This window comes from Jaculus jaculus, chromosome 14, assembly GCF_020740685.1.
Source record: "Jaculus jaculus isolate mJacJac1 chromosome 14, mJacJac1.mat.Y.cur, whole genome shotgun sequence".
NCBI classification, from domain to species: domain Eukaryota; kingdom Metazoa; phylum Chordata; class Mammalia; order Rodentia; family Dipodidae; genus Jaculus; species Jaculus jaculus.
The window spans coordinates 6358027-6427741 of NC_059115.1; the positions used below are offsets into that span (position 1 = coordinate 6358027).

Consider the following 69715-nt stretch of genomic DNA (forward strand, 5'->3'; position numbering starts at 1 on the left):
TACAGGCAAGTGCCTTAACCTCTAAGCCATCTCTCCAGCCCATAATTATACTTTTAGCTAACAAAGAAGTAAGCTTCCATATGGCTTTATTTTTATTTTTTTTATTAGAGACAGAGGGAAGGAGAGAGAGAAAGAGAAATGGTACACCTCTAGGCACTGCAAATGAACTCCAGACGCATGGCCACCTTGTGCAGCTGGCTTATGTGGGACCTGGAGAATTGAACCCCGGTCCCTAGGCTTTGTAGACAAGTGCCTCAACCACTAAGTCATCTTTCCAGCCCCGTATGGCTTTTTCATACATCCTTAGTTTTGGTCAACCCTCCACACCCTACCCCACCTGCTCCATCCCCAAACTGTTTTCAAGTCTTTGCACCTGCTGTTTCTTTTGTTTCTACAGCCTTCCCCCTCCCTTCCTTGTCTCCCACTCACACTTTAGATCTCCTTTACAACACATCCTCCTCCAGGAAGCCTTCCCTGCCTGCCCATTGAATGACGTCCCCACACAGCCACCCAAAAGCCCCCCTCACCACAGCACTAGATACTCGGTTTCACGCAGAGTATTTGTACAGTAGTGGACACACGGTGCTTCTGCTCGGTTCCCAGGCCAAGCAGGACTGCTCGTGGGAACTTCTTGTTTGGTTGGGGTTGGGGGGGAGTGGGGGAGTGAGACAGGATTTCGCACTGTAACCCATGGTGGCCCAGAACTCAGTAGGTACCCCAAGCTGGTCACAGATTCATGAAAAATCCTCTGTCCTCAGCCTCCAAAATGCTGGTTTTACAGGCATGGGCCACCAGACCCACCTTCTCGTGAAGTTAATCCAACCTCCTCTACACTTAAGGATGGCTCCATTACTATCTCCGCTTTGCAGTGGAAAAGAAACAGACTCAGAGAGGGTGACCGCTCCCTCTAGGTCTCACGGCCTCCGGAAAAGGCTGAGATGGATTCAAATTCATTCGAATAGACTATCCCCACCTCCAGGTTAAAAAAAAATCCAAAGAAGGGCTGGAGAGATGGCTTAGCGGTTAAGCGCTTGCCTGTGAAGCCTAAGGACCCCGGTTCGAGGCTCGGTTCCCCAGGTCCCACGTTAGCCAGATGCACAAGGGGGCGCACGTGTCTGGAGTTCGTTTGCAGAGGCTGGAAGCCCTGGCGCGCCCATTCTCTCTCTCTCCCTCTATCTGTCTTTCTCTCTGTGTCTGCCGCTCTCAAATAAATAAATAAATAATTTAAAAAAAAATCCAAAGAAAAATTTATCTGTTTATTTGTTTTTTTATTGACAACTTCCATACTTGTAAACAATATCCCATAGTAATTCCCTTCCCCCGATTTTCTCCTCTGAAACTCCACTCTCCATCATATCCCCTCCCCCTCCCAATCAGTCTCTCTTCTATTTTGATGTCATCATCTTTTCCCTCCTATTATGATGGTCTTGTGTAGGTAGTGTCGGGCACTGTGAGGTCATGGATATCCAGGCCATTTTGTGTCTGGAGGAGCACGTTGTAAGGAGTCCTACCTTCCTTTGGCTCTTATATTCTTTCTGCCACCTCTTTGGCAATGGACCCCAAGCCTTGGAAGGTGTGATAGAGATATTGCAGTGCTGAGCACTCCTGTCACTTCTTCTCAGGACCATGGTGCCTTCTGAGTCATCCCAAGGTTACTGCCATCTGAAAAGAGAAGCTTCTCTAACCAAAAGTGAGAGTAGCATTAACATAAGGGTATGAACATTAAGAGAAGTGCTTACTGGGCAGTTTGGTGAGCATAGTATATACATTTAGCCAGACAGCAGTAGATATTATACCCCTAGGACTCATGATTACCCCTGCTGTAGATTTTCAGTATCAGGGATGTATTCCCTCCCATGGAGCAGGCCTCCAATCCAATTAGAGGCAGTTGGTTTCCCCCATGACAGACATGCCACTATTGCCCCTGTCAGCTCATTTGGCCTGGCTGGCCAAATCTAAGGTTTGCAGTGTCCACTGTTGGGTATCTCCACTGGTGATTTCTCTCTCTCCCATTGAACTGCATGCAGCATGGCTTTCCCTAGCTTTCTGCAAAGAAAAATTTACTATTTCACATACGGAGAGGGAGGAGGAGAAATTTGGTGCACAGGAAGTAGATGAGACAGATTCACATCTCTCTTCTGTCAGCCCCTTTCTGCGTGGCCCTCCATGAGTATGCACTTCCATGCAAATGTCAGTGTTTGGGGGATCAAAAATGAATTTGAGGGGCTGGAGAGATGGCTTCGCGGTTAAGCGCTTGCCTGTGCAGCCTAAGGACCCCGGTTTGAGGCTCGGTTCCCCAGGTCCCATGTTAGCCAGATGCACAAAGGGGGCGCACACGTCTGGAGTTCGTTTGCAGTGGCTGGAAGCCCTGGCGCACCCATTCTCTCTCTCTCCCTCTATCTGTCTTTCTCTCTGGCTGTCACTCTCAAATAAATAAATAAAAAATGAACAAAAAATATTTTAAAAATTTTTAAAAAAATGAATTTGAGGGCTGAAGAGATGGCTTAGCAGCTAAGATACTTGCCTGCAAAACCAAAGGACCAAGGTTCAATTCCTTAGGATCCACAGTAAGCCAGATGCACAAGGTGGTGCATGTGTCTGGAGTTTGTTTACAGTGACTGGAGGCCCTGGTGCGCCCATTCTCTCTCTACCTCTTTCTCTCTCAAAAATTAAAAATAAAAATAAAAATAAAAATGGACATGGGTGGGGGAGAGGGAAGAGGTAGCATCAGGCAGATGGGACAAGATGTTGGCGGAGGAGATAGATAGGTCATCAGACAGCGTTTGTATTTTCTCCTAAGGCACTGGGGAGCCATGTAAAACCGGGGTGCAGGATGCCAGTCTTACAATATTCTAGCAAGATCCTTCTTATTGCCATATGGAGCGTAGATTGGGGGGGGGGGAACATGACTGTGACCCAAGCAAGGGTAATGCAGAGACCAACCAGTTATTTTTTTAATTTATTTTTGGTTATTATTATTGTGTTTGTTTCTTTTTTTGTGGTAGGGCCTCACTCTAGCCCAGGCTGACCTGGAATTCACTATGTAGACTTAGGCTGGCCTTGAACTCACAGTGATCCTCGTACCTCTGCCTCCCAAGTGCTGGGATTAAAGGCATGTGCCACCACGCCCAGCTATTTTTGGTTATTTTTCAAGGTAGGTTCTCACTGTAGCCCAGGCTAACCTAGAACTCACTCTGTAGTCTCAAGTTGGCCTGAGGTAATGGTCTTCCTCCCTCAGTCTCCTGAGTGCTGGGATTAAAGGCCTGTGCCACCACGTGTGGCTTAAAGTAAATAATTTTTAAAATAATAAATAAAGGGCCAGGAGCCTGAGGTAGGAGGATCACGATGACTTCAAGGTCACCCTGAGAATACACAGTGAGTTCAGTGAGTTCCAGGTCAGCCTGGGTTAGAGCGAGAAAGAAAAAAAAATAAATTTAACTTGAGAGAGTGAATATAGGCATGTCAGGGCCTTGTGCCATGTTATTTGTTTTTGTTTTTTCTTTAGTAATTCAAAGTTTTTGTTTTTGATTTTTGAGGTAAAGTTTCACTCTAGCTCAGGCTGACCTGAAATTCACTATGTAGTCTCAGGGTGGCCTCAAACTCTTGGCAATCCTCCTACCTCTGCCTCCTGAGTGCTGGGATTAAAAGAGTGTGCTACCATGCCTGGCTTTCAAAGTATTTCTAATGTAAGCATATTTTAAATCTCAACTTTTCAAATAAGGTTTCTAATCTTCAGATTTAAACCTTACCCTCCCACCAAGGTCTCACTCTAGCTCAAGCTGACCTGGAATTCACTCTGTATTCTCAGGGTGGCCTCGAACTCACGGTGATCCTCCTACCTCTGCCTCCTGAGTGCTGGGATTAAAGGTATGCAACACCACACCGGGCAGGCTTAAATCTTTAATGAAAAACTTGTTGGTGGAGGATGAGGAATGTAATACAATTTTTTAATATCACAAGTGATCTCATCTGTAAGACAAATAAGAGGATTTCTGTAAGATATCTCCTTACTAGCCATGTTTTTTAGTCCCATAGTGATCTTCATTGTACTGCAGCAATGGATTTTTCCACGTCACTAAATAGGCAATTAAAATGATTAAAATAGGAAAGAGGGGCTTTTATAATATACTCAGAATTATCCTTCTTGGGTAGGATTTATGTACATTCTGCATGCTTTGATATATTGTGCCTTGGTTGAAATCCTAGCTTTGATGTCTTTGCCCAGTAGACACTAGAGAAAATATTTGACTCCTGCCACTTTAAACAAACTCCAGGTGCATGCGTCACTTTGTGCATCTGGCTTTAGGTAGGTATTCGAAATCCGAACCCAGGCCATCAGGCTTTTCAAGCCAGCGCCTTTAACCACTGTGCCATCCCTCCAGCACCCTCCCCCCAACCAGTCATTTAAATGATTCAGTTGGATCTGGAAATAGGGAAAGCAAAACAAAGATGGTGCAATGAACTTGAGCCTTGTTCAGGATTTGGGAGATACGGGATTTCTTGTTCATCTTTTGAGAACACTGGCCACCCATTCTCTAGGGGGATCACTGAGGTGTTTGGAAGGAGGAAGATTCCTTCAAGGTCACACAGGTAAATGGATCCTCTGTGGGGACGAGCCTGCCGGTCACACCCACCCTTGGTCCTGCAAACCAATTGCCAAACCCAAAGGACCGCGGGGTCTTTAAGATCTAAGAAAGTGGGCTGAAGAAATAGCTTAGTGGTTAAGGCGTTTGCCCATAAAGACAAAGGACCCAGGTTCGATTCTCCAGGACCCACGTTAGGCAGTCGCAAAAGGGGGCGCAAGCGTCTGGAGTTCGTTGGCAGTGACTGGAGGCCCAGGCGCGCCCATTCTCTCTCTCAAAAAAAAAAAAAAATCCAAGAAACTTTTGCAGCCTCTGAACGCGGTGATTTGGGGAGCGGGGACTCCGCCGGAACTCCCCCTTCTCCGAACGTCCCCTTTTATCGTTTTTGATTGGCTCATTCTACAAGGGGGGGCGCTCTCTCGGCACCCTCTGTTCACCTTGTCCTCCCGACGCTCTGTGGCGGGGAGGGGGAGGGGAGGGAAGGGAAGAGCCCTGCGCAGGCGCACGAGGGCCGCCTTTGGGTCCCGCGCTTTACGACACTTGTGCGGCAGCGGCGGCGGTCACTCGGCGCTCCTTCGCGACGGTTCGGCCGGGTTGCCGCTGGCGGCCGTTGCCAGGGTTGGGGGTCGCTTTGCGGCATGGCGATGGCGGAGGGCGAGCGGACTGAGTGTGCTGAGCCCCCCCGGGACGAGCCTCCGGCTGAAGGCACACTGAAGCGGGCGGAGGAACTCAAGACTCAGGCTAACGACTACTTCAAAGGTAAGCCCGGCTTCGCGCACCCCGCGCACCCCACCCCGGACGGGGTTGAAGGGGAAAGGGAAGGGTGGGCGGCGGGGTCCAGGCCGTGCGGGGTTGCTCAGGGCCCGCGCGGAACCATGGCAACGTGGAGCTGCAGCCTGGGCGCGGGGCGGGCGCGAACCGGGTGACCCGGCGTGAGGAGGGAGGGAGGGAGGAAGGCAGGCCCGGGGATGGCGCTCCCAGAGGGGCGACATTGGTGGGAGGGGGGAGGAGGGGGGAAGAAGTGATGGACCGGGAACGGAAGCGACTAAAGTGTTGGGGGGGGGTGACCGAAGCTGGACCGGAGGGGTGAAGAGAGGGTTGACCGAAATGAGGGAGACTTGGCAGAGAGGTGCTAGGTGATGGCCTGACCTGAAGAGGGCGCTACGCCAGCGAGTGAGTGACATGTGGCTGGGGGAGTGATGGCGCTGCCCAAGACCGGAGGAAGACCCGGGGGTGGGGTGGGTACCGCCAAGTGGGGAGGGGCGGCATGATGGAGATAGAGAAAGGGATTGTTGGGGGGGGGCGGATTGGAAGGAAAAGGAAGTGGAAGATGTGACCTGAGAAACGCGGGACGTGGAGGAGGAGTAGGGAACAGAGGTGGAGGGTGAGATGCCTGGGGCCATGTGTACATTCACTCTTTGCATAGATGCGATGCGTTAAAGAACTGGGCTTGGCTGTGAGGGTCTAGCAACGACTGAGACAGGTGGCTTGGAACCTAGCAGGAGGATCACGTTGAGTAGGCACCCCAATAATTACTAAGTTGCGATGAGCACTTTGGAAGAAAAATTTTAAAAAACTAAAGGTGATGAAATAGAAAAGAATATAGGGGGCTGGAGAAATGGCTTAGTGGTTAAGGTGCTTGCTTGCAAAGCCAAGGGACTTAGATTCGATTCCCCAGGACCCACGTAAACCAGATGCACAGATGGCACATATGTCTGGAGTTCTGAAGGCCCTGGCGTGCCCCCCCCCCACCCCGCGCGCCGTCTTTGTGTCTCTCAAATAATTTTTTTTTTTTTTTTTTTTAAGAATAGAGGTTGGCGACTGCTTTAGTTAGGGTGGTCAGGGCTTTTTGGAGAAAAAGTCATTTACACCGAAACTCGGGAGAATGAGGGAGGAGAGTTCCACGTGGGTGGATGAGTTTGTGCAAAGGCCCTGGAGTGAGAAATGAAGAAAGGCTGGTTTAATTAGAGTTTTAATGAGTTGGGGGAGGGGATACTGATAAAAAAGGATGTTAGGCCAGGGGGATTGATCTCTTCAGTCACTGCAAAGACCAGTTTGCATTTTAATCAGCTGTCAAAGAAGAGATATTGACTAGGTAGATGGGCCAGTCTGGATTGGAGAAAAATTCGGGTGTAACCAGGCTAATGGTTGGAAATGCCCTGGGAATGCACCCAAGAATCTGGTCTAGAGGAGACCTAGACTGGAACCTGGAAGAATTCTAAACTTTAGAATGGAAGGGGCAGCTGTGGAGTGGTTGTGGGGTAGGAGGAAAACCAGGAGAGGCGTTGCAAGCTGAGAGAAGAGGGCGCTTCTCTAAGGAAAGGCAGGTGCCCCGATCTGTCAGCTGCATGCCCACACTGATAGTGGTGATATTGACCAAAGCAGCAGGGAAGAAGTGGCAGCGACAGTCCCTGGAGGTGGGGACAGCAGAGGTTGGCCAGTGATTTGAGTATTTTGAGTTTGGTTTTGTTCTGGGGAAGGGGGTGGCCTTGTTGGGGGTTTTTGTTTGGACAGGGTCTCGAGTACAGGCTGGTCTGGAACTCTGTGTAACTGCGGATGACCTTGAACTTCTTGATCCTCCTCCATTTCACCTCTTGAGTGCTGGGATCAGGGGCATGTGACACCACACCCACTGTGGTTATGAAAGGGAGTGGAGGAATTGGGGAAGGTTTTGAGTGGGGTCAAGTGAGTCTACTTTTTCAAGTGTAGTCCTAGAGAGAAGCAGGAAGGTGGAAGGTGAGGGGTAGTGGGAAGGAGTTAGAGCCCTAGGAAAGAGTAGACCCCCTCCCTCCCTGGAGACAAATGGATTCAGACCAGAGGCAGAGATGGAGAGGATGCTGTGAGGGAAAGCCAGGCACTGTAGTGCCTATCGTAATCTCAGCACTAGAGAGGCTGAGGTAAGAGTTAATGCCAGCCTGGACTACATAGCAAGTGTCAAGCAAGATTGGGCTCTGGCTTAAAATGAAGTCTAAAAAGTGGGGGAGAAACCAGGCGTGGTGGCGCACACCTTTAATCCCAGCACATGGGATGTAATGGTAGGAGGATGGCTGTAAGTTCGAGGCCAGCCTGAGACTACAGAGTGAATTCCAGGACAGCCTGGGCTAGAGTGAGACCCTACCTCGAAAACCCAAAAAAGAAATATAAAGGAGAGAGTTGGATGAAGTGGGAAGGAGGGAGGACTGGGAGAAGAGATGAGCAGGAGCAGACAGAGCCTCAGAGGCCAGATGTCATCCTGAGGGTGGCAGGGAGCCACATGATCCTGTTGGCATTAGGAAAGGATCCCCCATCTACGGGCTGCTGTGCAGACTGGACTCAAAGAAAGGATTGGAGACCAGGAAGAAGGTGAGAAGGGCGAACAGGTGAGGGGTGGAGCCTCTGACCAGGCTGGAGGGACAGATGACTCAAGGGGTTTATCAAAGAGGAAACAAGTGGCTGCTTGGAGAGTGGGAGGGAACCACCTGGCAAAGTCCTAAAGGTGAGCCAAGCCTGGCACCAGGGAGGTAAGTGGGACTGGAGTGGAGATGGTGAAGTTTAGGGTGAGGCTGCAGGAAGTAGGCTATGTGGGGCTATGGTGAGGGACCCAGGCTTTTACCTGAGACTCCCCAGATTGGTACTATAAAAAGACCCCTTGGGCAAGAAGCTGGGGCTCAGGGTGGGGCTGGACCATACCCTAAACCTGGCTGGGGAAGACTGGGGTGGCGCTGCAGGGATGGGTGTGGCTGCGGTGAATGTGAGAGATGCATGCCATCTGGACAGATGCAAGCCTGCTGTTCCCTGGGGGCTGGGCCTTCCAGGTGACCAGGCTCAGTGGGGTGATGGGGTGGAAGGTGTGGCTGTCCTTATTGGGGAACTTGAGAGAAGCAGCAAGAATCTGGGCTGCACCTGAGGCCAGGTGAGAGTTCTGGGAGAGTCAGACACGGATGCAAGGTCTCAGTAGCCTGAAGCTGGGAGGCAGCCAGAGGGGCCTGGCACCGGGCTGGTCTGGAGTACAGGCCTCCCACTGCTGTGGGCAGGTAGTGGCAGGCACAGAGCCCCAGGCACAGGATTGTGGGAATACCAATAAAAAGAATAATTGCAATTCACTTTCATTGAGCTCCTGTGGTAGCCAGGTACTGCTGAGCTGAACCTTCCCTGGGGCATGGGCGAGGGAGGGAGGAGGAGTAGCGGCCGCCGCAGCCTGGTTGGTGTAGAGCAAGCAGGCACCCAGTGCAACTACTTGCCCAAGGTTAGAGTGAGCAGTGGTGGGCAGATGTCCTCTTCCTCCCTGCTTGGCTGTCATCTAGCCCCTACAGGGAGAAGAGTGGCCCCTTTGGGGACAGGGGACTCAAGGACATGGAAAGTGCCTGCCTCCAACTGTAGAGGTTTTTCTGTGAGCTCAGGCCAGGGCAAGGTCCTGTTGGGGACGTCTTTGTGCTCACCCCAGGGCATTTCCTGGTCTGAGGCCTGTGGAGGGGAAGCACCATGTCATGGCTCAGGACTCTTTTGCTCTTTTGACCCTTGGGCAAACAATTTCACTTCACTGCTCCCAGAGGATAGCGCTTGGGAAGTACAGAATGAGGTGGCGGGGTGTGTCTGGTATGTGGTGGACAGCAGGTGCAGGCCGTTCTGCCTCCACTTGGCCATTCATGGGACTGCAGCCACTCTGCCTCTAGAAGTTCCTAGAACACCAGCTGAGCCTGTCTGATTCCCTGCTTCAGAGAAGCCCTGGTGAGAGGCTGTTGGCTTGCCTCTAGTGTTGGGTTCACAGTGTCATGTGTCAGTGGCTGCGCCCTCTGCCGCCTTACATAGTACCACCTCACTGTGGGAGCCCAGCATCCTTGAAGGTGCTGGCATTCCAGGGACGGTCAGCCTTAGCGATGTTGCACTCTGCAACCGTTCTCCTTGCTTATTTCTGGGTCCTGCCCTCCTGGGGCTCATAGGCCTTAGGGAGCAATCCAAGTGGTAGACTGGAGGTCAAGTAGGGCTTCCTGAAGGAGGGGACATTTGAGCCTTTTGTGGATTGCCAGGAAGAGCATCCCAGGGACCTGGCTGCCTGTTTCAAGTTTGAGTCTCTTGCCTCTCCTCGTCCGTCCCCATTCCTGGAGCCTCAACTCTTGCTTCATCAGGCTCACACTTAACCCCAGGTCTTGGCATGGGGTGCTCCCCTGGGATGGTTGAGCCCTAAGCACTCTGGGTCACTGTCTAGAACTGGTCTCTCCACTGAGGCCCCAGACAGGGCCGAGGCTCTGGAAAGGAGGACCTAGAGGTTCAGGCAGGGGTCTGGCTGGAAGCACACGGGAGACCAGTAAAGTGGGGTCCCAGTGGGGACTCCTGTTCCATGCTGGGTGGTAGAAGAAAACTCAGGTATGTAGAGGGAGTGTAATTTAAGTTGTCCAAGGACACTCAGCCTGGAAGAGGCAGGGCCAGGCTGCCTTGTGTGTGCTAGAGCCTGTCGCTGTGCCAAGCTTCCACCCAGAGTGCACCCAGAGAAGGGGTCATAGTATTTCCATTTTGGCCCAGCTTACAACCCCTACCTGCCACTTGCTTGCAATCTCAAGTTCAGGCCTTCTTTCTGTGAACTTCAGCCCCCGTGTCTGGAGAAGGGGTAGCGCGCAGCCCTCCCTGGGACTCCTTGAAGGAACCCATGTTACCACTCAGACAGGGCCTTAGGTTGTCCGTGCCTGGGTTCCCTGCCTGTTGCTTGACCAGGCGAGAGGGGGGTCTGCCCTTCGACCTTGAACGAGACCTCTGCAGCTTGTGTCAGGTGAGCTGTGTGCCAGCCGGTGCGTTTGCACAGGTCCAAGGCTAATGCAGTGTGCAGGGACCAGCTGTGTCATATCAAATAAAGCGTGGCCTTTTGCCCTTGGTTAGGTGTCACCTCCTTTTGACTGCCCTACACTCCCCCGGCTGCTCTCTAGCCACACCATCCTTTCCCAGGTCCTCAGACCCTTGGCCTGCCAGCTCAAGGCTGCTGCTCCTTGTAGGCCAAGGAGACAGGCCTCCCTTTTCCTGCCTCTTCTCCACATGGCCACTTTGGCCTTACTTGTCTGCTCTGGGGAGTTGGCCAGCCAGGGGCTCAGGCAGACTCAGGTTGCCTGGTTCAGATCCCTGTCCTGGCACTCACTGGTATATATCCCTCTGATCATGGGGGTCTCGGAGAGGCCTTGCCAGGTGGTTGTGTATAGAGTTGACTCAGGTCCTGGAGATTGTGGTCTTGAGTGACAAGGCCTGGTACAGGAAAAGGGCCTCAGCTTCATGATGGACCTTGGGTTCCCCATCTGTAGATAAGGACATGGGGCTGGGATCCAGGCCAGGGTGGGCTACTGTTAGGTGCCAGTGGGGCCTCATGCCTCCTTCTCCTCCACAGCCAAGGACTACGAGAACGCCATCAAGTTCTACAGCCAGGCCATTGAGCTGAACCCCAACAATGCCATCTACTATGGCAACCGCAGCCTGGCCTATCTGCGCACTGAATGCTACGGCTATGCGCTGGGTGATGCCACACGGGCCATCGAGATCGACAAGAAGTACATCAAGGGCTACTACCGTCGGGCCGCCAGCAACATGGCACTGGGCAAGTTCCGGGCTGCCCTGCGTGACTACGAGACGGTGAGCCGAGCCTCGGGCACGGGCCAGCTCCCAACACCTGGGCAGCCAGGTGGATGGGGAGGGGACAGTCCCACATCTCCCAGTGAATGACCACAAGACCCTTAGTCAACAGCAAACTGTGCACAGTCCCTACTCCCTCTCCGCCACTGGGATCCTGGATAAGTCACTGTGCCTCTCTGTGCTTTCTTTGCCCACCTCTGTGGCATGAGATCCGGCTCCCAGAGTCACTGTGGGAAACGAGTGAGTTATGCTCTGTGAGCACTGGAGCCTGGGTCAGAATGTTCACACTCTTACTAGTTGATGTGGCTGTTGTCAGTGGTGACGGTAGTGGTGGGCTGGAGGGATGGCTTTGTGCTGAAAGTGCTTACCTGCACAGTTAGAGGACCTGGGTTCGATTCCCCAGGATCCACGTTAGCCAGATGCACAAGGTGATGCATGCGTTTGGAGTTTGTTTGCAGTGGCTGAGGGCCCTGCCAAAAAAAAAAAAAAAAAAGAGGAAACATTAGTAGTGGTGAGTGTCACTAGTGTGTTCCCGGTTTCTCCCAAGAGCCATGTAGGGTTTTGGTGAGTTAGCTTTCTGGGGCAGACAGACCCTGTGTCACTGAACATGCAAGGAAAATGGCTGGCTGCTTTGAAGAACAGAGGCATACACGGTAGAGGAACAGCTCATGGAGACATATCCCCTGTGGTAGGGATGGAGGGGACATGAAGCACGCTCCTCATCCGCCATTGCCACAGGTGCTGTACTGTGCACCTTGGGACAGGTATGCCCTGTGTCCTTGACGGAGACGGGCGTCATTGTTGACTGAGAGAAGAGTTCTCCTTATACAGATTGCCCCCATCCTGCAGGCAAGGAGAGGGAGGCCCTCGGCTGGTGAGAGGCAGCGGTGGGGTTTGAGCCCAGGGCCAGAGGCTGGCTGTGGTCAGGCTTGGTATAGCGAGTGGACTGTCTCTCAGGCAGTTATATGTGGTCCTTCACTGTGGCATTCCCTGTCCTCTGGGCAAGTGCACAAGGCCCCAAGGGGCCTGGGGAGCCATGCCTCCCGTGGGAGGAAGCCCGTTCACATGACCTGGCCTGGGTGAAGGCTGCCCCTAGACCAAAGGACGTTGTCAGTTCCTGGTGAGGGCAAAGACGTAGCGATAACTGGGTGGCAATCTATAGGGCAGAGAGGGGCAGCAGAACAGAGTCCCTGTGAGCTTGGGTGTTCAGCATAGGCCTTTGCTGTTTCTTGGTGTCCTACTCTGGAAAATGGTGACAAGCCATGGCTGGCTCCCGGGCGGTTGTGGCTGGGGTGCATTGACGAGTAAAGGCAGCATGCCGGTGGACCAGGCAATGATGCCGACAGTCCCCTGGGAGGGGAGCTGAGGCAGTTGAGGAACTCTCAGGGTCTCTGGCACTCTTGGCTCCCAGAGCATTTCCCTGGAGGGGGCAGTGGGTTCCTTTCAAAGCCCTGTGTACTGCATCAGGCTGCTGCTGGTGGTGGGCATGCCGCTTGTGAGTTGTATGCCAGGCCTTGCCGTTGCCATAGGATGTGGGTGGGGGTCATCCAAAGTTTTTTACAGAAGTGACTTAAAATGGGGCCACCCTAGCACCGAACAGGAGCCCGGGATCATTGCCCACAGGCCAGCCCCTTTGCCCCTTGTGACAGATGCTGCCTGGAGCCAGCTGTGTGACCTTGTGGCAGATGCTCACAGGAGTCAGCTGTGTGACTTTGGTTGGCAAGTGAGCCTGTGGCTCTGCTAACCCAGCTTGGGCCCGTTTGGCAAAGGCCTCCTGTCTCAGCCTCAGTTTGCTCAACTGTAAGAACACAGTGGACAGCACTGCTGTGAGCCCTGTGTGAGTGCCAGCAGCCGGCTGACAGGCGGGAGCTCCCTTCTACTAAGGTCACCCAGCAAGGAATGGCAGAGCTGGTACTCTATCCCGGCCTGTGGTTGAAACTTGGGGACGCCCAGGTCAGTTGAATGGTTGAGATGAGCTCTCAGAGAGAGGGAGAAGTCGGCAGCGTGCACATACTTCTGGCAAAGCCTTGCTTTACTGACACGAGCACATCGTGAGTGTCAGGTACGGTGTGCAACTGCACGTAGTTCCTGCTCTGGTCAGAGCCGAAAGATGCCGCTGGTATAGCGCGTGGAGTCACGTGCTCTGTGCTTAAGAAGCCCAGGTTCAGATCCGAGCTGCATCGCTCCAGTGCTTTGAGGCTCAGCACCCTCGTGGATGGCCTGCCTCGTGAGGCTTTGTGAGGCCTGAGATGGGCAAGTTTGGAGAGGAGCCTGCCTGCTGGTGTGCATCTGCTATCTTCTCAGCATCCACAAGGTGCAGACAGCCTGGGCCCCACAGGAAGGACTTGCCAGGGCCTGGGGGAGTGGGGTGTGTCTCCCCTTCGGGTCCCTGTTACCTCCATAGGACCCCACTTTCCCCAGCCTGCTCATGCCAATGGGCCTACTTTCTTCATGGGTATCTTGGTAGACACTACCTGTTCTTTTTTTTATTTTAATTTTTTTTTATTAACAATTTCCATGATTGTAAACAATATCCCATGGTACTGCCCTCCCTCCCCCTCTTTCCCCTTGGAAACTACTCCACCATATCCCTTCCCCCTCTCAATCAGTCTCTTATTTTGATGTCATGATCTTTTCCTCCTATTATGGTGGTCTTGTGAAGGTAGAGACACTGCCTGTTCTTGCTGTCCATAGAATACTGGTGGCCACACAGGCCCATGCCAGACTTGGGGTGGTGTCTTCCTGCCCTCCAACCCTGCCTGCGTGTCTTCTGGGTTTTGCCTTGGTTTATTATGTGCTTCTGTCCTTTGAGTTTGTTAGGCATTTTACACTAGGTGTGGTGGCACAGACCTTTAGTCTCAGCACTGGGAGACTGAGGTAGGAAAGTCACCATGAGTTCAGGGCCAGCCTAGAACTACAGAGTAAGTAAGCTCCAGTCAGCCTGAGCTAGAGTGAGACACTACCTGGGTGGGGCGGGGGGAGAAAAAGGCATTTTTGTCCTGCAAGCCTGCACAAGTTCTGACACCCCTGTGTGGGGACAGTCAGACCCAGCCCTTACTTAACAAGACACTCATCGTGGGCTGTGCACACTGGCCACCTTGGTGCCATCAGTCATTTAATTGTCACAGCAGCCTATATGGTAGGAGCTATTGTTACCCCTGATTTACAGGTGAGGAAACTGAGGCCCAGAGGGCAAATAGCTCACTTGCTTTCAGTCTCAAAGAAATTGCAGGAGGCTGCAGCCTGGGCCCAGAGTCAGGCTGCTGTACGCAGCAGGCAGGTTCCTGCCACAGCTCTGGCCTCCAGCACAGGTGGCAATGGTGCCGTCCCCTCGCTCCTGTTTTATTGTGCAAGAAATGAATGCTGGGTTACCACATGGGGATTCTGGGTACCACATGGTAGATTGTCACAAGCACGTGGCAAAGGAGCTGCCTACTGAAAGCCTTGTTTTCCTTTGCCGTTCTGTGCAGAGAAGCCATAATGCCCTCTCTCACCTAGCTCTGCTGGTCCCCTCACTGGGACCTTGGCTCGTGCTGGTCTGTCATCCCCTACACTCAGTTCCAAGGCCACGCAGTTCTAAGAAACTTACTTTTATTAACATGGGCACCTTACTTGACAACCTTGGCTGGCCCAAGTAACTGAGGTGCTCTGATGGTCTCGATCCCTCCCAGATAGATGGTGGGGCTAGAGACCTTGCTGCCAACATACATGTGCAGGCGATTGTCCTGCCCTGAACCACTGTCCATATTGTGACAGTGAGCTCTGCACTCCCACTGAGTACAAGTCCCCAAACATGCTGCTCAAGACTTCCTGTGGGGCTCTGAGCCCCTAGTACCATATTGTCACAGTTGCTGTCAGTTACCCCCAACAGCTGAACATACCATGCCCACCCCCCATGCTGGTGGCAACCTAGAGCTAGGCACACCCTGCACTACTGAGTCTCAACTCTAGCCCCTCACTGATAGGTTCCAGCTAAGGCTCTACTGTTCAGCCAAACCCCCAGCCCCTGAAGATGGCGCTTTCTTATTTCTATTTATTTATTTATTTATTTATTTATTTAGGGGGGGCAGAATTGGCGCATCACCGCCTTCAGCCACTGTAAACGAACTCCAGACACGTGCGCCCCCTGGTGTTCATGTGCGACATTGTATACTTGTGTCACTGCATCTGGCTTATGTGGGACCTGGAGAGTCAAACATGAGTCTTTAGGCTTCACAGGCACACCCCTTTTTAACAATTTACCTGTTTGAGAGAGAAGGGTATGCAGGTCCTCTAGCCACTGCAGACAAACTCCAGATGCATGCACCACCTTGTGCATCTGGCTTACGTGGGTCCTGGAGAATGGAACCTTGGTTCTTTGGCTTTGCAGGCAAACACCTTAATAGCTAAGCCAAGATGGTGCTTTCTACAGACACCTCACTTTGTTGAGAACATTACAGAGTCACATGTACCATGTTCCAGTTTCCTTCAGTTACCACTCAATTTATCACCTTGAGGACACTGACACAGGGGCAGTCTATGTGACACTTTAAGACAGAATCTCACTATGTTACGCATGCTGGCCTTGAGCTTCTGGGCTCAAGCAATCCTGCCTCAGCCTCCCAAGTCACTGGAACTACAGGACACAATAATGAGCCTGTCTTCACGTGCCCTGCCCCTTTTTGTTTATTTATTTTTATTTTTTCCTCAATTTTTATTAACATTTTCCATGATTATAAAAAATATCCCATGGTAATACCCCCCACTTTCCTCTTTGAAATTCCATTCTCCATCATATCCCCTCCCCATCTCAATCAGTCTCCCTTTTATTTTTACGTCATGATCTTTTCCTCCTCTTATGATGGTCTTGTGTAGGTAGTGTCAGGCACTGTGAGGTCATGGATATCCAGGACATTTTGTGTCTGGAGGAGCACGTTGTAAGGAGTCCTACCCTTCCTTTGGCTCTTACATTCTTTCTCCCACCTCTTCCGCAATGGACCCTGAGCCTTGGAAGGTGTGATAGAGATGTCTTAGTGCTGAGCACTCCTCTGTCACTTCTGCTCATCACCACGGTGCCTTCTGAGTCATCCCAAGGTCACTGCCATCTGAAAAAAGAAGATTTTCTACCCAAAGTGAGAGTAGCATGAATATAAGGGTATAAATATTAAAAGAAGTTCTTAGTGCGCAGTTTGATAAGCATAGTATACACACTTATCCAGACATCAGCAGATGTTATACCACTAGGGCTCATGACTACCCCTGTTTTAAGTTTTCAGTATCAGGGATGTGTTCCCCCCCTCCCCCCCCATGGAGCGGGCCTCCAGTCCAGTTGGAGGGCAGTTGGTTTCCAGCATGACAGACATGCCACTATTGCACTCGTTGGCTCTTTTGGCCTGGCTGGCCAATTATGAGGCTTGCATTGTCCTCTCTTGAGTATCTTCACTGGTGGTATCTCTTTCTCCCATTGAACTACATGTAGAATGGCTTTTTCCAGCTTTCTGTCAGCTGTTCTACATGGAGGAGGTTATCACCTCAGTTCCCGCACGATTTTTCAGTGACCTTGCAGCCCAAGTATGTGGAGTCTTCAGCAATAGGGTCTTAACATCTATTCCTGGTGGGAAACCAAGGGCCTCAGCAATGGCCTATAATGTTTTGGGGCCATCAGGGACCTCTCTGGCATGTCCCTTTTTAAAGAGATGCCTAGTGCCAGCACTAAGCTGTAACCAGCGTGTCTCGGGTTCTGAAGGACCCCTGGATGGAGGATGCACCCTCACCAAGAGCAGGAACTTGGCAGGGTGTATTCCCCAGCACGTCACTCCTTGCTGCCGGCTCGGGTCAGGTCTAGCGGTAAAGCCTCAGCCACCCAAGGCCAGGTGTGCTGGCGCTTGCTTCAGTCATCCCAGGAGGCCATTGTGGGAGGGTTGCTGTGAATTCCAGGACAGCCTGGGTGAGAATGAGACCCTGCCATGGCGGGTGGGGAGCCGAGAAGAAAGAAGGAAGAAAGGAAATAAGGGCTCAGCCAAGCCCTCAGGCATGCTGCACCCTCCTGCTTTGTAGAACCTGAGGGGCCCATGGGCTTGTGGCTGGCGTTCTGGAAGGCTGGGCTGAGTGCACTAGTGATGGCCACCCCTCTGCCTCCCTGGGGAGGGCAGACAGCAGGAGCCGGGGATCCTGGCCTGGGTGGGGAGGTGGCAGAAGAGGAGCTTTGCCTGCACAGGTGATGGCTTTGGGAGCCTGGGCTTTGGCGCAAGGTGATCCAAGAGAAGACCGAGTCCCGGCTGCTCAGGTCAGTGGGTTCACCACTGTGGCCTCAGCTTCTGCCCCTGTCCAGTGGAGACTGGACAGAGAGAGGATGGCCGTGGCAGGGCTCTTGCTTGGCTGTCTACTAGCACTGTGGCTATGGTCACTCATGCAGCTCTTCCTCAGCCTGCAGGCCTCCACCAAGGGTGGCAGCTGGCTCACGGGAAGTGCTGGCAGCTAATTCGTTCTTCATTTAGGAGACGTTCATTCAGTTTGTGGGTCACAGCCTTCTCCTCTAAGAGCCACCTTCCAGGAGAGAAGACCCTCTGTCCCCAGCAGGGGACTTCCTACCAGAGGCAAGATAGGACTGAGGCCCTGAGGTAGCGAGGTGGAGGTGCAGGTGCGGGGTGTAGCAGGGCCAGTATGACTGAAGAGCCTGGAACTGGCACAGCTGGGACTTGGGAGGATTAGTGCTGGGCTGGCAGCAAAGAAGAGGTGGGCTCCGTGGGCCGGGCCAGGGACAGTGTGGACTTTACCCCAGGGAGACTTCCCTGCAGCTAACCCCACAGCCACACCTCCACCCCAGGTAGTGATGCCTGGCCAGGGTTCCAGCTTGGACCTTCCCAGGCTGCTGTTGGTGGAGGAACCTACGGGGAGTAATGGGTGTCTCTGCCCAGACTGTGACTTACTGGTCAGGTCGGCTTTTCTTTCTTTCTTTCTTTCTTTCTTTCTTTCTTTCTTTCTTTCTTTCTTTCTTTCTTTCTTTCTTTCTTTCTTTCTTTCTCTCTCCCTCCCTCCCTCCCTCCCTCCCTCCCTCCCTCCCTCCCTCCCTCTCTCTTTCTTTCTTTCTGAGACACAGACAGAGAGAGAAAGACAGAGGGGGAGAGAGAGAGAGAGAGAGAGAATGGGCGCGCCAGGGCTTCCAGCCACTGCAAACGAACTCCAGATGCGTGCGCCCCTTTGTGCATCTGGCTAACGTGGGACCTGGGGAACCGAGCCTCGAACCGGGGTCCTTAGGCTTCGCAGGCAAGCGCTTAACCGCTAAGCCATCTCTCCAGCCCCAGGTCGGCTTTTCTACCAAAAGGTCCTGCACCCTGAGGCCTAGCCCTTGCGTTTCCTTCTCTGGCGCAGTACCTCTCCACCCATGGAGCTGGAAAGGTTTGGCCAGCTCCATGGAGCTACAGTAATGGTTTACAGACAACTAAAGTGAGCCTCCATGATGCAAAGTTTCTTGCTCACTCTGTAACCCAGACTGGTCTCAAACTCAGACCTCCACCTCCTGCTTGCTGGGGTTACAGTGTCATCGTGTGCTGAACCCTGAGGATCGGGGTTGCAGGAAGCAGGGTGGGGGCAGTCAGGGCTGCCTCTCTAACTGGGTACTGTCTCAAAACTGTCTACCCAGTGCTGAAACAGGATGTTGGGGGTTCAGGAATAGAGTCCTTGAACTCCAAACCCTAGGTTCATGTTTGCATTTTACCAGAGAATTGGGCAAACCAAACTGAGGAGGATAACCGTTAAATTATTTTATTTATGTAGGAAAGTACAAAACCAAGGGAAGGAAAATAAATATACCCACGTGGTCTGAGAGCGCATGTGGGCCGAAAAGAAACATGATCAGAGATTTTCAGTAAAAGCGCCTGCTTGGGATACCACCCTGGTCTCCTGCAGCCCCGTGGGGCTGCTCTTGTGCACTTGGCATGGGAATGTAGAGACTGAGTTTCACGTGACACGTCCGGGGTTGCACCTCTGACTTGACATTCCCAGAGCCTGGGGCTGGGCATAGACGAAGCCACGGTTGTGCCTCCTGATGGCTCCTCTGGGCCAGGAGATTACCCTTCCTCCAGGTGTGACTGTTGGCTGGTCCTCCCTCCCTGCCAGGTGGTGAAGGTGAAGCCTCACGACAAGGACGCCAAGATGAAGTACCAGGAGTGCAGCAAGGTCGTGAAGCAGAAGGCCTTCGAGAGGGCCATCGCGGGCGACGAGCACAGGCGCTCCGTCGTGGACTCGCTGGACGTCGAGAGCATGAGTGAGTCTCAGTCTCCCGGCTGCTTCCACCCTGCCACACACCCTGCCCCATCCCTGGGAGGGAGGGTGAGGCCTGAGATTCAAAGGACATTCTGGACTTCCTTATCCCTCCCTCTGTCTTCCCACTCTTGTCATTCTGTGTGGGTGGCTTAGGGTTTCCTTTGTCACAACCCAGCAGGTGCCTCCCTCTCTCCCCCAGTCTGTTTCCATTCAGATAGATTACATGCTAGGGGTGGGGGTTCCCCTTCAACACATAATGTAGTCTCCTTGTTTGCTCTTAACCTTGATTGTGCCAGATGAGGTGTGGGCACAACCTGCCCCATAAGGTACAGGGCTGGAGAGATGGCTTAGTGGTTAAGGCGCTTGCCTGCAAAGCCTAAGAACCCATATTCCAATCTCAAGGTCCCACATAAGCCAGACACACAGTGATGCAAGTGTGTAATGTCATATATGTGCACAAGGGGGTGTGCATGTCTGGAGGTGTTCACAGTGGCTGAAAGCCTTGACACACCCATTCTCACTCACTCTCTCTCAAAATAAGTTTTAAAAAAAGCCAGGCGTGGTGGTGCACGCCTTTAATCCCAGCACTTGGGAAGCAGAGGTAGGATGATTGCTGTGAGTTCGAGGCCACCCTAAGACTACATAGTGAATTCCAGGTCAGCCTGGGCTAGAGTGAGATCCTACCTCGAAAAACCAAAAAAAAAAAAAGGGACTGGAGAGATAGCTTAGCAATTAAGCGCTTGCCTGTGAAGCCTAAGGACCTGGCTTCAGTTCGAGGCTTGATTCTCCGGGACCCATGTAAGCCAGGTGCACAAGGGGGCACATGCATCTGCAGTTCATTTGCAGTGGCTGGAGGCCCTGGTGTACCCATTCTCTCTCTCTCCCCTTCTTTCTCTGTTGCTCTCAAGTAAATAAATAAAAGAAAAAAAAAGGTACAGTATTGTGCACAGGAATTCTAGTGCTCATAGTTACATCCCTGGTCCTGAAACTACCACTTCAGGGAAGGTAAGATGAGGCAAAGAAAAAAGGAAAAACAGTGGTACTGTTTTGTGGCTGTCTTCCTCTCCTGGCACCAGCACCCTGTGTGTGCAAGCCTAGGCTTCCTGCCTTTATCTCCCCCTGTGTGCGGGGGTGGGGGGAGTCCCACACTGAAGGCCACCTCCTTTTTTATCCCCCCATTTATTAACTTATTTGAGAGAGAATCAGTGCACCAGAGCCTCCAGTCACTGCTGATGAACTCCAGACACATATGCTGCCATGTGGATCTGGCTTACTTGGGTCCTTAGGCTTCGCAGGCAAGTGCCTCAACCACTGGGCCATATTTCCAGCCCCTGGAGCTATCTTTGTAAGCCCCAGGCTGTCCTGAAACTTGCATTAATCCTCCTGCCTCAGCCTCCCAAGCACCACCATGCCTGCATCTCCCTGTGAGGCAGCTGGCCTGGTTCCACTTGTGACTAGGAGGCGTCTCTGCCGGTGCTTGGCTGTGTGTGCTCTTCAGTGCGCTTCTTGGTTCGTCCACATCTGGGCAGTGTCTTCCAGTCTTCCCAGTGTGCCCTGGTCACTTGTGTCTTCTGCCTAGTCCAATGGCAGTATTGAGTCTTGTTCATGATGTATTGTGGCCCCCTAGGTCAACAGCAGCAGTTAGACTTGCCACCTATTTAGGGCCTTCCCCCAGACAGTCAGACAGTGTGTTCCATAGCCGCTGGCAGTCGAGCTGTGCCTGAGGGACAAAGGGAATCTCTTGACTTTTCCATCTCCTGTAGTACCCCACCTCTGTTCACTTCCTGGAGCCACGTGGCCACCTAAGGTGAGCACCCAGGGGTAGCCTTTGACCCATCCTGCTTTCATGAGCTCCTCAGTGCTCCCCAACTCTGTGTTCTGTACAGACAGATATTCCTTTACTAAGCCAGTTTTTCCACTGTCTCCTGTGTGACCATGTGGCTGGTGTGTGGCCACTGAGCCACCAAGCCTAGTTGTTTACCTGCTTCTGTTGGAGTGGCAAGTGGACATCATCCCTTCTCTTGGGTCCACTGAGAGCTGTGCAGGCCCCCGTCCGGGCATCATTAGAACCCACAGCTCAGTCAGGGGAGAGCAGTGCCCTCCCCTCCCCCAGGATGCGTGGCCCTGTGTCGATGCTGTGAGCACCACTGTCCCCACGTATTAACCAAGGTACCACGGTTCCTCAGGATGTCCTCAGTCACAGGGACAGCTTCAGTGAACATGCCTTTGCGAGGTCGTAAAACCCCCACATGGACGCTTCCTTGTTCAAAGGCTTGTGTTGTAGTCCTCCATTGAGGCTGCATCTAGGTGGCCGCGTGGACATTTGCACTGCCGGCCCTGTCCCTGCTGCGCACAGGGCAGTGTGCCCGGTTCCTGTCAGCACGTGAGTGCTCCACCTTCTGTTCCGCTCTTCTGGGTCGGGAGACATGGACCATTGAGAGCTGGGTGAAAGGACCAGCGCTTCTCAGGTAGAGTTCAGACAGTCCAGCTCTCCTGCTGGAGCCTCCATCAGCACCTAGTGGGCAGGTCTGGTTCCACAGTTCCGGGGCACAATGTCCCTTCCCTCTCCTTGGTTGAAGTAACTGACACTAGATGACACAGAGACTGGCCACCTAGCTGGGTGCACCCAGAGCCTGGCTGAGGCCACAGGGTAGGGCTCTGGTAACATAATGGGGGCTTGAGCTGTGGGGCAGCCAGACCATGTGGTGGGCGAAGGGGGTCTGAGGCTAGGAAGTGCCAGGTCATCAGAGTTGTGGAGGCTCCCTCTGGGAGCACAGCCATTGGCCTGTGAGTGGAGGACCTGGCTGTACTCTCCAGAAGTGATGAGTCGTTCCTGACTATTCTGTGCCATCCTGAGGAAGTGCAGTAAAGGGCAGCTGCCTTTGTTTGGGGAACCTCCCTTAGGGCAGTTGCTTCAGAGATCCTTCCCTGAAGTGTGGGAGAAGCCAGGAGGGTTCTAGGATCTTGGTCCTAAGGCTGCCTCTGGCCCTTCCATTTTTTTTCCATTCAGATGCTCACCCCAAGGCACTCTGCATTGGGGTGTCATTTTTCTGAGGAGACGGCTACTTTCCGTGAAGTCTGTTAAGCATTCCACCTCCCAGGGTCCTGCCAACCCTCACAGTCTTTAGGAGCCCCCGGTAGGAGGGGCTTCTGTCTCAAGGAGTCCAGGAATCTCTCCTCACCACCCTTGTAGTATTGCATCTGCCTCTCCTCTTAAGCTTCAGAAGCCCAGGGGTAGGGTGGGGGCCTTGAGCTGAGACACCCTAGTGTTTATCCTCACTCTTGTTAACCTGTGTCTTTATTCATCTGCTGTTGCTCTATGCAATTTCAGGCCAGAGTCTTCCTTCAGATGCATGTTCCCCTTGTGCATCTGGTTTATGTCAGCGCTGGGGACTCGAACTTGTGTCTTTAGGGTTCTCAGGCAAACACCTTAACCTCTAAACCATCTCACCAGCTCCAGAGTCTTCTTTTTTTTGTTGTTTTGTTTTTTGAGGTAGGGTCTCACTGTGGACCAGGCTGACCTGGAATTCACTATGGAGTCTCAGGGTGGCCTCGAACTCATGGCGATCCTCCTACCTCTGCCTCCTGAGTGCTGGGATTAAAGGTGTGCGCCACCATGCCTGGGTCATAGAGTCTTCTTTATAATCTCTGCTGTCTTAAGTTTATAAACGTCTCTAAACTAGGGTACACGTAGCACATTTTCATGGGACACCTTACTCTCAGGTCCACTGCCTGTGAGACTGTTGTATTTAGACCTTTGTTCCCATGACTCGTAGCCATACTTTTCTTCATGTTTTCCCACTGGGCAGCCATACTGGCAGGGAACTGAGCTTCCCAAGTGCTGGGGTTACAGGTGTGCACCACCATGACTGGCTGAATTCATGTTGCTTTTCAGTAATCTTGAATTTGTCTACCCTCCTGGGACCAACTCTTCCTCTTTCACCATTGTCTTACGAATTTTCTAAAATATTCATTTATTTGCAAGCACAGGGAGGGAGAAGAAAGACAGAGAGAATGAGCATGTCAGGGCCTCCAGCCACTGCACATGATCTCCAAATGCATGGACTGCTTTGTGCATCTGCATTTGCAGGCAAGCGCCATAACCACTGAACCATCTCTCCAGCCCTCTCTTGATTTTTTTTTTTTTTTTTTTTGAGGTAGGGTTTTACCGTAGCCCAGGCTGACCCGGAATTCACTATATAGTCTCAGGGTGGCCTCAAACGGTGATCCTCCTACCTCTGCCTCCCAAGTGCTGGGATAAAGGTATGTGCCACCATGCCTGGCTTTTTTTTTTTTTTTTTTTTTAAGGTCTGTCTCACTCTAGCTCAGGCTGACCTGGTATTCACTATGTAGTCTCAGGATGACCTTGAACTCACGCGGATCCTCCTACCTCTTCCTCCCGAGTGCTGGGACTAAAGGCATGTGCCCAGCCTTTTTTTCCCCACTTGATTTAAAAATATATATATATTTTAAATTTATTTGCAAGCAGAGAGAGTCAGTCTCTCTCTCTTTGAGAGAATGGGCATACCAGGACCTCCAGCCACTGCAAACAGACTCTAGACGCATGCCCCACTTTGTGCATCTGGATTTATGTAGGTACTGGGGAAATGAAACTCAGGTTGTTAGGCTTTGCCTGCAGGGGCCTTAACCACTGAGCCATCTCTCTAGCCCACTTGATGTTTTTGTTAGTGGCTCCTGTCCAGTCTACCAGGCAGTTTATTCCCTGGTGGGGTACCCCTGAGTATAGGGGGCACATTCAGGCACCTGTGGTGTTCCACGGAAAGTTATGGTCCTTTGTCAGCCCAACGTACTTCTCCATTCTACAGCATTTAAAACCAATGCCAGGGCTGGAGAGATGGCTTAGCAGTCATTTGCCTGCAAAGCCAAAGGACCTTGGTTAGATTCCCCAGCACCCATGTAAGCCAGATGCACAAGGTTGGTGCATGTGTTTGGAGTTCATTTGCAGTGGCTGAAGGCCCTGGTGTGCCCATTTTCTCTCTCTCTCTCTCTCTTCCTTTTTCCCCTCTCTCAAATAAATAAATATAAAAATTTAAAAAAAAAATGCCAGGGCCCCAGCCAGCCCCTCTCATCCCACTGTGGTCAGGTTCCTCAGGACGCTAGTGATGGGGTCACACCATGAAGTGACCCTCTACGCTCTGCCAACCCTTGCCACCTTCCTGGGGACCAGAGGCAGAGGTCTTACAGGTACTTCCTGTTGTCATTGCATAATTTCCCCCCTGGGGGCAGCTTCATGCTGGTGGCCCAAGCTCAAGCTGGCTGAAGTCCAGTGCGGGTCTCACCTGCATCTCGTCCAGCTCCCGCTTCTCCTTGATCTCAGCGTTGCAGCAGCCAGAACAAGAGACGTAGTGCTTCAGTTCTTTCCTCGTAGTTTGCTGCTAGTCTGTCTCTAAACAACATGGCAACTTTTTCCTTGGTGACTTTGTTCCCACACTGTGTTCTGTTGGTCAGGGTGTGTCAGCAAATCCCACCTCTGCCCGCGGTTCTGAGGAGGGGCGGTCCGTCGTTTTCCATCTGCGGCGCAGCTGTGCGGGCTCCCCGCAGAGAGTCCTGCAGCAAGCTCCCGCTGGCTTCCTTCATCCGCATCATCCTGACGCTGCTGAGACGGTGTCAGGTCCCGCCACTGGCACAGCCCCGAGGCTGCCTCCCATTTGCAAGACCCAGAGCTCCCGTAGAGAATCCCCTCCTTGGGTTTCAGTAATGTGTTAGAGAGGCTCCTGGAACTCAGAGCCACACTTCCACTTGATCCAGAGGACACAGGTGAAAGCATGTAGAGGGCAGGGCACATGGGAAGGTTGTCACCCTCAGGAGCCTCCACGTCTTCTGTCCTGCTTGCTTTTTGTTGTTGTGTTGAGGTAGGGTCTCACTTTAGCCCAGGCTGACCTGGAACTCACTTTGTAGCCCTGGGCTGGCCTCCAACTCACAGTAATCTTACCTTTGCCTCCCAAGTGCTGGGATTAAAGGCATGTGCCCACCACTCTTGGCTCCTGGTGGTCTTTAACCCCCCCCCCTTAAATTTTTTTTTAATTTATTTGAGGTGGGGGTAGATAGAGAATAGATACACCAGGGTCTCTGGCTATTGCAAATCAACCCAGATGCATGTACCACCTTGTGCATCTGGTTTTACATGGGTACTGGGGAATCAAACTTGGGTCCTTTGGCTTTGTAGGCAGACTAGTGCCTTAACTGCTAAGCCATCTCTCCTCCCCTCCTTTCAGGTTTAAAAAAATACTTTTTTTTTTTTCAGTTTATTTTGTTTGTATTTATGTATTTGAGAGAAAGAGGCAGAAAGAGAGAATGGGTGTGCCAGGGCCTTCAGCCATTGCAAACGAACTCCAGATGCATGCCTCCCCTTGTGCATCTGGCTTACGGGTCCTGGGGAATTGAACCTGGGTCCTTTGGCTTTGCAGGCAAGTGCCCTTAAGTGCTGAGCCCTCCTGTCGGGTTTTGATAGAAGCAACGTTGCATAAAGCAGTGTATTAAATCCTTGGCATTGTGCTGCCAGATTCAGATCCATGTGCCATCACTCAGACGCCAATAATCCAGAGCCAGGAGCTGGTGGGGAGGAGAGCAGGTCTGAGGACCTATCCCAGAAACATAGGAGAAGTTTAGTACGCCATCTGAGGAAACTCAGTGACACAAAAGGACTTCTCTAGGAAGGAGACTGTGTGCTGGACAGAACAGCATCACAGCAGACCTGCGCCTGGTTACTGGAGTTCTGTAGACGTACATGACTTCTGCAGGTTCCCCTCACAACACCTTCAGGCTCTATGTGTTTGCCGCAGAGGCCTAAGGGATTTTTTTTGGGGGGGGGGGTCGCACCTGCTGTGTCATCTAAAGGTCAGTCTCCAGATACGTTAGGCTCTGTAATACTAGAGGAAGAGTAGTATCACACCTCAGTCGTTTGTAGTTACAATGTGGGGGAAGGGAGGGGACACAGCTCTCAAAGGAGAGGCCACGCTGGGCCTGGTGGTGCATGCCTTTAATCCCAGCACTTGGGAGGCAGAGGTAGGAGGATCACTGTGAGTTCGAGGCCACCCTGAGAATACATAGTGAATTCCAGGTCGCCAGGGCTAGAGTGAAACACAAACAAACCAAAATTAAAGGAGAAGCCACTGTGAGCACTGTGCCTCAGTTACTGTCACTTTGGAGATGCCAAGGATTTTAGGAGTTATATATTAACCCGAAACTCAAGGAGAGCCAAAAGTAGGTTTCATGAGATCCTTACCCTGTCCATCGGGCCAGATCCCCCTTCCTTCCCCACTGGCTGAAGTAACTGACTGACTACTCCCTTGTTCACCCGCCAGCCATCGAGGATGAGTACATCGGGCCCAAGCTTGAGGATGGCAAAGTGACAATCACTTTCATGAAGGAGCTCATGCAGTGGTACAAGGACCAGAAGAAATTGCACCGGAAATGCGCCTACCAGGTAACACACCTGGGTCAGGATGCCCGCAGCACTGAGACCGGGGGTGGCTCTACAGTGCTGCCAGCACTGAGCAGAGTGAGGGGAGGGCTCCTAAGTGCCACTTCCCAAGCCAGTGTTGGTGCTGGGTGCCCAGCAGAGGGGCTGCCATGGGTTCATCAAATACCACAGCAGTCTGCTGGTCTACTGCCTGCCTGGGCAAGAAAGTGCCCAGGGTCAGAAGAAAGATCTACAGAAAATAATTAGCTGCTGTTCCATTGCTGGGACCGGATGCCTGGCCAGAAGCAACTTCAGGAAGAGTTGTTTCTGCTCAGGTCAGAGTTGTAGTCGGTCCCGGCAGGGAGGGCATGATGTAGGGCTGAGGCTGAGCTGGTCGCCTCCCATCTACAGAAGGTGGTGAGCGCCTGTGCTCAGCGAGCTGTCTCTCGGAGCACCCAACCCACAGCCAGGGGAGTCTTCCCAGCTGAAGTAACCTCATCTCCAGAGTCCCTCCGATGTGGCCACACATTTGTTTCCATGATGTTCTGGCTCCTGTGAACTTGACAACTCAGATTAACCATCACAGGGGGCTTTTGGGGGCCATTGCTGGCAAAAGTTGAGAGAGGAAGATAAGAGAAAGTACAAGCCGGGCGCGGGTGCAGCCTTTAATCCCAGCACTCGGGGCAGAGGTAGGAGGATCACCATGGGTTTGAAGCCACCCTGAGACTACAGAGTGAATTGCAGGTCAGTCTGGGCTACAGTGAGACCCTACCTCCAAAAATGGAGGGGGGAAAAGTGTAGAGGGCAAAGGCTCAGGTGGTAGAAGTTGTTACAGGCAGACATGTCCTCCCTCCTGTCCTATGAAGCCAGCTGATTTCTCTGGGGCTTTGGGTCACAGCATAAATCAGTGGGAGACTTGGTTTTTGAGGCTCCTTTTTAGACCTCTCAGTTTTCTTCAGTTTCATCAGCGGACAGAATTCCAGTGATTGATCTTACGGGCTTTCCTTCTGACTCTGGAATCAGGTATGCTGCATTCCATAGGAGCATGTGGGTTACCTGAACAGAGGGGTTCAGTTGATGGACATAGAAAGAGCTGGGTGATTTCAAAGCCATTTTCCTTGCAAAGAGGAGACATAGTGACAAGACATTGGTCACCTTGATTGCATTGTAGGGCAAAAGGCTGTGACAAGTAAAGGTGTCATGTCCACCAAGAGTCCCCTGTTGGGCTAGGGGTGCGCAGTGCTTGTCTGCACTCCACCTGTGAGGGGCCGGGTCATGGCTCACCACAGAGCCCTTGCCTTGTACCACGAGAACAAGAAGATAACCTGCTGTGAATGACTCATCTCTCATATTTTTCCCAGATTCTTAGGAGGCCCAGCAATGCTTTGACTGTAGTGATGTGGAACTTCAGCCGGGGAGAGCCCGTTTCAGTTTTCTGCATGGGGTGTTGGTGTCTAGTACAGGATCGTAGCTCAAAGCAGTGGCCTCCGATTCACAGTGCACAGCATGCCACAGTGCTGCCCTTTAGGTTGTAGCTTCTGAACCCCAACATATACCCGGCAGCTTATATAATCACAGTAGAAGACGAGGCAACTGAGAAATGTTCTAGTGAGCGTGTCTGGGCGGGAAAGCTGAGGGTCAGGGCCGCTCAGCTAGACTCGTTTGCCACCAGCTGTCACAAGTGTAGAGTGGGATCGAGTCCCTTCAGCACGACTTGGCACCTGGAGATACCAGGAATGCCTGTGTCTCACATCCCCCAGTCTTTGGAACCGTGGGTGATCACTGTTTGTTCACCATTGTTGGGGACTGAGCTTCCTGGAGAGTCCTTGCCTTGATGGGAGGGATGTCTATATCAGACTCCCTTGGGCCTGGCTCTGTGGGCTTCTCTCATCCACCAGTGAGTGGCCCTTAACCCTCCCCTGGTGCTCAGCCCTGGTAGGGTCCCCATCCCACATAAGAAGCCACCCTGAGCCTGGTGTGGTGGCACATACCTTTAATCCCAGCACTTGAGAAGCAGAGGTAGGATCGCTGAGTTTGAGGCCACCCTGAGATGACATAGTGAATTCCAGGTCAGCCTGGGCTAGAGTGAGACCCTTCCTGTGGGGGGGGGGGAGGGGACCCTGGCTTTGCTCCCAGGGAGGGGCGGGCTGGCTTGTTACTGTCTGAGATCTGGTTCCTTCCGCTTCTTTGCCAGGCTCTTAGATGGATACTTGGTTTACTTTGACAAATGTGATGTTGGCTCTTTGGCTTGTTCTCATCTTAGGGTGAGGGGGCAGCCCCTTGAAACTTGCTACGTTCTGACCAGAGGTGTGTCTGCCTCCAACTTCATTGTAATACTTTAACCCCCCTACCCCCATTTTTATTTTGCCAATTATCCAGCCTACATAAAATTGAAAGATGAGTACACTTAACATCTACACGCTTCACCTACATTCACCACTTGATAACTTTCTTCTTATAGGTGAGTGAGTGTGTGTGTTTATATAGACTATAGACTTTTCCACAACCATTTAAGAATAATCTGCCGGGTGTGGTGGCACATGCCTTTAATCTTAGCGCTTGTGATGCAGAGGTAGGAGGATTGCCGTGGGTTCAAGGCCAACCTGAGACTACAGAGTGAATTCCAAGTCAGCCTGGGCTAGAGGAAAACCCTGCCTTGAAAAACCAAAAAGAAAACAGAAAAAAAAAAAAAATCATCTGCAGCCAGTCATCACCTGTGTGTTGCTTTCTCATTGCTGGGACCACATACCTGACAAGAGCAGGTTCAGGGCGGAGATGCACGAAGGCTGCTGTTCAGCTTGCTGTCTCCCTCCCTGAGCGCTCCAGGAGCCCAGACCATGCAATGGTGCTCCCCGCAGTTAGTGACGATCTGTCTTCCTGTCTCAGTGAATCTAATCCAGAAACTCCTCACAGACATGCCCAGTGATTGTCTCCTAGGTGATTGTGGCTCCCATCAAGTGCAAGATACAGCCATGACGACCGGGTCTCCTCATCTGGGTGACCTTAGTTTACCTGTCTTGATGTGACAGTGTTGACTAACGGCAGGCTGTCCATAAGTCCCCAAACATTGGCAAATACATATGACAGTGCCATGGTCACGTTCAGTCTGTGAAAGCAGTATTGCCTGCATTTCCTGACACTTTCACTTCCCCCAGTATTGTTCCCCAAAACACTTTTTAAGACCTTTTTCTTTTCTTTTTTTAATTTGTTAATTTATTTGCAAGCAGAGAGAGAAGTGAGAGAGCCATTGCAAATGAACTCCAGATGCTTGTACCACTTGGTGCATCTGGCTTTACATGGGTACTAGGGAATAGAACCCAGGTCCTTAGGCTCTGCAGGCAAGCACCTTAAACCACTGAGAGCATCTCTCTAGCCCCCCCCCCTTTATTATTTTTTTTGAGGTAGGGTGTTGCCCTAGCCCAGGCTGACCTGGAATTCACTATGTAGTCTCAGGGTGGCCTCAAACTCAGGCAATCCTCCTACCTCTGCCTCCTTAGTGCTGGGATTAAAGGCGTGCGCCACCACGCCCGGCTACTCCAGCCCCTCCCCTTTTCAAATGCATGTCATTTATTTGCAAGGAGAGAGCGAGAGAATGGGCACACAAAAACCTAGCCACTGCAGACAAAGGATACTAGGAAATCAAACCTGGGTCATTAGTCTTTTCAGGAAAACGCCTTAAACCACTGAGCCATTTCCCCTGCCCTGATTTTTGAGTAAGGGTGGTCTCAAGCTCATGAACCTCCCGCCTTAGCCTCCAGAGTGCTGGATTGGTGGTCTGTACCTCCGCACCCAGCTTCAGCTGGGTTTTAGAACTCCACCATCCATTGAAGGACTGGATGTTGCACATGACCTGCTGGTTCCATTCAGCTCTGTGTTGCTGGAATGAACATCCAAACGGGGCACAGTTAGGGAGGAAGAGGTTACTTCAAGCTCACAGATCCAGGGGAAGCTCCGTCGGTGGCAGAGGCTGCTGCCTCCGTGCATCCTGGCAGAGACACCATCGACAGCCAGCCGACACCAACGGCAGCAAGGAACAGCAAGCCCACCCGAGTTTAGACTGCTCTGCAACCTTGAGCCAGAAGTCAGATCCGCCCCAAACACTTCGGGCTGGACCCTGGGATCCACCCATTGGCGCCGTCTCCAGCCTGGCAGCTGGAGGTCCAAGTTACAGGCTTAAGTCTTGAGTCCGTGGGGAACACACGCACTGCCGCACCTGGCCTTTTCACCTCTGTTCAGGAGGCTTATACCTTGGGGGACGCTGTGCGGCAGGGACATTCAGGAGTGTCCAGGCCAGTTTTCTGAACTGATTGCATCCCTGTGTTTCCCAGTGCCCAGCCTAAAGCCAGGGCTTCTTGTGAGTGAGTGATTCTGATGTTTAAGCACCACATAGGCCCCTCCGAACAAAGGGACCACTTCTGGCCCTGCCTAGCGCCTGGCAGCTTATCTTCGCAGCAGTCCCACTTAACAGTTTGCCTGCCTTCTAGATTCTGGTACAGGTGAAGGAGGTCCTTTGTAAGCTGAGCACGCTGGTGGAGACGACGCTTAAAGAGGTGTGTGTGGTGCTGCTGCTCTGGGCGGTGAGGTGAGGGGCTCCCTGACTGGGAGGGGCGCCTAGCTCACGAACGCAGAGCCCCCTAGCATGCTCTTCCCCTCCCGCATGTCCCTCCTCACTCTCCAGGGCTCTGTCAATCCTGTGTCCCCTCTTGCATGTCCCTCTTCACTCCTTTGGTCTCTGTCAGTCCTCCTGTGTCACTTCCCATGTGTTTTGCATGAATCTTCTTGGTCTACTATGACTTTCTCACCCCTCCTTTCCCTCTGCCCCCTCCCCATGTCTCTCTCTGGGCCCCTCCCTCTCCGGTGGCCTCTTTTCTTCCAGACAGAGAAGATTACAGTGTGCGGGGACACCCATGGCCAGTTCTATGACCTCCTTAACATATTTGAGCTCAACGGTTTACCCTCAGAGACCAATCCCTATGTATCCTTCTGTATGGGACTGGCCCTGCCCACTCCAGGGAAGGGCCTTTGGGAGAGAGGAGCTGGGCAGTCCTCAGGTCTGTTGTCAAGGCCAGCTGCCCAGCCCTGCCCACACTGTCTATCCAGGCTTTGCTGTATGATGCAGCACACCTTTTCTGCCTCAGTTTCCTCATCTGTAATGGGAGTGCTAGGCCTGCCTTACAGAGTGAAGACACATGGTGTGCTAAGAATGGGACCGGCTATTTATTTATTAGGCAGGATCTTGATATGTACCCCAGGCTAGCCTGGAGCTCATGACCCTAACCTCCTAAATGCTGGGTTACAGGTGTGTACTCCTGGCTTGTCTGTCTCATTTTTTTTAATGTAAGAGAAAGATAACTAGCATGCCAGGCCTCCAGCCACTGTAATCTAACGCCAGGCATGTGTGTCACATAGTGCACATATGCAACCGTATGCGCTTAATTGTGTGTCTGGCTTACATGGGATCTGGAGAATTGAACATGGGTCCTTAGGGTTGGCAGGTAAAGCGCCTTAACCGTTAGGCCATCTCTCCCGCCCTGGCTTCTCATTCTTCTTGTTTTGTGACACCAGGACCTATGTGTACTTGGAAGTGCAGTGCTTTGCCACTTAGCGCACCCTGAGCTGATGCGCTCATGGATTTGGGAATATTTATTTACTTTTTGCGGGTTTTTTTGAGGCAGAATTCCATATATCACAGGCTGGCCTCAAATTCCATATGTAGCTGAGGATGACCTTGAACTTCTAGCCTCTACCTGCCAGGTGCTCAGATTGCTACACCCAGTTTTGTTTTTTGTTGTTGTTTTTGGGTTTTCAAGGGAGGATCTCGCTCACCTGGAATTCACTATATAGTCTGAGGGTGGCCTTGAATTCACAGCGATCCCCCTGCCTTTGCTTCCCGAGTGCTGGGATTAAAGGTGTGCGCCACCATGCCCAGCATGCACCCAGTTTTTGCAGGGCTGGGGATCGTCCCCAAGGCCTCATTCACGCTAGGCAGGCGCCGTGCCAGCCCCGCCCTCGTGCTCTAGTCACAGAATGTTCGCCTGATCGCTTGCCATTGGTATGCCCCCCCCCCCCGGGATGCACTGCTGGGGAGGAGGCCGTGCCCTGCCCCTCCTGTGGCTCTGGGGCACAGCTGATGCACATTAACTGCCTGGACTCTGCCATCCCACTGACCCTCAGTTCACAGTCTGGCCAGAGCCACCTGGCAGGGAAAGAACCAAAGATCAAGGTCCCCGTGCGCCCTGAGCCTCGCGCCTTTGGAGCTGCTGCCAGGGGCCACGAAGACCTGGGAAGGAGCAGCCCGCCTGGTGCATGTTTCCTTGACCAGGCAGATATTTAATGGGGACTTTGTGGACCGCGGCTCCTTCTCTGTTGAAGTGATCCTCACCCTTTTCGGCTTCAAGCTCCTGTACCCAGATCACTTTCACTTACTTCGAGGTAAGGGGGGGGCATTGGTTGTAAGTTCCAGACAGGGCTCTCATCTTCCTCCCTGAACCTCCACACCAATCTGTAAAGCAGACAATGGTTTCAGCCATTTGTTCTGTGAGTTCACCAAGGTCATGTTCAGGGCTGCTTTGTGACACCAGCTGGGTGGTGCACTGCCCGGCAGCCTCACGCAGGTAGCCTCTGGGCAGTGATGAGGCCCTTTCCCAGCAGAGGACAGACGAGGTTTGGGGAAGAGGCACCTTGTTGCATGAAACAGGCTCCCTGGAAATCCTAATCAAGCAAAAAGGTCAAGCTGAGTGACCAAGTAGGCACTCAGCCACAGAAGTTGGGGACCCACCTGCTGTGATTGGGCAGTGCCAAAGGTCCCAGGTGTGTACCTGAGGTCCCTCAGGAGGACATGTCATAAACCATGGGGCTGAAGGTTCTCTTCTCGGCCAGGCAATCATGAGACGGACAACATGAACCAGATCTACGGATTCGAGGGCGAGGTGAAGGCCAAGTACACGGCGCAGATGTACGAGCTTTTCAGCGAGGTGTTCGAGTGGCTCCCGCTGGCCCAGTGCATCAACGGCAAAGTGCTGGTGAGGGTGCCACGGGGTGTCCCACCCTGGTGTTAGGGTGACTGATGTGTGGGTGAGGACTGGGGAGGCTCCCCCTCATAGCCGCCCCTCTCCCAGATCATGCACGGAGGCTTGTTCAGTGAGGACGGCGTCACTCTGGACGACATCCGCAAGATCGAGCGAAACCGGCAGCCCCCAGACTCGGGTGAGCACGCCGGGCCCAGGGACACCGTGGCAAGGGACCATCAAGCCTGAGCCTCAGTCCCCCCACCTGCAGTATGGGAGTGGGAGGTGGCATGCTGGCAGGGAGCGCAGAGTCCCCAGCACAGGGCATCTTTCATGAACTTGCCTGACCCTGGAGTGAGTTATAGCAGTTGTTCAAGCCATGAGCGCAAGCTAAATAGCCCTTACACGGCATGGTGACGTGTATGTGACCTGTTACAGAAGGCTCTCAGCAGCCTGGGGCTAGGAGACCATGGCTGGGCTTCATGGGTTGGTCCATAGGCCTGGGGGGCGGGGAGCATGGGCTTTGCTCTCTAAGGGCCGTGGGGATCGTAGGCAGTTTTTGTTTGTTTGTTTGTTTTTTCTAGGTAGGGTTTTACTCTAATCCATGCTGACTTGGAATTCACTATGTAGTCTCAGGGTGGCCTTGAACTCATGGTGATCCTCCCATCACTGCCTCCTGAGTGCTGGGATTAAAGGTGTGTGCCACCACGCCCGGCTTTATAGGCATTTTTGAGTAGGAACAGGGCCTGCTCTAAATTGGGACCTTAACAGCCCCAACCAGTAACCTGGTGTGATAGCTCACATCTGTAATCCCAGCACTTGCGAGGATCACTATGAGTTTGAGGCCAGCCTGGACTCGGGTGAGACCCTTCCTCGTCCAGCTTCGGCCTGAGAGGGATTGAGGTGGGGTCTGCATCAGGAAGGCTGGGCTAGTTGGGAGCTGCAGTACCTGGCCAGGCTCGCTGTGGAGCCTAGAAGACAGACAGATCTCTGACACTCCTTTCCTCCCTCCAGGTCCCATGTGTGACCTGCTGTGGTCGGATCCACAGCCGCAGGTGAGTCCAGCACCGTGGGGTGGGCTGTGGGTCGAGCAGTGGGGTGAGTCTGGACCATTGTCACCTCATACCCTCATACCCCCCCCCCCACCTCAGAATGGGCGCTCAGTCAGCAAGCGAGGTGTGAGCTGTCAGTTCGGGCCAGATGTCACCAAGGCCTTTCTGGAGGAGAACCAGCTAGACTATATCATCCGAAGCCACGAAGTGAAGGCAGAGGGCTATGAGGTGGCCCATGGCGGCCGATGCGTCACCGTCTTCTCTGCCCCCAACTACTGGTATGTCCCCACCTGTGGCCCCTCTTAGGTCAAAAAACTTTTTGTTTGGATTTTAACTTTGGGGTGGGGGAGGTTTGAGGCCAAACTTAAGACACCCTCCTGCCTCAGCCTCCTGAATGCTGGCATTAACAGTTACGACCCACGGTAATAGCTTCAGGTTAAACTGTTGTTGTCTTTTAAGGTAGGGTCTCGCTCTGACCCAGGCTGACCCGGAATTCACTGTGTAGTCTCAGGGCGGCTTCGAACTCATGGGGATCCTCCTTTCTCTGCGTCCCGAGTGCCTGTATTAAAGGCGTGTGCCACTATGCCTGGCTGGATTTAACTTTTATGATGTAAACTTTCCAACATTGGAAGGACACACAAATAGAGAAAGAAGCAGGGAGAGAATGGGCGCATCAGGGCCTCCAGCCACTGCAAACGAACTGAACTCCAGATGCATGCACCACCTTGCATCTGCTTACACGGGTCCTGGGGAATCAAACCGGGTTTATTTGGTTTTGCAGGCACACACCTTAACTGCTGAGCCATGTCTCCAGCCCTAGATGCATATTTTATATATATGTAAAATGAACCCCCATAAACTTGCCACAATTCCCTAAGTCCCAGGCATGTCATCTTCTATTGCTGTCCTAACGGCTCTGAAAAGGAATCATGTGCCCTGACTAGGCTTGATGACACCCCTCACCTGCACCCCTCCTGGTACCCCCTTCTCTGCTTTTCTTTCTCCTCGGGCTCTTCCCCTCTGGTCTGTCTTGACTTTGCCCAGCTCTCCTCTTCCACCTCACTCTCCAGCCCTCCACCCTAATTCCTCTGCCCTGTCCCTGCAGCGACCAGATGGGAAACAAAGCCTCCTACATCCACCTCCGGGGCTCTGACCTGCGGCCCCAGTTCCACCAGTTCACAGCAGTGGTGAGTCCCTGGGAAGCCAGGTGGGTGGGTGTTGCAGGAAGGTCTCCTGGCTGACTGCATCCATCTCCTCTGCCGCAGCCTCACCCCAACGTCAAGCCCATGGCGTACGCCAACACGCTGCTGCAGTTAGGAATGATGTGAGGCCATGAGGATGGCAGTGCACCAGGCCACCCTCCAACAGACCGGCCCGGCCCGGCCCAGCCCAGCCCAGCCCAGCCGTGGGCCTGCCGCCCCGCCCCAGGGCAACGATGGACCCCCTTTTACTTTGTAAAGTTTGTATTTATTCCCCTTTAGGTTGCACAGGGGGTGGGGGCAACATGGGGCGGCCAGAGAGGGTCGGCTCCTGGTCAAAGGAAGGAGGCATTGAAGCTGGGGTGGGGCACAGCCTGGGCATTCTGGAGGAAGGCCAGCCTGGGGTAAGGGGGGGCCAAGAGGCTTCCTGCCCCCTTGTTTGCATGGCTCCTCCTCTGCTAAAGCAGTAGGGCCCTGCCATAGGAAGACCCCAGAGAGGGTCATCAGGGAGGCCTCGCCTGCGCCCATCCTCCTCCTGGTAGCCCCAGGGTGGGGTGAGCTGGGGCCCATCCCCCCAGCTGTTTTATGTTCTGTAATTAAATATGTTAAATGAAAATAAAGTCATTATTGTAAGTCACCTGATCTCAGAGGGCAGAGCCCTGGCTTCTGGGTTGGGGTGGGAGCCTCCTCCTCTCTCCTGCTGTGCTGACAGCCCACAGCCCTGTCCTCACCAGCACATGTCTGCCAGGCTCATCCGCCCATGTTGGGTCCAGTTTGGTTGTAGCCTGGCAGGTTTTGGAGGACCTAAAGGAGACCACAGGGGGTGGGGGCCTCTCCTAGTATCTGGTTTTCTTCTTCCATTTTTTTTGAGGTAGGGTTTCACTCTAGCCCAGGCTGACCTGAAATTCACTCTATAGTCTCAGGTGGACTTGAACTTGGGCGATCCTCCTACCTCTGCCTCACAAGTGCTGGGATTAAAGGTGTGCCCCACCACACCCGGCTCATTACCTGGTTTTCTATCGAGGGAGGCCAGTCTGGTGACCACTTCTTTTTGCCCTGGGAAGAGAGGCATTTCTGTCCGCTGATTTTCCAGGGAGACAACTTGGGGGTGGAATCCCCCCAGGGGTCCTCCCCAGAACAGGGTGAGGCGATTGCTATCAGTGCCGTGGGCATCCTGGGGCGCTTCTGAGCTGCGGGGTGCTGTGGTCCAGCGGCCGTTCAGCAGGAGGGTTCTAGGCCAGGTTTGCAGTGCAGTTCCACGGGAAGGGAAGGTGGAGGCTACCACAGGCACTGCAGGCCTGGCGGGAGAGTCACCGTTCTAGAGGCTCCAGGGTGTGCTTTTGGGTGGCTATGGCAGGTCAGTCAAAGCAGAGGACCCAGCACTCAGAAATGCCCTGCGCTCCCAGCCGTGGCTTAGCTGTTAGAATAGACCAAGGGGCCAGAGAGATGGCTCAGCGGATAAGGATGCTTGCAGATCGATCCCCACTACCCATGTAAGGCCAGATACCCAGAGTGGAGTTTGTTTGCAGTGTCCATGGCCAGAGGCCCTGGTGCATGTGCACAGTACTCTCCCTCATGCTGTCTCTCCCCTCCCCACCTCCTCTCTGCTTACAAATAAATGAATAAAAATGTGTATAGTAGGTTTTTTTTAATCAAGCCCAACAGACTGGCCTTTTTTTTTTTTTTTATGACAGAGAGAGAATGAGTATGAATTGGTGTACCAGGGCCTCCAGCTACTGCAGTCAAACTCCAGACACTTGTGCCACCTTATGCACATGTGTGTCCTTACATCACCTTGTGCATCTATCTGACTTACATGGGATCTGGGGAATTGAACATAGGTCCTTAGGCTTCGCAGGCAAGCATGCCTTAACCACAAAGCCATCTTTCCAGCTCAAATAATATTTAAAAAAAAAAAAAAAAAAAGCCTGAGATGTTTGTCTGCAAAGCCAAAGGACCAAGGTTCAATTCCCCAGGACCCACGTAAGCCAGATGCACAAGGTGGCACATGTGTTTGGCATTCATTTGCAGTTGGCACACCCATTTTCTCTCTCCCTCTCTTTCTCCCTTTTTCTGTTTAATATATAAAAAAATAATAGCCTGAGAATCCATCCCATACCTTATGTGACTTCCCAGGGGAGTCAGCAGATGACACTGGCTACTCCAGGCAGTGTGTATGGCCAAGTATGCGGGTCAGGGAGCTCACAGCCTCACTGGCTGAGCAGAGTATTAGGTTTGTCATCTGCACCATCCAGTGGTCTTGGTCTCAAAGACTCCAAGGCCCTCAGGGCACGTTACTTCACTACCACTAAGGCCTCAGACACACAGACACTGTAAGGCTCACAGGGTCAATCCTTTACTGCATATCAGTGAGACAAGCCGCCCTAGAACTTCCTGAACTGAGAAGAAAGAGGGTAGCCCTTTATGGCTTCCCAGTTCCTCCATGTGGGAGTCACTTCCCTCAAATACTGCTAGGTTTCTTAGGAGAGGAAGGGTGGATTGTGCTTGCCCCTCTTTCTAGAAAAGTTCATGATCCCCATGTTCCCTGATCACTAGAGTCTGCATTAGTTACTCTCTCTTTGCAGTGACAAATACCTGACAGAAGGAACTTGAGGGAGTAAAGGGTTATTTTGCCTGTTTAAAAGAATGTTCCTTTCATCATGGCAGGCAATGTAGATAGGCTGGAGCAGGCCAGAAGTGGGTCAAGTGTAACCCTAGGGGCCCGTCGACCCTGTGTCCACAAAGTGTTATGGGCTCCCAAGCGGCGACCACCAGCTAGGGAGACAGTTTGCACCAAGCCAGAGCAGTCCACCCCACGTCCCAAACGCTTCCCAAACCGGCATAGTTGGTTTTGTCTTCAAACATGCTTCTTAAGCCAGCATCGCTCCATAACTTATACTTTTAAAATATTTATTTGTGCCCACATATGTATGCATGCATGCAAGGTCATTGCAGACGCCAGGTACTTGCACCACTTTTTATGTATGTGGCTGGAGAATCGAACCCAAGTCAACAGGCTTTGTAAGCAAGCTCCTTTCGCCATTGAGCAGTACCCCCAGTCCCTTTTACTGCCCTTTTAAAAAAATACTTTATTTCACCCTGAGATTACATAGTGAATTCCAGGTCGGCATGAGTTAGAGTGAGACTACCTCAAAAAACAAAAAAAGCAAAAAACAACAACAAAAAATTATTTATTTGAGAGAGAATGGGAATGCCAGAGCCTGTAGTCACTGCAAACGAATCTGGGCCCTTAGGTTTCTTAGGCAAGTACATTAACTGGTAAGCCATCTTTCCATCCCATTACTATACTATTTTAATTTTTTTTTTTGTTTTTGTTTTTCGAGGTAGGGTCTCACTCTAGCCCAGGCTGACCTGGAGTTCACTATGTAGTCCCAAGGTGGCCTTGAACTCATGGTGATCCTCCTGCCTCTGCCTCCTTAGTGCTGGGATTAAAGATGTTGCTACCACACCTGACTTTACTACGCTATTAAAAAAAAAAAAAATTCTGGCTGGAGACATGGCTTCGTCATTAAGGTGCTTGCCTGCAAAGCCAAAGGAACTCGGTTCAATTCCCCAGGACCCACATAAGACATGCACAAGGGGGCGCGTGCGTCTGGAGTTCGTTTGCAGTAGCTGCTGCCCCCATTCTCTCTCCCTCCCCCACTCTCGCTAATAAGTACATTTGATTTTTAAAAAATTCCAGGGCTGGAAAGATGGCTTTTTGGTTAAGACACTTGCTTAAATGTCTGATAACCTGGATTCAATTCCCCAGTACCCATGTAAAGCCAGATGCACAAAGTGGCACATGCATCTGGTTTTGCATTGGCAGGAGGCCTTCCTGCACCCATTCTCGCCCCCCCCCCACCACAAATAAATACTTTTTTAAAAAACAACAGCATGGTGTGGTGATGCATGCCTTTTATCCCAGCACTCTGGAGGCAGAGGTAGGAGGATTACCGTGAGTTCGAGGCTACCCTGTGGTTACATAATGAATTAATTCCAGGCCAGCCTGGACTAGAGTGAAACCCTACCTCAAAAAGCAAAAAACAAAAAACAAAAACTTTTACTGCCAGGCATGGTGGTACATGCTTTTAATTTCATCACTCCCTGATTAAAAAAAAAAAAAACACTTTTGCTATTATAAAAACAATACATATCCAATGAGGGTAAGAGGAAGGAAAGGGGCTGGGGTCGTGGCTCAGCAGTACAGCACTTGTCTGGAGTCCACAGTGAGGGCTGGGGGCGAGGCTCAGAGGTAGAGCACTTGTCTAGGATCCACAGTGAGGGGCTGGGGACGCAGCTCAGAGGTAGAGCACTTGTCTAGATCCACAGTGAGGGGCCGGGGCTGTGGCTCAGAGGTGGAGCACTTGTCTAGAATCCACAGTGAGGGGCTGGGGGCGTGGCTCAGAGGTAGAGCACTTGTCTAGGATCCACAGTGAGGGGCTGGGGGCGTGGCTCAGAGGTAGAGCACTTGTCTAGGATCCACAGTGAGGGGCCGGGGCTGTGGCTCAGAGATGGAGCACTTGTCTAGAATCCACAGTGAGGGGCTGGGGACGTGGTTCAGAGGTAGAGAGAGCACTTGTCTAGAATCCACAGTGAGGGGCTGGGGGCGTGGCTCAGGGTAGAGCACTTGTCTAGAATCCACAGTGAGGGGCTGGGGGCGTGGCTCAGAGGTAGAGCACTTGTCTAGAATCCTGAGTTCTGGGCAGCCAAGAGGTGTGTACTTTGAGGATCTGTTATGCAAACCAGGCAGCCCAGCCTGATGTGTTTGCTGGGAAGCTAAGGACGGGGCCTCCCAGGACTGAGGTCACCAGCCCTGGCAACATAGTGAGTCTAAGGTCAACCTGGACTACATGGAAAGCCACAAAGGTGTAGAAAGGTCACTTGGAAGAGGACCACCCTGGCACTCCTAGCTACTCAGCCAAGACACCTGGTCAGTCCACTGACCATGAGCCATGTGCCCCCATAGTAACCATTCTGTCATTCACAGACCTTGCTTAAGATGGTGTTCCCACCATAGTCTACCACTTTGTGACATCACAGCCATCTTTATATGTATGTATTTGCTGGGCATGGTGGTGCACAGCTTTAATTACAGCACTGGGAAAGAAGAGGAAGGAGCATCACTGTGAGTTTGGGGCCCGTGTGACACTACAGAGTGAGTTCCAGGCCAGACCCTGTTTCCAGAATAAAATGGGGCAGGGGATGACAAGAATATGCGGAGTCCACGAACTTGACGTGCTAGTGTATTACATTCCAGGAGAGCTGTCCAAAATGGCTATTAATGGCTATTTCAGAGCTCTTAGCCTCCACAAAGTAGTACACTGCTTTTTATAAACTGTTGTATTTATTTGAGAGACAGAATGGGCATGCCTGGGCCTCCAGCCGCCACAAACAAACTCCAGACACATGCACTACATTGTGTGTCTGGCTTACGTGGGTCCTGGGGAATCGAATCTGGGTTCTTTGGCTTTCCAGGCAAGCTACTTGACCATTAAGCTGTTCCTCCAGCCCCACTTTCCTTTTCATAACCATGAAAATGAAGGCCTAGAACTGGCCAACTGTATGTGGAGTTACTAATGTTTTGTACAAAACCTTACAGGTCCCGGTGGGTAGGAGCAAGTATTTTCTGAACACTTACCAAAATGGTTGTGGGATGGACAGTTGGCTTAGTGGTTAAGGCATTTACCTGCAAAGCCTAAGGGCTCAGGTTCAGTCCCCCAGGACCTATGTAAGCCAGATGCACAAGATGGTGCATTTGTCTGGAGTTCATTTGCAGCAGCTGGAGGCCCTGGTGTGCCCATTCTCTTCCTCTTTTTCTCAAAAATAAAATAAAAAATGTACCCCAAAAGTCCGTTCTAAAATACCAAAAGAAATTAAGAAAATCAGTTAGGGGGTGGACACATCTCTTAGCAGTTAAGAAGGCACTTGCCTGCAAAACCTAAGGACCCAGGTTCAAGTCCCCAGTGCCCATGTAATCCAGAGAACAAGATGGTGCATGTGTCTGCAGTTCATTTGCAGTGGCTGGAGGCCCTGATGCACCCATTTTAAACAAAACAAAAACAAACAAAAAAAGGCTGGAGAGATGGCTTAGCGGTCAAGGCGTTTGCCTGCAAAGCCTAAGGACCCAGGTTCAATTCTCTAGGTCCTATGTAAGCCAGATGCACACGGTGGTGTATGTCTCTGGAGTTCGTTTGAAGTGGCTAGAGGTCCTGGTGTGCCCATTCTCTCTCTCTCCCTCCCTTCTTCCCTCCTTCCCTCCCTCCCTCCCTGTCTCTAATAAATAAAAATTTTTAAATGGGGCTGGAGAGATGGTTTAGCAGTTAAATGATTGTGAAGCCTAAGGACCCTGGTTTAAGGCTTGATTCCCCAGTACCCATGTAAACCATATACACAAGGTAGTGTATGCATCTGGAGTTGGTTTGCAGTGGCTGGAGGGCCTGGTGTGCCCATTCTCTCCCTCTCAAATAAATAAGCAAATAAAAAGTTTTTTTAATGGAGAAAAAAAGAATTAGCACCTTTAAAAATCCAACTTTTTTTTCCCCCAGTTTTTCTCACTCTAGGCAGGCTGACCTGGAATTCTCTATGTAATCTCAGGGTGACCTCAAACTCATGGCAATCCTCCTACCTCTGCTTCCCAAGTACTGTGATTAAAGGCATGCACCACTACGCTAGGCTTTAAATATCCGACTTTAAATCTGCTTTTTAAATATTCCTGACCTTGTGGGGCTGGAGAGATGGCTTTGCAGTTAAGGCCTTTGCCTGCAAAGCCAAAGGACCTCAGTTAGATTCTTCAGGACCCACGTAAGCCAGATGCACAAGGGGGTGCATGCGTCCAGAGTTCATTTATAGTGGCTTGAGGCCCTGACACACCCATTCTCTCTCTCTCTCTGCCTCTTTTTGTCTCTCTCAAATAAAAATTAAAGTTAAAAAAATAAATATTCCTGACCTGTCTTTACATTTGAGAACAACTTGGAGGTGGAGTCTGTAGACTCAAGAATTCAACAGAAGTCAGCAAACAGCTGAGTTTGTGTTTATTTTCAGCCTTAAAAAAAAAAAAATACACAAGGAGGTTGGGCGTGGTGGTGCATGCCTTTAATCCCAGCACTTGGGAGGCAGAGGTAGGAGGATTGCCGTGAGTTCAAGGCCACCCTCAGACTACAGCCACCATCCCCAGCTGTTGTTGGTATTATGAGTGTGACATGTAGGTGTGTGTAGGTATGTGTGCACATTATAGAGACCAACATGGGGTGTCCTCCTCAGACTCTCTGTACCTTTGTTTACTATTTAATAAGACAGAGGTTCATTGAACTGAAGGTCTCCAGCTGGCTACAATAGTTGGCCAACAAGCCCTCAGGATCCTCTTGTCTTTCTTCCCCAACAGTGTGATTAATTGTTTTTATTTATTTGAAACAGAGTGAGACAGCCAGGTGTGGTGGCACTTGGGAGGCAGGGGTAGGAGGATCACTGTGAGCTCGAGGCCACCTGAGACTACATAGTGAATTACAGGTCAGCCTGGGCTAGAGAGAGACCCTACTAAGCCGGGCGTGATGGCGCACACATTAGTCCTAGTATTCAGGAGGCAGAGGTAGGAGGATCGCTGAGAGTTCAAGGCCACCCTGAAACTACATAGTGAATTCCAGCTCAGCCTGGACCAGAGTGAGACCCTACCTCGGAAAACTGGGGACTCCAGCCACATCAAACAAAATCTAGACACATGGGCCCCCCTGTGCATTATTTTTTGTTGGTCCTGGGGAATCAAAAATGGGTTCTATGGCCTTACAGTCAAGATCCTTACCCACTAAACCATCCAGCCCAAACTCATGCTTAAATTTTTTTAGAGAGACAGAGAATTGGTACACCAGGGCCTCAGCCATTGCAATTGAACTCCAGACACTTGAGCCACCTAGCAGGCATGTGCGACCTTGCACTTGCCTCACCTTTGTGCGTCTGGCTAACATGGGATCTGGAGAGTAGAACATGGGTCCTTGGCAGGCAAACACCTTAACTGTTAAGCCATCTCTCCAGACTAAGCTCATACTTTTATTTTTATATATTTATTTATTTATTTTTGGTTTTCTGAGGTAGGCCAAGCCCAAGTTGACCTGGAATTCACTGTGTAGTCTCAGGGTGGCCTTGAACTCACAGGGATCCTCCTACCTCTCTCTGCCTCCCAAGTACCGAGATTAAAGGTGTGTGCCACCACTCCTGGCTCAAGCTCAGCTTTTTAATAATTATGAACAGTCCTTACAGTTTACAGCAGTTACAGTTGTAGTTAAATATTTTGTACCAGTTCTCACTGTGGCAAAATACCCAACATAAGTCAGGGAGGAAAGATTTATTTTCACTCACGATTTCAGAGTTTTAATCCATCATTGAAGGAGAGCAGCTCACGTCCTGGCAGTCAGAGAGCAGAGAGGGAAGCCGCACTAACTGGCTTCCCCTCCTTTATTTCATCTAGTCTTCAGCCTACAGTACAGCTTCCTTACTCAAGGCCTTCTCTTGCCCTCCACCCAGAGTTAATCATCTCTGGAGACAGACATGAGTGTGATTTCCCAGTCTCCTTCCCAGAGCCAGTCAAGTTGAGGAGATTAACCAGCTAGAACTACACCTGTCCTGATCATGGCCCCACTCATCAGCAGAATGGGAACGAAGGATGGTGCTTCAAAGAGGGGTCTCCTGTATGCAAAGAGGGAGGTTGGTTGGTTGCTTTGTGATGCTGGGGATTGAAACCAGGGCACTTGTCCATGCAAAGTACATGCTCCACCTCTGAGCCACGCCCCAACTCCTCACTGTGGACTCTAGACAAGTGCTCCACCTCTGAGCCACGGCCCAGCCCCTCACTGTGGATCTAGACAAGTGCTCTACCTCTGAGCCACGTCCCCAGCCCCTCACTGTGGGTTCTAGACAAGTGCTCTACCTCTGAGCCACGCCCCCAGCCCCTCACTGCGGGCTCTAGACAAGTGCTCTACCACATCACCAGCTTTTGAGTTTTGATGTCTGAGAAAACTTCTGGCTCCCAGACTTTGAACCTCACTCAGCGTAATTTGTGAATATGGCGACTGGATCACAGACTTCTCATGGCATGCTGACAAATGGAAGTGTAAGTCAAATATTAAATTCAGTGCCTGGCTTGGTGGCGCACAGCTTTAATCCCAGCACTTGGGAGGCAGGGGTAGGAGGATCACCGAGAGTTTGAGGCCTCCCTGATACGAAAACCATCAAAACAATAAATAAAATCAGGGTTGGGGACCTAGGTTTGATTCCCCAGGACCCACGTAAACCAGATGCACAAGGTGGCACATGCATCTGGAATTCATTTGCACTGTCTGGAAGCCCTGGCTTGTCCATTCTCTCTCTCTCTCTCTCTCCCCCCCTCCCTCTCTCTGCTTCTATCTCAAATAAATAAATAAATATTTTAAAAGAAAAAACCCATTGGCGGGGCTTAAGGGCTGTGCTCACCATCGCCCCCTAGTTTTATTGGCGGCTGACCTGGCTCACCCTTTTGTCCACAGTAGCTGAACTTGCCAGAGCTGCTCAGACAGGGCGACACACCCCATATTTTGAGGTGTGTGACCAGGACCTAGAATGGCTCAAAGGGAGGATTGTAGGTGCTGGGGATAGAAGGCGACCTCAGCCCGCCTCAAGGCCTTGTCAGGCAAGACCCCGACCTCAGAGGGCAAAGTCTGTGGTGCCCAGTGTTAACACTAGGGGGCGCGCGAGGACCACTGGTTAAAGCACAGCCTTTTAATCCCAGCATTGGGGAGGCAGAGGTAGGAGGATCGCTGTGAGTTCAAGGCCAGCCGCGGACTACAGAATGAATTCCAGGTCAGCCTGGGCTAGAGGGAGACCCTACCTCGAAAAAACAGAAAAGAAAATTTAGTCACCCCATGAGGGAGTGGAAGTAATGTGCTCTCAAGGGCGGGTGAGAATCTATCAATAATATCAATTTTAATAGTGATAGCTAACAATTCCTGTACAAATTTAGCTTATTGATTTGCATGGGAGCGGTGGCAGGGCCTCTTGCTTCTGCAAACGGACCCCAGAAACACCCCACTTTTTGTGTCAGGCGACATGGGTGGCTTGGGAATTCCCAACCCCATTAGTTAATATCCTGTAACACTTGCACTGTTTTTTTTTTAATTTTTTTGTTTTATGTTTATTTATTTATTTGAAAGTGACAGACAAAAAGAGGCAGAGAGAAAGAGAAAAAAATAGGCATGCCAGGGCCTCCAGCCACTGCAAACGAACTCCATATGTGTGTGGCCCCTTATGCATCTGGCTAATGTGGGTCCTGGGGAATTGAGCCTCGAACCGGGGTCCTTAGGCTCCATAGGCAAGCGCTTAACCGCTAAGCCATCTCTCCAGCCTGCACTGGTTTTTTGTTTTGTTTTGTTTTTTGGTTTTTCAATTTTTTGAGGTAATGTCTCACTTGGAATTCACTATGTAGTCTCAGGGTGGCCTTGAACTCATGGCGACCCTTCTACCTCTGCCTCCCAAGTGCTGGAATTAAAGGTGTGTGCCACCACACCACACTTGGCTTTTTTGTGGGTTTTGTTGTTGTTGTTGTTTTGATTTTTTGAGGTAGGGTCTTGCTCTCTCCCAGGCAGACCTAGAATTCACTATGTTGCCTCAGGGTGGCCTCAAACTCACAGCGGTCCTCCTACTTCTGCCTCCAGGGTGCTAGGATTTAAGGTGTGCACCACTATGCCTAGCTCCAAAGCTTTAATGCTTTATTTATTTAGTTATTCATTTATGAGGGAGAGAATGGGTGGGCCAGGGCCTGTTGCCACTGGAAACAGACTCCAGATGTATGCACCAACTTGTACATCTGGCTTTGTGTGGGTACTGGGGAATCGAACCCCAGTCCTTATGCTTTGCAGGCAAGCACCTTAAACTGATGAGCCATCTTTCCAGCCCTCCAAACACTGTTTAAAGCACTCAGGTTTTTGTTGTTGTTGTTGTTGTTGCTGCTGTTGTTTTTTTTTTTTTTTTTTAGTTTTTAGTTTCTCGAGGTAGGGTCTCACTGTAGCCCAGGCTGACCTGGAATTCACTATGGAGTTTCAGGGTGGCCTCAAACTCACGGCAATCCTCCTACCTCTGCCTCCTGAGTGCTGGGATTAAAGGTGTGTGCCACCACGCCCGGCAGTTTGCTTTAACATAATTCTGTGAATTTGTGATAGGGTCTCATGCATCCCAGGCTGGCCTTAACTCCACTTCTGATGCTCCTGCCTCTGTCTCCGAGGAGCTGAGATTACAGGCAGGTGCCACCTCATGCAGCGTTATGTGGTATTTAGGATGGAGCCCAGGGCTTCCTGCATGCTAGGTAAACACTCCACCAATGTCCACTCCTAATGTGCTCAGTTTTCAGGGGGGGAAGCAGGTTCAGAGACGGTAGATAGATGATTTACCAAGTCACACAGCACTGAAATGTGAGCCCAGTGTAGCTTGACCTAATCGTCAGTAACTCTAGAGTCTCCTTCTGTACGCCCTCCCCCAACACACACACTTGCTATTTACCCAAATTAGAGGCAGAAAAAAGAAAATGTGGGGATGCATGGACCAGAAAGTAGGCAGGTTAGTGGAGACGCAAGGGGAAGAGGGTTTGAAGTGGTCTCTCCATCCTCTTAGGACGGGTGATGCAAACCGGAAAGACAGTGACTGATTAATAACCTGTGTGGATTGCTGGTAAGGGGGGAGGCGGTTGCCAGGAGCTGTTTCATATCTCTGAAGACACTAAGAGAGTGTGATTTTCAGGTATGCACATGGAGTCCTTGAAAAGCAGGTAACCAGCACTTGTCTTTAGAAGATAAGGGGTCTGCACTGGAGAAATCACTGAGCAATTAAGGCACTTGCCTGCAAAACCTAAGGACTGGAGTTCAGTTCCCCAGTACCCATGTAAAGCCAGATGCTCAGCGTGGGGCATGCATTTGAATTCATTAGAAGCAGTTGGAGGCCCTGGCATGCCCATTCTCTCTGCCTGTCTCACTCTCTCATGAATAAATAAAATATTAAAAAGAAAAGATGAGGATTGGAGAGATGGCTTAGCAATTAAGGTGCCTGAGAAGCCTAAAGACCCAGATTCGATTCCCTAGTACCCATGTATGCCAGATGCACATGGTGGCACATGCGTCTGGAATTCATTTGCAGTGATAGGGGCTATGGCATGCCAATTACCTCTCTCACTAGTAAATAAATAAATAAATAAATAAATAAATAAATATTTTCTTAAAAAGAGGGATTGAGGTTCTGGAGAGATGGCTAAGTTGTTAAGCGCTTGCCTGCGAAGCCTAAGGACCCCGGTTCGAGGCTCAGTTCCCCAGGTCCCACGTTAGCCAGACGCACAAGGGGGCGCACGCATCTAGAGTTCGTTTGCAGTGGCTGGAAGCCCTGGCGCGCCCATTCTCTCTCTCTCTCCCCCTCTGTCTTTCTCTCTGTGTCTGTGTCTCTCAAATAAAGAAAGAAAGAAAGAAAAGCCGACCTGACTAGTAAGCCACAGTCTGGGCAGAGACACCCATTACTCCCTGTAGGTTCCTCCACCAACAGCAGCCCGGGAAGGTCCAAGCTGGAACCCTGGCCTCTGTGTCTGTCGCTCTCAAATAAATAAATAAATAAATTTTAAAAAATAAAATAAAATAAAAGAGAGATTGATAGGAATAGAGGGGTGGGAGTGAGCCCAGAAAACCCTTCCAAAGACCCTCACTCCTGTCACTGATTTCTGCACCTCCTCTGAACTCCTCCTTCCCCAGTCTGGGGGCCAAGGCATCCCCATTTGTCCCCTTCCTGGAGAGGACAAGCAGGCCTTCTCTCTGTTCCTGGGTTCTGGCAGTTTTCTTTTCCCTGACAGTGAATAGGTCTGGAGTGATGGAGATGAAAGATGGTTTGGAGGTCTGGGGGTGAGTATGTAGCTCAGCAGCAGGAAGTTTGTGAAGAGCCTACAGTGAGGGGCTGGGGGCGTGGCTCAGAGGTAGAGCACTTGTCTAGAACCCACAGTGAGGGGCTGGGGGCGTGGCTCAGAGGTAGAGCACTTGTCTAGATCCACAGTGAGGGGCTGGGAGCGTGGCTCAGAGGTAGAGCACTTGTCTAGATCCACAGTGAGGGGCTGGGGGCGTGGCTCAGAGGTAGAGCACTTGTCTAGAACCCACAGTGAGGGGCTGGGGCGTGGCTCAGAGGTAGAGGCCTTGTCTAGAGTCCACAGTGAGGGGCTGGGGTGTGGCTCAGAGGTAGAGCACTTGTCTAGATCCACAGTGAGGGGCTGGGGACGTGGCTCAGAGGTAGAGCACTTGTCTAGAACCCACAGTGAGGGGCTGGGGCGTGGCTCAGAGGTAGAGCCCTTGTCTAGAGTCCACAGTGAAGGGCTGGGGTGTGGCTCAGAGGTAGAGCACTTGTCTAGATCCACAGTGAGGGGCTGGGGGCGTGGCTCAGAGGTAGAGCACTTGTCTAGATCCACAGTGAGGGGCTGGGAGCGTGGCTCAGAGGTAGAGCACTTGTCTAGAGTCCACAGTGAGGGGCTGGGGGCGTGGCTCAGAGGTAGAGCACTTGTCTAGAGTCCACAGTGAGGGGCTGGGGGCATGGCTCAGAGGTAGAGCACTTGTCTAGGATCCACAGTGAGGGGCTGGGGGCGTGGCTCAGAGGTAGAGCACTTGTCTAGAACCCACAGTGAGGGGCTGGGGGCGTGGCAAGAGGTAGAGCCCTTGTCTAGAGTCCACAGTGAGGGGCTGGGGTCTTGGCTCAGAGGTAGAGCACTTGTCTAGAACCCACAGTGAGGGGCTGGGGGCGTGGCTCAGAGGTAGAGCACTTGTCTAGGATCCACAGTGAGGGGCTGGGGGCGTGGCTCAGAGGTAGAGCACTTGTCTAGAACCCACAGTGAGGGGCTGGGGGCGTGGCAAGAGGTAGAGCCCTTGTCTAGAGTCCACAGTGAGGGGCTGGGGACGTGGCTCAGAAGTAGAGCACTTGTCTAGAACCCACAGTGAGGGGCTGGGGTCTTGGCTCAGAGGTAGAGCACTTGTCTAGAACCCACAGTGAGGGGCTGGGGTCTTGGCTCAGAGGTAGAGCACTTGTCTAGAACCCACAGTGAGGGGCTGGGGGCGTGGCTCAGAGGTAGAGCACTTGTCTAGGATCCACAGTGAGGGGCTGGGGGCGTGGCTCAGAGATAGAGCACTTGTCTAGGATCCACAGTGAGGGGCTGGGGGCGTGGCTCAGAGGTAGAGCACTTGTCTAGAGTCCACAGTGAGGGGCTGGGGCCGTGGCTCAGAGGTAGAACACTTGTCTAGAGTCCACAGTGAGGGGCTGGGGTCTTGGCTCAGAGGTAGAGCACTTGTCTAGGATCCGCAGTGAGGGGCTGGGGGCGTGGCTCAGAGGTAGAGCACTTGTCTAGAGTCCACAGTGAGGGGCTGGGGACATGGCTCAGAGGTAGAGCACTTGTCTAGATCCACAGTGAGGGGCTGGGGGCGTGGCTCAGAGGTAGAGCACCTGTCTAGGATCCGCAGTGAGGGGCTGGGGGCGTGGCTCAGAGGTAGAGCACTTGTCTAGATCCACTGTGAGGGGCTGGGGGCGTGGCTCAGAGGTAGAACTAGCGCATTTCAGCTTATATTAAGTACTCAACATAGAAGTGGCGATAGAGAGTGTTTTGTAGTTAATACCTAGATCTGCTGGGTTGAAAAGATGTCTCAAAAAAATATACAAAAAAAAGGGCTGGCGAAAATGCTTAGCACTTAAGGCACTTGCCTGCAAATCCAGAGGACCCAGGTTCAATTCCCCAGGACCCACATAAACCAGATGCACAAAGTGGTGCATGGGTTAGAGTTCTTTTGCAGTGACTAGGGATCCTGGTGTGCCCAATCTCTATCTGCCTTTCTCTCTCACACACACATATAAATAAGTAACATAAAGAAACTAGTGCAGGGGGTGATTGGAGAAGTAATCAGAGGTTTTGCCACACATGGTCTATCCTCACAGCCATGCCTAGTATGCTGGTTAGTCAAGGACTACATTAACATGGTCTTAAGACAGAATTTTCTGCCCTTCAGTTTTTGTTTTAATTAATTTATTTTTTATTGACAACTTCCATAATTGTAGACAGTAACCCATGGTAATGCCCTCCCTCCCCCCACTTTCCCCTTTGAAACTCCACTCTCCATCATATCATTTCCTCCTCTCAATCAGTCTCTCTTTTATTTTGATGTCATGATCTTTTCCTCCTATTATGATAGTCTTGTGTAGGTAGTATCAGGCACTGTGAGGTTATGGATATCCAGGCCATTTTGTGTCTGCAGGAGCACGTTGTAAGGTTTTTCTGAGTTTTGAGACAATCTCATGTAGCCCTGGCTGGCCTCAAACTGGTTATGTGGCCAAGGCTGAATCTCCTGTTAACACTTCCCTCATACTGAGTCATGGGTTCTCACCCGTGCATCAAAGAAGTCATTTCAACACAGGGTTCGGAGGCCCAAGTGAACGGCGGTGGGGGCGCTCCATCAGTTTGAGATAGAAGTGGTCCTCACATCCCTGAAATGCGTCCTAGGCATCCGTTATCACCAACACCCACACATTAGCGGTGTCCCCCACAGTGAAACAACAGGGGGACTGATAATATTGTGACCTCCAAAATGGGATGTTCTCTCTCTCCCGCCTCTCACTTTCTCTCCCTCCAGCCTTTGGGATTGTGGCTATAAGCACAGTTATCAGAAGAGTAGCTCCAAGGGTCGAGGTACCCGAGTCTGCAGACCCTCCCATTCCTCAGTTGCTGAGCCTGGCTCTGATGTTCTGCCTGCAAAAGGGTCTCAGGACCCCCAGGAGTGTACCCGGGGTTCTGAACTGTCCTGTGCGGAGAGTGGCCCATCGCGAGCCGCGGTGCCCACGACAGCCACCAGGGGGCGCGCCAGGCCCGCTGAGCCAGACGTGGCGGTGGACGCTGCAGCTCGAATGGCCGCGTGGATTTCTGGCGTTTGTGCCTTAAAGCTCCCAAGCTCCGCCCGGCTGAATTGGCCCGGCAACCGCAGACCCTACCGTAAAAAAAAAAATAATAAAAATAAAAAATAACCTTGTGGGCTGGAAAGATGTCTTAGCGGTTAAGGCGTTTGCCTGCAAAGCCAAAGGATCCTGGTTCAATTCCCCAGGACCCATGTAAACCAGCTGCGCAAGGTGGTGCATGCGCGCGGAGTTCCTTTCCAGTGGCTGAAGGCCCTGGTGCCTCCGTTCTTTCTCATTCTCTGTCCCTTTCTCTCTCTCTCTCCCTCCCTCAAATAAATAAAATATATTTTTTAAAAACTCCCAGAAAATGGGGCTGGAGAGATGGCTTAGCGGTTAAGCACTTGCCTGTGAAGCCTAAGGACCCCGGTTCGAGGCTCGATTCCCCAGGACCCACATTATCCAGATGCACAAGGGGGCGCACGCGTCTGGAGTTCGTTTGCAGAGGCTGGAAGCCCTGGCGCGCCCATTCTCTCTCTCTCCCTCTATCTGTCTTTCTCTCTGTGTCTGTTGCTCTCAAATAAATTAAAAAAAAAATTTAAAAAAAAAAAAAAAACTCCCAGAAAGATTGACTTCTGAGTTTTTGCGGGTTTCATGAGTGTGCACACTTGTCTAGCAAGTGTGTCAGATGCTGATGTAAATAGACTTGTGAGCTGAGAAGATGGTTCAATGGTCAAAGGCACTTGTTTGCAAGAACTACTGGCCGGGCCTCAGTTCCCAAGTCCCAAGTAAGCCAGATTCAAAAAGTGGCACAAGCATCTGGTGTACACAGCAGCCGTATGCCCTGCTGTGCCCCCCACACACACACACGCAAATAAACTTTAAAAACGAGCTGCTAGGTGTGGTGGCGCGCGCCTTTAATCCCAGCACTCAGGAGGCAGAGGTAGAATGGCCATGAGTTCGAGGCCAGCCTGAGAATACATAGTGAATTCCAGGTCAGCCTGGGGCTAGATCGAGACTCTACCTCGAAAAACCATTACACACACACACACACACACACATACACAGTATATGTTCACTTACACTTGTAAGTAGGGTGCTGTGTCACCAGTGTAATCGGGGAAAGGGGGTTCCCAGGTTGTTGTGGAATGCTGCCCTCCAGGCATGTCTTGGCCATTGTCAGCCACCATCATTGTCAGGAGTTGGGGTTAGGACAGGAGACTCACACAGTGTTGGGCCCATTAACGTTCAACCATAGAGGGGGCCGTAGCTCATAAGCCCACGCCCTTGCCCAAGGATTCCGACAGTTAATGGTCCCTGAGGGAGAGGGTCACATGAAGCCACACCCCTCCGGGGGCTTATAGGCTGTTCCTAATTGCTAGGGGGAGGAGCCCACAAGGCCCCTCCCCCTCCCCAAGCCTCCATAAACAGTTAAGGATGCTTGGAGAGGGACATTATCCACCTGCGAGCCGTCCAAGCTTTTGTAATTAACCCTCATTAACTCATTGGTCCACCAAGCTACACTTGCATGGAACTGTTTCCCACGGTGAGGGCATTTAAAGTTTAAATTTTAAAATTTCACACAGCACATGTGTAAGGAGGGAGCCTGAAAGGTCCCAGGTGGGTATGAGTGCAGTATGTGTGTGTGTGTTTCCAGATGTTTTGGGGATTAACAATATGCACGAGTGTGCCATTTGTGACTGTGTTCAGTGGCCTGTTACTGTGCCAGTGTTCAACACGTGTGTCTGTGATGTGCCAGGCCTGTATGTGTTCATGTGTGTGCGTGTGTGTGTGCATGTGCCCATGCAAGCCAGTGTGACCCAGTGTTACCTGAATATATGTATGCAGGCCACAGCTCTCTGTATAAAGTATCTTGCCTCTGTTAGACCCCACTTCCTCCGTAGGATAGGATGACCAACATGCCCCCCCCACACACAACAAGCCCCACTGAGTTCCAGGCCATGAAGAGAGGCTGGAGTCACCTGTATTGGGTATGTCCAACCCAGAGCCCAGGATGGCTATAAATGCACCCAACACGAAATGTCAGCTTCAGCCAGGTGTGGTGCTGCATGTCTTTAAACCCAGCACTTGGGAGGCAGAGGTAGGATTGCTATGAGTTCAAGACCACCCTGAGACTACACAGTGAGTTCCAGGTCAGCCTGAGCTAGAGTGAGACCCTACCTTGGGGGAAAAAAAAAAAAAAAACTTTCTTAAAATGTTCTGAGACTGCCTAGTGTGGTGGCACACACCTTTAATCCCAGCACTCAGGAGGCAGAGGTAGGAGGATCACTGTGAGTTCAAGGCCACCCTGACACCCTGAGACTACATTATGAATTCTAGGTCAGCCTGGGCTAGAGTGAGACCCTACCTCGAAAAAAAAAAAAGTTCTGAGACTTGTTTTGCTTTTTTTGTTGTTGTTGTTGTTGTTTTTGAGTTAGGGTCTCATGCCAGCCAAGGGTGACCTGGAATTCACTATGTAGTCTCTGGGTGGCCTCGAACTCATAACGATCCTCCTACCTCTGCCTCCCAAGTGCTGGGATTAAAGGCGTGCGCCACCATGCCGGGCTTCATTTTGCCTTCTTTTTGGTAGCCTGCTTATGTGAACTTTGTAGATGACATCCAGTGGCAAGGTCAAAAGGTTGGACACATCTGATTGGTTAATGATATGCAAGTCATCTCTCTCCCCCCAGAGGGCGCTGTCCATGTCTGTTATTCCATTTTCCTTTCAAGTCACTGGAGTGGACATCACTGTCTCCAGAGGGGCAACAGCAAAGGACAGCCCACCAAACCCCACCCACTGAACATCCCCGACACCTCCCCTTCACTGGGGAGACACACTTTGTCTTTTCAAATCCTCACTAGGGTTTCTTCCCAGCCAGGCTGTGGGCCAAGTGAACCAGCCTTGTCCACACCCACGAGCAAACAGCGAGGCCAGGCTGGGCATGGTGCTGCACGCCTTTAATCCCAGCGCTCCAGAGGCTGAGCTAAAACTACTGTGAGTTTGAGGCCAGTCTGACGCTACATAGTGAATTTCAGGTTAGCTTGGGCTAAAGCAAAACCCTATGGAAGAAGAAGAAAAAGATGTTCTAAGTGAAAAGCGGCTGGTGGGAATGGTTTAGCAGGTAAGGGGTTTGCCTGCAAATCCAAATGACCCAGGTTCGATTCTGCAGGACTCACGTTAGCCAGATGCACGAGGGGGCACACGCATCTGGAGTTTGTTTTTAGCGGCTGGAAGCCCTGGCGTGCCCATTCTCTCTCTCTCCTTCTCTGTCAAAACACACTAAAGGCTGGGCTTGGTATATGACTGTAATCCTAGCACTCAGGAGGCTGAGGCAGGAGGCCCATGAATTTGAGACCAACCTGAGCTACAAAGGGAGACCTTGTCTCAGAAAAACAAAGCAAGCCGGGCGTGGTAGGAGGATTGTCGTGAGTTTGAGGCCACCCTGAGATTACATAGTGAATTCCAGGTCAGCCTGGGCTAGAGCAAGACCCTACCTTGAAAAAAAAAGTGAGGGGGAGGGGGATGGAGAGATGAATTAGTGGTCAATGTGCTTGCCTGAGAAGCCTAAGGACCTAGGTTCTGAACCCATGTAAACCAGATGCACATGGTGATGCATGCGTCTGAAGTTCACACACACCCATTCTCTCTCTTTTTTTAATCAAGGTAGGGTCTCACTCTAGCCTAGGCTGACCTGGAATCCACTATGTAGTCTCAGGGTGGCCTCAAACTCATGGTGATCATCCTACCTCTGCCTTCCGAGTGCTGGCATTAAAGGCGTGCACTACCACGCCCAGATCTCTCTCTTTCAAATAAATATATAAAAGTTCCCTTTAAAAAAAATAATGGAAAAAAATTTTAAAAAAGTAATAATGGCCAGGCGTAGTGTCGCACACCTTTAATCCCAGCACTGGGGAGGCAGAGGTAGGAGGATCACTGTGAGTTTGAGGCCACCCTGAGTCTACGCAATTAAATCCAGGTCAGCCTGAGTGAGTGAGACCCTACCTCGAAAAACCAAAAAAAAAAAAAAAAAAGAGGTGCACTCTTTTAATCCCAGCACTTGAAAGGGTGAAGTAAGAGGATTGCTGTTGAGTTTGGGGCCAGCCTGAGACTACACAGTGAATTCCAAGTCAGCCTGAACTAGAGGGAGAACCTACCTTGAAAAACCAAATAAATATAGCTGGAGAAATGGCTTAGTAGTTAAGGCAATTGCCTGCAAAGCCTAAGGACCCAGGTTTGATTCTCCAGTACCCACGTAAAGCCAGATGTGGTACATGCATCTGGACTTCATTTGCAATGGCTGGAAGCCCTGGTGTGCCCATTCTATCTCTCTCTCTCTCCTCTCTCTCTCAAATAAATAAAAAAGAAAAGATTCACAGGCCACACAGTAGCTCAGGAAAAACCAGACGTAGCACCAAGAATCTCAGAATCTTTGTTCTGAACGCAGGTGGTTTTTCTATAGCTCTTCATCAAGATTGGGGTCGTGTGCAAGCCACACAGGATCTGTCCCTGCCAAGCCCACAGAGCTCAGGGGCACAGAAGGTGACAAGAGACATGAGGGTCCCTATTATCAAGGAAGGGGCCAAGTCACCCTGAACATTGTCCATTAGGAAGACAGAAGCCAGGAAATCACCTTGTAACCATCTTTATTTGCATATAGGTCAGAGCCCTACTTTCAAACGCAAGGGGGCTGTCAGAATTAGTGTAGGCCACAAAAGAAAGGATGGACCAACCTAGTGCCCAGCGCCCCCACCCACACACCCTGCTCTGCCTAGCTGAACACTTGCAGAAGTTAAATCCACCAGCCAGACAATCGGGTTCTTAGCAGTTTCCTGACATTCTTTGGAGTGGGATAGTCAATACTTTTTTTTTTTTTTTTTCTAATCAAAAAGTACAAAGCCGGGTGTGGTGACACATGTCTTTGATCCCAGCACTCGGAGAGGCATTGGTAGAAGGATCGCTTTGAGTTCAAGGCCAGCCTGGGAGTTCAGAGTGAGTTCCAGGTAAACCTGGACTAGAGCGAGACCATACCTCAAAACAAAAACAAAAAGAAAAGAAAAAACAATGTACAATAGATTAAGACAATAAAGAGGGTCACTGGAGCCAGAAACGATGCTGTAATCCCAGCACTCTGGAATCTGAGGCAGGTGGATTGCTGTGAATTGAAGACCAGCCTGGGCTGCATAGCAAGATCCTATCTCAGAAAAAAAAAAAAAAAAAAAAAAAATTTAAAAAAAGGAAAGAGGGTGGTTGGGTGGAGATGTAGGAGGCACTACCCAGCTCTGTGGCTGCAAGTCTGGAGCGCTGCCAGGGGGCGGGGAGGCGTCCTAGCTGCTGACCACAGGGCTGGTGGTGAGGTCCTGGGGGTCACGGGGCCTCTCCTCTCACAGCTGGTCTTCTTGCTCCACTTCGACTCTAGCCTCTGCTCTCAGCACCCTGAGGGTCCTGGCTTCGCCTGCCCTGGGCACTCTCTTGGGCAAGGTTGGCAACCGAGGGGTGTGCCAGAAGGCCCTCCGGCGCTTTCGAAACCACGAGAAGCGTCCAGGAGTCTGGAACCTCACTGTCTTGACCTGTTTCCGGGTCCTGGCAGCGGGGGCTGCCTGCGGGACACTCAAGCTGCCCGCGGCTTGCTGGACGGCCTGGGCACCCACTACTTCCCCTTGGTCACCTGGGGCTCTCGCTCTCTGGGTAGCTGGGGCCTCCAGCCTCTGATTACCTGCAGCTTCTGCTCTCTGCTCATCTGGAGCCACTGCCCGCTGATTATTCCCCACAACATGGTCAGCTGGGGCCTCTGCCCCCTGGACGGCTATGACCTCTGCCCGCTGATTCTCTGCAACACGACCAGCTGGAGCCACTGCCCTCTGACTAGCCTGAGCCTCTGCCCGTTGATTCTCTGCAACCTGTGGGGGTTCCTCGGCCCGCAGGCCTTCCTCCTGGGCTGGGGGTACAGCCTCCTCCCTCCTGCCCCGACGCCGGAAGGATGCCCACTTGACCTTGGGCCTCCACCGTCTGGCGCAGGGCTCACTCGCGCTCGCGTCTCCTGCGACGTGTCCCTGGTCACCGCCCCGACTGGTGGTGCTTCTCGGGGACGCAGCTCGCTCAGCTCCGGTGGAGGCCTGCCTGGCTTCGCCCACCCCGGAGGAGTCGGATCTGGGCGCCCAGCCCTTCACCCTCCGCCTCAGCTTCCCCCAGGACACCTGGCTGACATAGTCCCGCCACCTTTCCGCCTTGGATGATGGCTGGGGTCCCGGGCTGTTCTCGAACATGGGCACGGGCAGGTTGACTTTGCGGCGAGGAGGGGGCGCGCTGGCCTTCTTGTCCCCTCGCCGGAGGAAGGCCTCCACCAGCTCGTCGTCATCCCCACTGTCCAGCTCGCTGCCCAGGAACTTGCTGCCCAGGTAACTGACGGGTATCCTGCGCACCTTCTTGGCGCTCTGGGGGCCCCTTCCGTTGCCCTGGACTCTGGGGGCGTCCAAGTCGCTCAACTCGCTGTCGCTGGCGTTACTGCTGTCGTAGGTGCCCACGACCAACCGAGGTGGAGGAGTGACCATCTGCGGGACTCTCCTCACTCGGGGCTCCTTGGGCTTTTTGGGGGGCTGGGGTGGGTGTGGGGTGCTTTTCTCGATGATGCGAGCCACGTCCTCCAGGGTGCGGCCCTCTTCCTCCAGGAACTGGGTCAGACGCTCTCGAAACTCGGCTTCCTTGGTGGCAGGCTTCGAGATGACCCTCCACACGCCCCCGGCCAGCCTGACCTCTCGGGGGATGAGCAGATAGTCCACGTCCTCCCCGATCTGCAACATCCCCACGGTGGAGTCCTCCTCCCTGCGGAACACCTTGCCGATCTTCTTGAAGGTGCCCACGGGTTTTAAGGCTTCCACGAGGACGTCCAGATCGACATCCTTGCAGACGTCGGGGACACTCCAGAGAATCAAACTATCCGGGGACGGCAGGAAGCCCCAGGGGAACCAGCCTCCCACATGGCTTTTCTCGAGAGTCTTTAAGATCTCCAGGGTGGAATCTGGGCTGGGGGGGCAAGGAGCCCAAACCAAGCACTCTCAGCTTCTCCTCTTGGAGGTGGAGGGTGTGTGTGCTTTTTTTTTCGGGGGGGTGCCAGGAGCTCCAGCAACAGTGCTTGGATGACTGATAGTCACCTCCCCAAGTCAAGAGGTGAGCCAACTCCTTGCAGGGAATCTCCCCCTGCAACGAGTTCAAAACTGGGCTCCCCCTACCTCCCACACCTTAGGATGCTTACGTGAGCCGAGGTGCGGTCAGTCAGTCCCGAGGCTCAAAGCTCAATCCAAACTGGAAACGTGAGGTCCCGATCGGTCGGTGCCGGTCCCAAGTAGGGCGGGGGGGGGGGGGGGACGACGACGCACGAGCGGTCCAACCGGTGGCTTCTCTTCGCGCCCAGCAAGACGCAGCTGGAAGTTTGGGGACAGAACTTTGCACACAAAAGACAGGCGGGCTCAGCGTGGCCGTTCAATATGGCCGAGGTGCTTAAAGGCCTCCGCCCAGCCCTCTGGTTCCCCCCCTCCTCCCGCCGCCACTTAGGAGGGTCTCCCGCCACCCCCGCCCCAGGCCGACTGCCCACCCCGCCCCAGGCTGACCTTGCCCGCGCCTCCCGCCTCCCAGCCCAGCGCGCAGCGAGGTGGAGCCGAGCGCAAGGGCAGGAAGTGGCCGGGCGCCCTCCTCCTCCTCCTCCTCCTCTTCCTCCCACTCCTCCTCCCCCTCTCCCCCTGGGGTGAGGCCCACCTTCCCGCTTCTCATCTTACACTCCCGGGGCCCCTAGGAAGACTGGCGGCGGGTCTGTCCACTCTGATTTTCGGGGTTGTCTCCTCCTCCTCCTCCATCCCCCACCACCACCACTGGGATGTGGCCTCGCGCAGAACCTCTTTGGGGCCAAGGCTTCCCAAGCCAGCCGCCAAAGCCCCACGTCAGCACCTTCTTCCAACCCTGCCATCTTTACAGTTGCAAAACCCAAGCGGTGGGTGGGTCAGTGGTCCAGGCGCACTGAAGGCCTTGCCGATATCTCGTGCCATTTGAAGTTCGCAGGGATGTTGGTACCCACAGTTCTTACCTATGTAACCTAAGGGTGTGAATGGTTGGCGCATAGTCTGGGTGCATTTGATTTTTAATTTTTTTTTAATTTATTTGAGAGAGAAACAGGCGGGGGAGGAGGGGGCGGCACGCCAGGGCCTCCAGCCACTGCAAACGAAGTCCAGACGCATGGGCCACCCTCTGCATGTGGCTGACTTGGGTCCTGGAGAATCCAACAGGTATCCTTTGGCTTTGCAGGCAAACGCCTTAACCGCTAAGCCACCTCTCCAGCCCCTCATTTTATTTTTTGAGGAAATGGACATCAGTCTTGACTCCTTGTTACCTTCTATTATATAGAAAACACTAACCAGCCAGGCGTGGTGGCACACGCCTTTGATCCCAGCACTTGGGAGGCAGAGGTAGGTAGATCGCCATGAGTTCGAGGCCACCGTGAGACTACATAGTGAATTCCAGGTCAGCCTGAGCTAGAGTGAGACCCCACCTTAAAGAAAAGAAAAAACTATGCAGCTATGAAAAAAGAGTGGGTCAGGCATAGTGGGCTTGCCTTTAATCCCAGCACTGAAGAGGCAGAGGTAGGAAGATCGTCATGAGTTTGAGGTCACTCTGAGACTACGTAGTGAATTCCAGGTCAACCTAGGCTAGAACAAGACCCTACATGAAATTTGTGTGTGTGCGTGTGTGTGTGCGTGTGGTGGAGAGATTGCTTAGTGGTTAAGGCACTTCCCTACAAAGCCAAAGGACCAAGGTTCAATTCCCATATAAGCCATATGCACATGGGTGGCCCATGAGTCTGGAGTTCATTTATTTGCAGTGGCTATAGGCCCTGGTGTGCCCATCTCTATCTGCCTCTCTCTCTCAGATAAATAAAAATAAAAATAAATATTTTTTAAAAAGCCAGATGTGGTGGTGCACACCTTTGATCCCAGCACTGGGGGAGGCAGAGGTAGGAGGATCACATGAGTTCTAGGACACCCTGAAGCTACATAGTGAATTCCAAGTCAGCCTGGGCTAGAGAGAGACCCTACCTCGAAAACAGCAACAGAAAGATAATGTGGGGGCTGGAGAGATGGCTCAGCAGTTAAAGGCACTTGCTTGCAAAACCCATTTTTTGATTCCCCAGTACCCATGTAAAACCAGATTCACAAAGTAGTACATGTGTTCTGCAGTGTCAGGAAGCCCTGGTACACCCATTCTCCTCCTCCTCTCTCTCTAATACATAAAACTTTTCTGGTTGTTCATTTATTTATTTATTTATTTGAGAGCAACAGACACAGGGGCAGAGAGAGAGAGAGAGAGAGAGAGGGAGAGAGAGAGAGAGAGAGAGGGACAATGGGCACTCCAGAGCCTCCAGCCATTGCAAACGAACTCCAGACACGTGGGCCCCCTTGTGCATCTGCATCTGGCTAACGTGGGTCCTGGGGAACTGAGCCTCAAGCTGGGGTCCTTAGGCTTCACAGGCAAGCGCTTAACCAATAAGCCATCTCTCCAGCCCTTTTTTTTTTTTTTTTTTTTTTTTTTGAGGTAGGGTTTCACTGCAGCTCAGGATGACCTGGAATTCGCTATGCATCTCAGGGTGGCTCTGAACTCACAGTGATCCTCTTACCTCTGCTTCCCAAGTGCTGGGATTAAAGGCGTGCACCACCACACCAGGCCATAAAACTTTTTTTAAAGAGGGCTAAAAGGCAGGCATGGTGGCGCATGCCTTCAACCCCAACACTCAGGAGGCTGAAGTAGGAGGATCACTATGTGTTCGAGGCTATCCTAAGACTACATAGTGAATTCCAGGTCATCCTAGGCTAGAGAGAGATCCTGCCCCAAAAAGAGAGAGAGAGAACTGGAGAGAGGGCTAAGTGTTCAAAGGCGCTTGTCTACAAAGCCTGAAGGCCTGGATTTGATTCCCCAGTACCCACATAAAGCCAGGTGCATAAAGTGGCACATGCATCTGGAGTTTGTTTGCAGTGGCAGGATGCCCTGGTGCACCTATTCTCATTCTCTCGCTCTACTTGGAAATAAATAAAAAATTTAAAAAAATAATAATAGTGTGGGCTGGAGAGATGGCTTAGCAGTTAAAGTGCTTGCCTGTGTAGCCTAAAAACCTATGTACAACTCCCCAGATCCCACATAAGCCAGATGCACAAGGTGGCACATGTGTCTGTAGTTCATTTGCAGTGGCTAGAGGTCCTGGTGCACCCATTCTCTCCCTCCCTCTCTCTCTCTCTCAAAGAAAGAAATAAATAAATTTTAAGGGCTGGAGAGTTGGCTTAGCTATTAAGGCACCTGCCTGCAAAGCCAAAGGACCCAGGTTTGATTCCCCAGGACTCACATTAGCCAGATGCATAAGGTGGCACATGTGTCTGGAGTTTGTCTACAGTGGCTGAAGGCTCTGATGTGCCCCATTCTCTCTACATCTCTCTCTCTCTTTCTCAAATCAAAAAAATAAATAAGTAAAGTTTTAAATAAAAAATATTTTTAAAAGGTCAGGTAAATTAATCTCTTTAAAAGCAATGTCCAAATGACTACTATAACGGAGCACCCTTTTAATTCCAGCACTTTAGAGATGGAGTCTGGAGGTTCAGGAATTCAAGGTTATTCTCAGCAGCCAAGTTCCAGGCCAAACTGGAATACAGGAAACCCTGTCTCAACACACACAAAAAAACAAGCAGAAAAAAGGACCTGTAATTTTATTATTTAACTCAGGAAGGAATCCCTCAGGCATATGTTTAACAAAAAAAGGAACAGATGGGGTGGGAGAAAGGTAGAGAAGGGCAAAGGGCCATTTCTGACTCAGGGGCTTTTGGCTACAGTGGTTGTTTTTCTCTTGCAGAGCCTAATCTTTGGGCCTCAGTAAATTCTTCTCCTCCCAGGTGGGAGCCAAGCCTCAATCAACCCCAGGGCCTCCTTCGCTCTACTGATCAGAAGTCTCCATGGCAACCAGGGATGCACAGGGGCCCTGGCTAAGGATACTAGGGAGATGCTGAGCTCTGAGGCCCAGGGGAGGGGGACGAGGGCACCTCCTCCTCTGGCCCCTGTCTGCCTTTCTTAGGCCTAGTCCCCAAAGGCAGCGTCCCAGAATGGTGCTCTGAAGAAAACAGAAAAATTCCAAGGGACATTGGGCGGGAGAGATGGCTTCGTGGTTAAACGCTTGCCTGTGAAGCCTAAGGACCCTGATTCAAGGCTTGAATCCCCAGGACCCACGTTAGCCAGATGCACAAGGGGGAACACGGGTCTGGAGTTTGTTTGCAGTGTCTGGAGGCCCTGGTGCGCCCATTCTCCCTCTCTCTCTCGCTCTCTCTGCCTCTTTCTCTCTCGGTCTGTCGCTCTCAAATAAATAAATAAAAATAATTTTTAAAAAATTCCAAGGGACACAGGGTTAATGCATACAGGTTTAAGGTTCCTAAGTCTTGCAGTTAGGGATTTAGCTCAGGTTGATAAGCACCAGGTCCTGGGTTCCATCCAAAGTACTGGAAATATTTCATATTTTATTTATTTAGTTGAGAGAGAGAATGGACATACCACGGCCTTTAGCCACTGCAAATGAACAAAAGACATATGTGCCACCTTGTGCATCTACTTTATGTGGGTTCTGGGAAATAGAACCCGGGTCCTTAGACCTCACAGGCAAGTGCCTTAACTGCTTAACCTTCTCTCCAGACCAATATTTTTTTTGTAAAATATTTTTATTCTTATTTATTTATTTGTCAGAGAAAGAGGGAGAAAGAGAGAGAATGGACGTGCCAGGGCCTCCAGCCACTGCAAACAAACTACAGAACTGCACCAGACCAATATTTTATTTAGTTGGGAGGGAGGGAGAGAAAGAGAGAGAGAAAATGCTGCCCCAGGGCCTCTACCCACTGCAAATGAACCCCAGACAGGCCACCTTATGCATCCACCATTATGTGGGTACTGGGGAATAGAACCGTAATCCTTAGACTTTGTGGAAAAGTGCCTTAACAACACTGAGCCATCTCTCTAGTCCCTGAAAATACAATTTTAAAAAATTCAAGCTGGGAATGGTGGCAAATGACTTTAATTCCAGTACTCAGGAATCAGAGGTAGGAGGATCACCATATGAATTCCAAGTCAGTCTGGGCCAGACCAGAGAGAGACCCTACCTCAACAAAACAAAAACGTTAGCCAGGCATGGTGGCGCATGCCTTTAATCCCAGCACTCGGGAGGCAGAGGTAGGAGGATCGCTGTGAGTTCAAGGCCACCTTGAGACTACATAGTGAATTTCAGGCCAGCCTGGACCAGAGTGAGACCCTACCTCAACCCCCCACCCAAAAAAAAAAGGCTAGAGGGATGGCTTAGCGGGATAAGGCACTTGCCTGCAAAACCAAAGGATCCAGGTTTGATTCCCCAGGACTCACTTAAGCCAGATGCACAAGGTGGCACATGCATCTGGAGTTCATTTGCAGGGGCTGGAGGCACGGGCATGTCCATTCTCTATCTGCCTCTTTTTCTCTCTCTCTCTCAAAAAACTAAATAAATAAAAGTGAATTCCAGGTCAGCCTGGGCTAGAGTGACACCCGACCTTGAAAAACCGAAGTAAATAAATAAATAAATAATTAAACTATTAAAAAATATATTTAAGCCAGACGTGGTGGCACACACCTTTAATCCCAGTACATGGGAGGCAGAAGTAGGAGGATCACCATGAATTCGCCACCCTGAGACTACATAGTGAATTCCAGGTCAGCCTGGACCTGAGTGAGACGCTACTTTGAAAAACCAAAAACATTTAATATATATATATATTAAGAAAAAGGAAAAAAAAAAACCTTAATAAACTCCGAAGCTGATTTATGAGTCGCAGCTGACTGGGAGGGTTTTGTATGAAGGACTGTGAGGTCCTGTATTGTTGTAGATAAACAGTAATTCCCCCATAACTCCCGAGGATTAGTGCGTTGATGAGGGTTAGAAGCCCTGGGAATCGCTGTTCCTCATCTCTCCTGCCTCAAGACAATAAATCCTCCTTTAGAGATCTCTTTTGTCAGCGCGGAGCCCACACCCGAGGCATCAGTACACGGAATCCTCCACGCACGTGCACTCCGCCCTTTGCCTGCCTTTGCGGTGGCTCTGGACGGATCCTCTGGGGCCCGGGTGAATGCACAGGGGGCAGAGCAGATGCCTGGCATGTGGGAGGCACTGGCCTCCATCCCTAGCAGTGCCAAGCCAAAACAAACAAGAAAGGCCTCTCTTTGTTCAAGAAGCATCTGGCTTTGGCCAATGTTAGCAAGTTTCACATTTTTCCTGCAACTTTCCCCCAGGGACATGTAAATGGAATATAACGTCTCTGTGTTTCTCTTATGAAATGGCTTCTTAAAAAAATAATAATCAGTTATTTATTTATTTGAGAGACAGAGAGAGAATGGTCTCACCAGGAACTTTAGCTACAGTAAACAAACTCCAGATGTGTGTGCCCCCTTGTGCATTTGGCTTACTTGGGTCCTGGGGAATTGAACCTGGGTCCTTTGGCTTTGCAGGCAAGTGCCTTAACTGCTAAGCCATTTCTCCAGCCCAATGGCTTCTTCAAGGACTAGTAAAATAGCTCAGCCCCCTAACACAGGCATGAGGACCTCAGTTTGATCCCCAGCTCCCACATCAAAAGCTGGACATGAGAGCCGGGCGTGGTGGCGCACTCCTTTAATCCCAGCACTCGGGAGGCAGAGGTAGGAGGATTGCCGTGAGTTCGAGGCCACCCTGAGACTCTACAGTGAATTCCAGGTCAGCCTGGGCTACAGTGAGACCCTACCTCGAAAAAAAAATTATATAAATTTATATATATTTAAAGTAGTTGAGGGCTGGAGAGATGGTTTAGTAGCTATGGCGTTTGTCTGCAAACAATTCGATTCCCAGGACCCAAATAAGCCAGATGCACAAGGGGGCGCCCACGCCTGGAGCTCCTTTGCAGTGGCTGGAGCCCTGGAGTGCCCATTCTCTCTCCCTCTCTTTCTGCTTCTTTCTCTCTGTTAAATAAATAAATAAAAGCAGATGAGGCTGGGCGTGGTGGCGCATGCCTTTAATCCCGGAACTAACACTCAGGAGGCAGCGGTAGGAGGATTGCCATGAGTTCGAGACCAGCCTGAAACTACATAGTGAATTCCAGGTCAGCCTGGGCTAGAGCGAGACCCTACCTCACAAAACCAAAAAACTAAGTAAATAAAAAGGCAGCTTCAAGTTCAGTGAGAGACCATCTGAAGGGAACAAGGTGGAAGAGGATTAAGGAAGACAACAGAGAAACCCTCTGGCCTTTGCCTTGTACACAAAAACATTCAAAACCACACGTACACCGCACACACACAGTCGATCAGTTCATCAATAAATATTGATGTTCTTTTTGTGTGTTGTTGTTGTTGTTAATTGCATTCACAGGCCCAGCCAAATGCCACATAAGAATGAATGGAATGGGCTGGAGAGATGGCTCCGTAGTTAAAGGTGCTTGCTCACACAACCAGATGCCCTGAGTTTGATTCCTCAGGACCCATGTAAAACCACATGCACAAGGTGGCTCGTGTGTCTGGAGTTGTGTGTTATGGCAAGAGGCCCTGGCACACTCATTCTGTCATTTCTTTCATTCTTTCTCTCCCTTTGCAAATAAACAGAAATATATTTAAATATTTTTAATCATTTTTATTTATTTATTTGAGAGCAACAGAGAGAAAAAGAGGCAGAAAGAGAGAGAGAGAGAGAATGGGCATGCCAGGGCCTCCAGCCACTGCAAACAAACTCCAGACACGTGCGCCCCCCTTGTGCATCTGGCTAATGGAGCCTTGAACTGGGGTCCTTAGACTTCACAGGCAAGCACTTAACCACTAAGCCATCTCTTCCGCCCCATTTGAATATTTTTAATATATTTTACTTATTTATTTATTTATTTATGAAAAAGGGAGAGAGAGAGAGAGAGAGAGAGAGAGAGAGAGAGAATAGGCACGCTAGGGCCTCCAGCCACTACAAGCAAATTCCAGATGCATGCGCCCCCTTGTGCATCTGGCTAACATGGATCCTGGGGAACTGAACCTGGGTCCTTTGGCTTTGCAGGCAGATGCCTTAACCACTCAGCCACCCCTCCAGCCCCCATTTAAACATTTTATTTATTTATTTACCTGCATGCAGAGAGACACAGAGAGAGAAGGGGGGCAGGGTGCATATGCCACTTTATGCATCTGGCTTTATGTGGGCCCTAGGGACTCAAACCTATTAGATTTTGCAGGCAAACACCTTAACCACTGAACCATCTCTCCAGCCTCAAAAACATATTTAAAGACTGGAGTGATGGTGCATGACTTTAATCCCAGTACTCGGAAGGCAGAGGTAGGAGGATCTCCGTGAGTTCAAGGCCACCCTGAGACTACATAGTGAATTCCAGGTCAGCCTGAGCTAGAGTGAGACCCTCCCCCACTGTGGTGGTTTGATTCAGGTGTCCCCCATAAACTTAGGTGTTCTGAATGCTAGGTTCCCAGCTGATGGATATTTGGGAATTAATGCCTCCTGGAGGGAGTGTATTGTTGGGGGCGGGCTTATGGGCTTTATAGCCAGTTTCCCCATGCCAGTGTTTGGCACACCCCTCTGTTGCTGTGTCCCACCTTATGTTGGCCAGGGGGTGATGTCCACCCTCTAATCATGCCGTCATTTTCCCTTGCCATCGTGGAGCTTCCCCTCGAGCCTGTAAGCCAAAATAAATCTCTTTTTCCCAGAAGCTACTCTTGGTTGGGTGATTTCTAACAGCAATGTGAACCGGACTGCAACAGTAAAGTGGTACCGAGGAGTGGGATTGCTGCTAGACACCTGACTATGTGGCTTCAGCCTTTTGAAGCTGATTTTCAAGAGGAATGTGGAAGGAGTTGAAACCTTGGCCTAAGAGATGCCTTGCAGTGCTGTAAGTACAGCTTAATGGTCTATCCTGGTCAGAGCTGAAAGACCTGAAGGCAGTAAGAACTATGGACTGTGAGGTTTGGCTTATGAGGGTGAGAAAGAGCTTTTGCCTGGACTGGGCTAGCAGTTTGTGTGAGAAGCTTGCTCTTGTGCCCATGTCCTGAGAAGTTGTGCAGGGTTGCTTAGTGTAGAAATGAACTGGTGTGTGCAGAGGGATATGGCACAGAAAGGAAAATCTTTGGGTGAACTGCTGCCCGTTCAGCTGCAACTGAGAAGATTACAACCTTTGAGACTGGGCTAGCTGACCTGCACTGGGGCAACAAGAAGAATGTAGACTCTTTAAAGGGGCCTGAGTGCTCAAGGAGTGTCCTGTTCTTCAAAGTCTGCTTTATTCCCCCCTGGATTAACAAATTGGCACCCTACCTGGTATCGTGGAGTATAAGAATGCTGGAAAGAGGGTCATTGAGTTTGCAACACGGTCTTGTGTTTTGGAAATGGCCATGGGCAGTGTGAAGCAGGTTTGCTGGTTGCCTGCATAGAGAGCCCATGGGGCCATGAGGATGAACCGTGGCTTGCAGTGGAGACCCAGTGGAGATGCCGGGACCATGAGATGGCTGCCGAGGAGCTGCCGGCCCCGGTGAAGTTTCCCAGGACTGTGAGTAGCCTAGCTGGAGGGGTGGAATTGGAATGCCAGAGACTTGTTGCTGGTTAGAATTATCGGACTTGAAGATTTGTCACTGGTTTGAGTTGCTGGACTTGAAGCTACACAGTTTGATGTTTGCCCTGGTTGTTTTAAATCTTGTATTGGTTGAATGTTTCTTTGCTATGCCCAATGCCATCTTTTGCAGTGTGAAAATTAATTCTGTGCCATTCTGGGTTTTTTGAGGTTATATTTTGGTATTATGTCTCAGTTAAAAGATCTTGAACTATGGGGATGTATGAACATCATTGAGATTGATAAAAACTATGGGGACTTTTAAAGTCAGACTGAATGCATTGTATTTTACATCATGTATGGATATCAGTTTATGGGGGCCAGGGGCGGAATGTGGTGGTTTGAATAAACTTAGGTGTTCTGAATGCTAGGTTCCCAGCTGATGGATATTTGGGAATTAATGCCTCCTGGAGGGAGTGTATTGTTGGGGGCGGGCTTATGGGCTTTATAGCCAGTTTCCCCATGCCAGTGTTTGGCACACCCCTCTGTTGCTGTGTCCCACCTTATGTTGGCCAGGGGGTGATGTCCACCCTCTAATCATGCCGTCATTTTCCCCTGCCATCGTGGAGCTTCCCCTCGAGCCTGTAAGCCAAAATAAATCTCTTTTTCCCAGAAGCTACTCTTGGTTGGGTGATTTCTAACAGCAATGTGAACCGGACTGCAACACCCACAAAAAAAAAAAACAACAACAAAAACAACTAATGGGGTTGCTTACTTACATTAGCAATCCCATTCTCTGGACATAGAAGGAGGAGGCAGTAAGATCCCAAGCTCCAGGCCAATGAGCTCCTGTCTAAAATACAAAAAAAGGCACAAAAACAAACAAAATAACTAAGAGAATAGAATCTCTCTGTCCTCCTGAAGCAGGTCAGAAGAATTACTGGAGGATTTTGCAGAGTTCTAGAACGAGATTGCCGTCACTGTTTTATTCTTGTTGGCTATGTTTTCTTTTAAAATTTTATTTATTGGGCTGGAGAGATGGCTTAGCGGTTAAGCACTTGCCTGTGATGCCTAAGGACCCCGGTTCAAGGCTCGATTCTCCAGGACCCACGTTAGCCAGATGCACAAG

General features: G+C 51.3%; 2 protein-coding genes across 4 annotated transcripts; one reads left to right on the top strand and one right to left on the bottom strand.

Annotated features, from left to right (window-relative positions):
* The first annotated feature begins 5174 nt into the window (after positions 1-5174).
* Ppp5c (protein phosphatase 5 catalytic subunit) lies at positions 5175-36733 on the top strand. The gene is made up of 13 exons (XM_004672644.3): positions 5175-5342; positions 10930-11171; positions 19269-19416; positions 26741-26862; positions 31323-31388; positions 31715-31813; positions 33165-33270; positions 33718-33860; positions 33957-34044; positions 34860-34900; positions 34997-35175; positions 36003-36084; positions 36163-36733. Exons 1-13 carry the CDS (start codon positions 5222-5224, stop codon positions 36223-36225), a joined length of 1500 nt encoding a protein of 499 aa, XP_004672701.1. The 5' UTR covers positions 5175-5221; the 3' UTR covers positions 36226-36733.
* Positions 36734-56629: 19896 nt separating this feature from the next.
* Ccdc8 (coiled-coil domain containing 8) lies at positions 56630-59767 on the bottom strand. 3 transcript variants are annotated; one of them, XM_045134062.1, is made up of 2 exons: positions 59753-59767; positions 56630-59441 (listed from the first exon to the last, which is right to left on the bottom strand). In XM_045134062.1, exon 2 carries the CDS (start codon positions 58798-58800, stop codon positions 57385-57387), a length of 1416 nt encoding a protein of 471 aa, XP_044989997.1. In that variant the 5' UTR covers positions 58801-59441; positions 59753-59767; the 3' UTR covers positions 56630-57384. The 3 variants fall into 3 exon arrangements, with proteins under 3 accessions (XP_044989997.1, XP_044989999.1, XP_044989998.1); XM_045134064.1 differs by lacking the exon at positions 59753-59767 and adding an exon at positions 59608-59626 and having other exon boundaries at positions 56630-59421; XM_045134063.1 differs by lacking the exon at positions 59753-59767 and adding an exon at positions 59608-59623.
* Between the last annotated feature and the right edge of the window lie 9948 nt (positions 59768-69715).

What these genes read in the sequence shown, in the direction of transcription:
- Ppp5c (XM_004672644.3), top strand. Translation starts at nt 5,222, where the DNA reads ATGGCGATGGCGGAGGGCGAGCGGACTGAGTGTGCTGAGCCCCCCCGG. An exon ending in CCCTGCGTGACTACGAGACG is followed by an intron (nt 11,172 to 19,268) that starts GTGAGCCGAGCC and finishes CCTCCCTGCCAG; the next exon opens with GTGGTGAAGGTGAAGCCTCA. An exon ending in TCCACCAGTTCACAGCAGTG is followed by an intron (nt 36,085 to 36,162) that starts GTGAGTCCCTGG and finishes CCTCTGCCGCAG; the next exon opens with CCTCACCCCAACGTCAAGCC.
- Ccdc8 (XM_045134062.1), bottom strand. Translation starts at nt 58,800, where the DNA reads ATGTTGCAGATCGGGGAGGACGTGGACTATCTGCTCATCCCCCGAGAG.